The sequence below is a fragment of the Hippopotamus amphibius genome, chromosome 15, assembly GCF_030028045.1.
Source record: "Hippopotamus amphibius kiboko isolate mHipAmp2 chromosome 15, mHipAmp2.hap2, whole genome shotgun sequence".
Classification (NCBI taxonomy): Eukaryota; Metazoa; Chordata; class Mammalia; order Artiodactyla; family Hippopotamidae; genus Hippopotamus; species Hippopotamus amphibius.
The window spans coordinates 19,985,300-20,048,499 of NC_080200.1; the positions used below are offsets into that span (position 1 = coordinate 19,985,300).

At 37.0% G+C, this 63,200-nt stretch overlaps 3 protein-coding genes and 1 pseudogene across 3 annotated transcripts; 1 reads left to right on the forward strand and 3 right to left on the reverse strand.

Moving 5' to 3' along the window:
• The first annotated feature begins 7,488 nt into the window (after positions 1 to 7,488).
• On the forward strand, positions 7,489 to 8,358 carry LOC130836135 (olfactory receptor 7A10-like). The gene has a single exon (XM_057708129.1). The coding sequence runs from the start codon at positions 7,489 to 7,491 to the stop codon at positions 8,356 to 8,358; it is 870 nt and encodes a 289-aa protein (XP_057564112.1).
• A 5,996-nt stretch (positions 8,359 to 14,354) lies between these two features.
• LOC130837041 (14-3-3 protein theta-like) lies at positions 14,355 to 14,968 on the reverse strand (annotated as a pseudogene).
• Positions 14,969 to 26,276: 11,308 nt separating this feature from the next.
• Positions 26,277 to 27,146, reverse strand: LOC130836101 (olfactory receptor 7A10-like). The gene has a single exon (XM_057708069.1). It carries the CDS (start codon positions 27,144 to 27,146, stop codon positions 26,277 to 26,279), a length of 870 nt encoding a protein of 289 aa, XP_057564052.1.
• Positions 27,147 to 51,783: 24,637 nt separating this feature from the next.
• Positions 51,784 to 52,614, reverse strand: LOC130836323 (olfactory receptor 7A17-like). The gene is made up of 2 exons (XM_057708377.1): positions 52,260 to 52,614; positions 51,784 to 51,974 (listed from the first exon to the last, which is right to left on the reverse strand). The coding sequence occupies exons 1-2, from the start codon at positions 52,612 to 52,614 to the stop codon at positions 51,784 to 51,786; spliced, it is 546 nt and encodes a 181-aa protein (XP_057564360.1).
• Between the last annotated feature and the right edge of the window lie 10,586 nt (positions 52,615 to 63,200).

Consider the following 63,200-nt stretch of genomic DNA (forward strand, 5'->3'; position numbering starts at 1 on the left):
TACATTTGTATAGTGGATGTCAGAGTGCTTTTAGTCTTGTTTTTGATTATAATTTTCCAAACAAGGAATTGGAGTGTTATTTTGTTTTTTTGGTTTGTTCTTTTTTTGTTTTTTTTTTTTTTTGTTTTGTTTTTTGTTTTTTTTTTCTGCACCAACTCTCTGTTTGCCAATTAGTTATTTTATGTATGTATAGATGTATATGTAGGGGATTGTGAGTGTTTACCAATAGTGTGCTGTAAAATCTATCACTCAGTCTACTGTGTTTTCTCCATTTTTTTCCTTACTGAAAAATTGAGCTGCCATTTTACTATTCTTTACTTGCAAGTCCTTGATATAAACAAAATGAAAGTCAATGTTCTTCTGTATACTTACTGCTGATAAATCACTCTTTATGCACATAAGCAACTTGTCTTTACATCTCTTTTTTTCCTTATCATCTCCTTTGTCCTTTTGTGGTTATATTTATTCCTAAAAGTTGCATCATCCTCAAAGGCATCTGGAAAGCATTTTTATTACATTTGACTAAAGGTCACCTTTACCTTCCATAAACTTATTTGAATCAGTATACGTTTAATTATGATTAAAGTATAACAGGTACTGCTTCTTATACAATTTTAGAAGCTCTTCCCTTACATTTCCAAGTCTTTGGAAATTTAGTCTATAGTTAGAGACCCATGTTGACATTATTAAATTTTTATTATATTATTTTGTGTATAAGGTGGTTTTGGTTCTCATTCAATTTTGTTTCATATGGTTGTTTTGAAACCACTAATCCTAATTTCATTCTTACTAACATTATTTATACTATAATTTCTTAGTTTATTTTAAAATTTCTCCTCCTATATATTCAAACATACATAATCATACACTTTTATAGAAATGCAGGAATAGAATCCTATGCACATCATAAATGTTCTTTATGTTTTAGTTCAGTCATTATTTTTTCTACCTGTTTTTCCATTTAACTTCTTACTAATACTTTGTAGACTTGCCTCCAAGCTACCAGGGTAATGCTCATTCATCATTTCAGTGTCTACATAGTACTTCATGCTTTGCCTGTGCTATTCACACTTTGAAAACTTTACAACAATTACACAAAATATTTTGAGATTTTTATTTTAAAACTCTAGACCCCACAGAGGCAACACTGTTCCCCCCAGCCAGGTAACTATGAGTGTTGTCCAGATACTTTTGTACATCACATGGGGAGGTGTCAGTAGAGGCCAGGGATGCACTAAATATCCTACAAAGTTCAGGAATTACACCACCACAAAGAACATTATGGACCAGTGGCCAACAGTGTCAGTAGACACCCTCAGTAAAGAATATCTGCATTTTAAATTTTATAGCTGTTTTCAGTTTCTTTTCCAAACTTTTCACATTTCAGTTATCAAAATTAGAGAGTACCCCTTTGGTACCTGTTTAAAAGTTCCAAACCCAAACAACATGACAACACTTTTAGTTTTTTCTCAGGCTGCAGGATGTGAAAGTGATTTCCAGTTGATTTCGTAAACTATTGCTGAATTTGAGTAAAGATTTACATATTTGATCATCTGTTTCACTTGTCTATTATTATTATGTGATCATATATCATACACCCAGTTTTACATATTTATCAACATTTCAAATTAGCTTTAAAATTATTATTTCCCAATTAGCATTTGTTTGCATATTTTAGGTCAAAAATCTCTTAAAATATTTGTAATATATCTTCTTACTTCTGAGTTTCTCACCTTACATAAGGCAGTCTTCTCCAACTTTAGATACTAAATGCAGGCTTCTCGAAGTTTATCAAAAATTGGTTACTCTTACACTGAGTTTGTAATCTCTCTGATTCTTTGGAAGATGACAGGGGGTGGGGAGAAAATTCATTTTCTTCCAGATAGATGATTACCATTTTCTGTAGCTTCAGTTAGTGTTTGCCTCTTCATTTAATTAACTAAAGTTGTTTTGAAACCACTCAAACTTGCTTCCATTCTCCTTTCATTCTTCCCATTTCATAAACTTTCATATTCTTAAATTTGTTTCAAATATGTGCACATATATTCACATACTTATGTGAAAATACTAAGATGAACACAGCAGGTGAAGCCCCTGTTCTTTTGAATCATGCAGTATAAAGGGGAAGAGTCCAGCATAATAAATGTGTTATGACATAGCGTCCTTGGGCATAATAATATGAATAAAGTTATTTGGGGGAAAATCTAGAATTGTCTTGGCGTGCCAGAATTTATAGAGCATGGTCTGGGGAGGACTTTGCATATTGGATGAAGCCCAGAGCCAAGAATAGAGTATGCCCATCAGATCTGTCAAAAAAAAAAAAAAAGAAAGAAAAAAGAAAAGAAAAGAAAAGGAAAGAAAACCCAAAGCCCAGTGAAGAGATGCCACCTAAGAAAAAGGGGAAAAGGACTTACCTCATGTCCAATCAGGCCATATAAATATCAATTGGTGAAATAAGTATGGCAAAGACACAGGAAAAACAAGACATCCTCTTTGATATTAAAATACTCAGCTTTTGTTGTACTTTATAGATTTTCTATTATGAAGTTTTGTTTATTCTCTTTGCTCATTTTTCTTTTGGGGTGTTTATACCATAAGGTGTTTGACACCATAAAAATATCACTACTTTGGATTTTGAACAATTTTATTTTTGCTTTTTTATTCTTTACTGGCTTTCAAGGGGATGAAATAAGGTTGGAATGCCCCAGAATCAAGGAAGACTTTTTTCCTCACAGCCTCAAGGAGCCACCTGAAATTAAGAATTTGTTTTCCTGTCATCCACTTAATTTCTATCTCTCTCTCTGTGTTTGTAGAAAAGATTTTTAAATGTTTCTTTAAATACAGTGCATAAAAGGCCATAACAGTATAGATCTCCAAGCCTTTGTTTCTACAGGAAGCTTACAATTTGGAAATTCTGGGTACTATTTCTAAACGCTTTAGGGGAAAGATAATTGATCTGGTCAGTTTGCATCAATTACACACCTAGCCCAATCTGTGTGGTTGGGAGTGAGAAGGTCATGGTAGTCCCATAGCCTAGGAGGTCATTATGTGTGTGTGTGTGTGTGTGTGTGCACGTGTGCATGCACCTTGTAGAGACACAGTAGCTCTCAGGGCATATATTTCCCTTAATCATTATGTTGGGTCCTTATTTCTCCCTTGTAACAATCTTTATTTTAAAGTCTATTTTGTCTGATATGATTATTACTACTCCAGCTTTCTTTTAATTTCCATTTGCATGGAATATTCTTTTCCATCCCCTCACTTTTAGTCTGTATGTGTCCCTAGATCTGAAGTGCATCTCTTGTAGATAGCATATACAGAGGTCTTCTTTTTGTATCCATTCAGCCAGTCTATGTCTTTTGGTTAGAGCACTTATCTGTTTATGTTTAAGGTAATTATAAATATTATGCCATTTTGTTGTTTTAGATTTATTTTTGTAGGTCTTTTTTGTTTCCCCTTCCTCTTTGATTCTCTTCACTTATGATTTGATGACTAACATTAGAGTTGTGGTTGGATTCCTTTTTCTTTGTTTGTGTGTATATCTATTGTAGAGTTTTGTTTGGTGGTTACCATGATATTTTGATACAGCAGTCTATATATACACAAGGCTGTTTTGAATTGTTGGCTTCTTAATTTCAAATGAATTTCCAATACCCTGCAGCGGTACTCTCCTCTTCTCATGATTGCTGCTTTTGGTATCATTTTTGTGTGTGCATGATTTCCTACATTTACTGTGTGTTTGCATTTATCAGTGAGCGTTTCCATTTCTAATTTTCTGGTTTCTAGTTGTGGCTATTTCTTTTCTGCCTAGAAAAGTTCCTTTAGCCTTTGTTGTACAGCTGGTTTGGTAGTGGTGAATTCTCTTAGCTTTGCTTTTCAGTAAAGCTTTTGATTTATCTGTCAAATTTGAATTAGAGCCTTGAGGAGTAGAGTATTTTGGGTTGTAGGTTTTTCCCTTTCATCATTTTAAATATATTGTGCCACTCCCTTCTGGCCTGTAAAGTTTTTGCTAAAAAAACTAGCTGATAACCTTATGGGGATTCCCTTGCATGTTATTTGTTGCTTTTAATATTTCCTCTTTGTAATTTTTTGTCATTTTGATTACTATTTGTCTTGGCATGATCCTACCTGGGACTCTTTTCAATTACTGGACCTGGGTGACTGTTTCCATTCCCATGTTAGGGAAGTTTAAGCTATTATCTCTTCAAATATTTTCTCAGGAACTCTCTCTCTTCTCCTTCTGGGGCCCCTGTAATGTAAATGTTGATGCATTTAAGGTTGTCCCAGAGGTCTTGTAAACTGTCCTCATTTGTTTTCATTCTTTGTTTTTTATTCTGTTTCATGGCAGTGACTTCCACCATTCTGTCTTCTGGCTCACTTCTCTGTTCTTCTGCTTCATTTTTTCTATTGATTCCTTCTAGTGTATTTTGCATTTCAGTTATTGTAGTTTTTTTTTTTTTTAATTTTTTTGGGGGTACACCAGGTTCAATCAACTGTTTTTATACACATATCCCCGTATTCCCTCCCTTCCTTGACGCCCCCCCCCCTCGAGTCCCCCCCACCCTCCCTGCCCCAGTCCTCTAAGGCATCTTCCATCCTCGAGTTGGACTCCCTTTGTTATACAACAACTTCCCGCTGACTATTTTACAGTTGGTAGTATATAGTTATTGTAGTATTAATCTCTGTTTGTTTGTTCTTTATATCTTCTAGCTCTTAGTTAAACATTTCTTGTGTCTTCTCAATCATCTTTCCTACCATTAATTAGAATTATTTTTTGGGTAGATTGCCTAACTCTTCTTTACTTAGTTATTTTTCTGGTGTTTACCTTGTTCCTTTATCTGAGACCTATTACTCTGCCATCTCATTTTGTCTAACTTTCTGTGATTGAGGTTCTGTTCTGCAGTGTGTACATTGTAGATCCTCTTACTTTTGGTGTCTGCCTCCAGTGAGTAATGCTGGTCTAAGAGGCTTGTGCCGGCTTTCTGGTGGGATGGACTTGTGCCTGCTGACTCTTGGCTGGAGCTGGATCTTGTCCCTCTGGTGGGCAGGGCTGTGTCAAGCTGTGTGTTTAGAGGGCTCAGAAAGATTCTAGACAACCTGTCTGCAGATGGGTAGGGCTGTGTTCCTGCCTTGTTGGTTGTTTGGCCTGAGGTAGCTGAACACTGCAGCCTACAGGCTGTTGGGTGGAGCCAGGGCTTGGTGACAAAATGGGGGCCTCCAAGAGAGTTCACACCAATGAGTTCTCCCCACTACCTCTGCCAACAGTGCCTTTGTTCCTGCAGTGAGCCAAACCCAGACTCTGCCTCCCCAGGAGACCTTCTAAGACCAGCAGGTAGCTCTAGCCCAGTCTCCTATGAAGTCATTCTCTTTATTCCTGGGTCCTTGTACACAAGAGACCTTGTGTGCACCCTCCAAGAGTGGAATTTCTGTTTCCCCCAGTCCTGTGCAGCTCCTGTGATCAAGCACTGCTGGCCTTCAAAGCCAAATGATTTGGGGGATCCTCCACCAGATGTCAGACCCCCAGGTGAGGGAGCCTGATGCACTCAGAACTCTCACTCCTGTGGGAGATTCTCTGTGATATAATTTTTTTTAACTTTCTTGGTCACCCTCCTGGTGTATGAGATTTGATTTTATCATGAATGTACCCCTGCTAACATCTCATTGTGCTTCCTTTGCTTTGGATGTAGAATTTGGTAAGTTCTAATCTTATTTGTCAATGGTTGTTCAAAATCTTATTTTTCAATGGTTGTTCAATAGTTAGTTGTGATTTTTTTTTTCTCTGAGAGGAGGTGAGCTTGAGTTCTACTTTGTCATATTGTTCTTCCGAAACCAACAATGCCTAGACAATGACTGAATTATCACGACATACCAGATGCTATTTTCTGGAGCTTATATTTCAAAGTGATTCATAATAAAAAATACAGAACTAAACAAACTAATAAACAAAAGATACTAATGAGGGGATTCATTGCAGTTCATGGGGCACATTTACAACAAGATTAATAAGGTACAAGAGTTGATAATGGACTGTCTATATCTTGAAGTACCAGCAGGAAAGTGAAGCCATTTCACTCCTGGACATTCTCTCACATCTTCCATCACTTTCCCCCTTGCTCATTTATCTTGCAACAGCAGCTCCCTGTTTATTGTTTAAACATCTGGATCAATCAGCTTCCTCAGGGCCCTTGCACTGGACATCCACAGGACTAAACAAGGAGAATCATCACCACTGAAAACCTTTCTTTTACTAACAGGAAGGCATGATGCTAATCTTTTTTCATGCACTTCCAAACACCTTAGGAGGATAAATACCACTAATCCTACAATAGGATAAAGATATATGCATGTAGAAATGTTCAGTTGCCTATCAAACTTCAAACAGATATTAGGTGGTAGATCCAAGGTTCAAAATTTCAAAAGTTTGTTTCTAACATAATTTAGAAGTGTCTTTTTTTTACATTCCACTTTTAAATTATCCTACAATGTTTGTATACTGTGCTTTTCATTTGGTAAATTCTGGATTTATTCTCCTTGTTGATTTTTCTAGTAAAATGTTGAATTGATCGCCACTTGATATCATAAAGATATCACTTTTCTCTTTTGGATCTATTGGGGGTGTTTGCTTTATTCATTATTCTGGGCATCAAGGGCATATACAGAGTGCAAGAAAATACACATGGAAAAGGGACTCACTGTGTCTTGAAGTTTTAGCAATAGGAGGGTAGCCAGTTTATTCCTCAGCATCCTCTGATGCAATGCTTCATCCCTCTCCCTCTTACATTCCACTGAACACTGGCTTACTTTTGGGCCTTGAATATCTGTAAAGATAATAACCTTCAGTGTCATTGCACTGGTTCTTTTCCCTGTAGGGTACATACTTCACCATGATAACCTCTTGTCACCAGATGTGTCTCTCTTGAATTCTCTCTTCAAATGTCATCTTATTTGCATGTGAATTTAACTCCCAGTGAAAAATAACACCCCACCAACTCTCTATTATACCTTCATTTGTTTGCTTTATAGCACCTATAATTGGATTCTAGGGACTTTTATAGGACAAAGTCTGAAACAAGAATTCATAGACAGAGAAGTCATACAGAATCCTTTAAGGAGATGAGTTCCATACAAATATATATACATATACCATATATATATATATATATATATATATATATATATATATATACACACCTTATACCATATATATACCATATACCAAATACATATAAATATATATATATGTGTGTATATATATATATATATATATATACATATATATGCCTTAACTTCAAAATATTAATTGTAAAATTCCAAGTATGTTAGCAATGCCCATTTGTATGAAAATTAGCCATATTATTTTTTTTTCTTTTCTAGTCATCATATCTACTGTATGGACCCAGTAATAATACACAAATTTCAGAATTTCTTCTTCTGGGATTATCAAATGCACCAGAACTGCAGCCCCTCATATTCGGAATTTTCCTCTCCATGTACCTGATCACTGTGTTTGGAAACCTGCTCATCATCCTGGCTGTCAGCTCAGACTCCCACCTCCACACACCCATGTACTTCTTTCTCTCCAACTTGTCCTTTGTGGACATTTATTTCACCTCAACCATCATCCCGAAGATGCTGTGGAACATCCAGACTAACAGCAAAGTCATAACCTATGAAGGCTGCATCATGCAGATATATTTTTTCTTATTCTTTGGGGGAATGGACATCTTCCTCCTGGCTGTGATGGCCTATGACTGGTTTGTGGCCATCTGTCACCCTCTACGCTACCTGGTCATTGTGAAACCCCAGCTCTGTGGTCTCCTGCTTCTGTCATCTTGTATTATGAGCTTCCTGTATTCCTTGTTACAAAGTTTAGTGGTGGTGCAGCTGTCCTTCTGTACAAACAAGGAAATCCCCCACTTTTTCTGTGAAACCAATCAGGTTGTTCAGCTTGCCTGTTCTGATACCTTCATCTGTGACACAGTGATGTATTTTGCAGCAGTGCTGCTGGGTGGTGGTTCCCTTGCTGCTATCCTTTACTCTTACTCTAAGATAGTTTCCTCCATAAATGGAATCTCATCAGCTCAGGGAAAGCATAAAGCATTTTCCACCTGTGCATCTCACCTCTTTGTTGTCTCCTTATTGTATTGTTCAGTCCTAGGAGTGTACATTAGTTCTGCTGATACCCAGAGCCCACACTCAACTGCAACAGCCTCAGTGATGTACACTGTTGTCACACCCATGCTGAACCCCTTCATTTATAGTCTCAGGAATAAAGACATAAAAGAAGCTCTGAAAATATTCTTTAGGAAGGAAGCTATAAAAGGGATAACTGTCCGGGGGTGGAAGAACTGCCATTGATTGCAGGGCTCAAAACTTCCAAACTTTAAATTGTGATTTTTTTCATCAGATTTTGAAAGTAGAACTTGCTCTTTCTATTTATTTCTGTAATTTTTATTTCTTTGACTTCCATTTATCTATAAAACTCAACTTATTAAGCTTTCTTCTCTCTCTGATATCGAAAGGTTTTTCCCTTTGTTGTTTTCCTGTTTTTCCAAATTAATTCCTGAACTAGGATATAAAATATCTAGATATTCTCATTTATCTCATGGGACTACATGCATTTCTTAATAATTTTTCCCAAATGAAAAATATAATGCTATGTAATATTTCTTAGGTTTCCTAAGAACATAGTCATAGGTTACACTAACCCTATGGAAAAAAAAGAAAATCCCACATTTGGCTACCAAGGCATTGATATGTTTATAGGAGAAGAAAATCTGAGATGACAGTTTTTCAGTATATGTGCACCAATGTTTGTATATAACTAACTTATCTGCTCTTCATAATGAGATAGATTAACATGGTGTGTTTTATAGCTGGTCACTTATTTACCTCACTAGGATTCTATTTTCTTACTCACCTCTGTGCGCACAGTGCCAGCACTAGCCTCTGATTAAAACTGATTATTGAATATATGTCTCCTAATGATACGTGAACAGAAACAGAAATTTGAATAAATAGTTTAATTCATATGACTTTTTGGATATGATGAAGTCAATTTTAATTTATACTTTGAATTATTCTACGTAATACATCTTTTTCAAGATGCACACTTACTCTTTAGAGTATGAAATATGTCTTGTGTAAACAAGCTTATTCTTTGGTGTGATGTTTTGGATGGCATGTTTTATGATTTTTCATTGAAATTACCTGTTTCCTCTTGAAATCCTCCAGTGATGCCTACTAATTGCTCTAAATAAAATATCTCATCCTTTCCTAAATTCCATCATAAACACTGAAGGGATAGGAAATGGATATTTCTTCAGTCTTCCTTATCATAAATGACTCTGGATGCAACTGGTATCCTCCCAGTCATGTGAATCAGTGTCAGCAGAGTTTGAGCACCAACATTGAAGTCCCTCCAAGTTCTCCTGGGTACCTGGAAAGAATATCAATGTAGTCATCGTGAAATGCTGTTACCTGGCATAAACATAAATAATAATACAATCAGAAATGCTATCATCACATATCAGAATAAATGCTGAAAATAAGGAGATTATTTGAGTTGCTCTCAATTCTGTTCATTTTGGTTATTGGATCAACTATTGCAGCAAAACAAGCCATTCTAAACTAAAATGACATCATAGCATCCTTATTATTGAAGGAGACAGTATGGTGGGAAGTTGATCTGAGCCCTGTCTGGCACCTGATGAGTCTGTATTCAGCTGTGAGTCTCTACACTGTGTTTCTAAGGCTCATCCATGAACCTGTGTGTGGCTCTTGTGCTCTTTTCTCTTGAACACCTTCATGTTCAGTTCACTCAGTGTCTATACCCAGGTAATCTTTTTTACAGAAAAAAGTTAATTTATCTAATGTGAATTTTGTCAGTTTAATGCCACTGTTCCTGTATCGATATATAACACTTTGTTTTCTATCTACTTAAACTAGATAGAAACTGTGCTCTGCATGGTACCTGATTTATGCATCATTAGAATCTTTTTCCTTTTTACTAATTTATTATAGTATAATGACATACATTAAATGACAAATATTGTAAATGCACAGGTGATGGATGGAGGAGAGGGACTTACCCTAGATGGTGTCAGCGAGATGGTATATAGGAATTTCTAACACTTTTTTGCTCCCAGAAACATCAACTTAAACAATTATCTTGGCAGAACAATACCTTCACAAGTGTCAAGATTCCAAGCCAGTGATTACAGCACCTGGGTGGAGCACGTTAATGAGAGAGGGAAGTAGTAAAGACAGTTTTCTGCTACCTCCATCACCACACTTCCACAACTGGGCAGGTCAGCATGGAGACAGACACCCTCCCCATGATGGAAGTAAACTGAAGCAAGTGCCTGACTTCACCATGGTCCCCTACACCAGAACACACCAGCACCAGGCCAGCTTCTGCAGCACCAGATCCTGAACATTCTTTGACACCCTCTCTCACCACTCTTCCTCTTTCTCATTCCCCTGCCTTATACTGGCTTCCATTTTCATAACTGACCATATGAAACAGGCATTTTCCTCAGGGCCTTTGCAGTGGCACACACTTTCCTCTACCAGGCACACACTTTCCCAGATAAACTTTGCACACTGCTGTCTCTTTGCTGAGGTTTCCATTCAAACATCACCTTGACTGCAGTCTTGCCAGATCACCCAGTGAAAAAATAACATCTGCTCTCCACTCTTTCCTTTAAACCTGCTTTTGTTTTCTTCATAGCACTTGCTACCATATGACTTATTATATGATTGTTTTTATTTGCTTGTATTATTTCTCCATCACTGGATTGTACAGTTATATGTTTTTCAGTACCTGATACTTGTTGATTAAGGCAGTACCTGGAAAATATTTGGCACTCAAAATATGTCCCTCGTCCATGAAAGATATGTTAATAAAACACTGGTATGCATTATGCTTGGTGAAGAGGCTCTGATTAGAAAAGGAATTCGTAATAAGAAATGGAACGAGATACTCTAAAAAGGACCAGATCCCTACACAGAATATCGAAATAAATTTCTCTACTCTAAAAAAAATGTAGCATTTGTTTGAGATTACTAACATAAGCTTGTGTGAATATTAGTCTGTTAAAAAAAATTCTTGGCAGCCATGGGTACCACATGGAATCAGAGAAAGATAGGTGAATTTCAGAATGACTTCTGGGATTGCCAGAGTCACACAGCACTGCAGTCCCCACATTGGGACTTTTCCACTCCAAGCACATGATCACTATAGGCATGAAACTGCTCATCATCCTGACCATCAGACCAGACTCTCACCTCCACAACCCCCATGTACTTCTTCTTCTCTTACGGGTCTGTATGGACATGTGTTTCACCTGGACCACTGCTCAGAGCTGGTTCATAATCAAAGAACAAAATCATAATCTATGAAGGCTTCATCTTCCAGATGTATTTTTTATTCATAATCTTTTCAGGGTTGGGAAATGTTCTCCTGATCTTGACAGCCTATGACTGGTTTGTGACTACTGATTGGTTTGTGAACATTGGGGTGCATGTATCTTTTCAAATTATGTTCTTCTCTGGGTATATGCCCAGGAGTGGAGTTGCAGGATCATATGGTAGCTCTATTTTTAGCTTTTTAAGGAACTCCATACTGTTCTCCATAGTGGCTACACCAATTTACATTTCCACCAACAGTGTAGGAGGGATCTTTTTTCTCCATACCCTCTCCAGCATTCATTATTTGTAAACTTTTGGGTGGTGGCCACTCTGAGTGGTGTGAGGTGATACCTCATTGTAGTTTTAATTTACATTTCTCTAATAATTAGAAATATTACCTTTTTCAGGAACATAAATGGACCTACAGATTTTCATACTAACTGAAGTAAGACAGAGAAAAATAAACATTACATGATATCATTTATATATGCTGAAATCAGTTTGCTTTACACTTGAAACTAACACAATATTGTAAATCAACTACAATTCCAAAAACTTTTCTCCACGTTAAGGTAGGGTTTCAACGGAAAATCGTACTCAAGAGAAGCCAAACGAATGAATTTAGAGGTTTAAAGTCAATTTTCACACAAAAAATACTGTGTTGGTATATTAGATTTCTATAGGGCTATGACAAATTTTAACAATAGTGGGGAAAAAAAAGAAACAAACAAATTTATGCTCCTAGAATTGAGGAAGTCAGAAGCCTGAAATGGATCTCACTGAGCTAAAATCAAGAGGTTTTCAAGGCTTGGGACTTCCCTAGTAGAGCAGTGGTTAAGAATCTGTTTGCCAATGCAGGGAAACAAATTCAATCCCTAGTCTGGGAAGATCCTATATGCCACAGAGAGAGTAAGCCTGTGCACCACAACTACTGAGCCTGAGCCCCAAAACCCGTGAGCCAAAACTAGTGAAGCCTGCTTGACACAACTACTGAAGTTCATGCACCCTAGAGCCTGTGCTCCAGAACAAGAGAAGCCACTGCAATGAGAAGCCATGCACCACAAGGAAGATTAACCCCTGATCGCTGCAACTAGAGAAAGCCCACACACAGCAATGAAGACCCAACACAGCCAAAAATAAATAAGTGGGGGGATAACAATTTTCTGGAGATATTAGGGACTCTATCTGGACCAAAGGTCAATGTTTGAAGTTCCAAGGGAAATAATGATGACAGAATCCTGTCTCAGACTTTTAAGAAAAATTGAACTCAGGATTGTAATAAGGTCATGGGGTTTACAACTATGGAAGGCAGGAGAGTTAATGTAGAAGTGATAAAAACAGTCACTTCACTAATAACTTAGTCTCTTAGAAACAGAGAATAAGTGGAAATAATTTTCAGTCTGTACAGATCAGTGACCCAATGGGAAATCATGTACGTGGACATGGTAATAAAGGTAGGAGAATATGAGCAGACAGAGATACCTATAAATATCTCCTCTACTGCAATCCTTCAATGAGTACAATCTTGGGTTGAGTGCAACATGGTTAGTGCTTTTGTAGTCCTAAATGTTGCTCCAGAAAGGATGCTTGACTTCTTCTAGCTCTCCAGGGGGTTCGAGTTTCAACCCACTATCCACCACCCAGGAAGGAGTTCCACATTGAGAGTTCCCATTCAGGTGAGTTCTACAGCCCAGCAGACACTCCAGGAAGGAATCAGGGAATATTAAAGTCAACTGTGTTTACCTGAGGTCACCTGAAATCCAGGCCAAACTAGCCCAGTGTCCAGAGATCACTGTGGTTCTTTGCTTGTTTGATTGGCACATCAATTTATTTATTTTTTTTGGTTTATAAAATGTAATTTTATTTTATGTTATTTATTTTATGTTATTCTGCTGTTACATAAGGCATAACATTTTCACAAGGCTTTTTTGGGACTACAGTCAATGACTAGCAACATGCAATAGAGGTTCAACTCTCTAAATAACAACCACTAGACAAACTGGACACCCTCTCACATGCGCACAAATTTGCATGGAAAAGTACTAAAGATTTAGAGTTGGACTTGTGTACTTTATTTCCCCTTTCTAGTGTATTAAGAAATGACATGCACTTTAATTTGCCAAAAGCAATGCTTGTATTCTGGCAACAACATTCTACTTCTATTACATACACAGTAAAGTGAATACCAGAACTACAAAGGCAGGAGGTGTAAGTGATTTTTTATTGGGAAGGGAAGTTGCCAACTAAAACAGCAGCAAATGAAGAGTGAATAAGGAAACTCCCTGTTGTCACAAATACACAAGACCTCCATTACATATAATATAGGAGGCATTTTAATTTGTGAACCCTAGCCCCAAAATGTCAAATGCTTTTCCATTCAATCTAATACTCCTGGATTCCTATCAAAAAGGAATACATTAAGAGGATGAAAATGTTGCTTACTGAAAGGAAATCCCAGAAGAAGAGTAAGAGATGGAATGTAGAAATTAAGAAGTAATGTAGAACACTCTTTAAATTGTAATTAACTACATTTTCATATCTTCACAGTAATACAAAAAAGTCACTTGCAGACCTGGTTCAGATTATTTAAATACCAGATACATTTTTCAGTCCTCTACATAAGTGTTTGGAAGTTACTTATGTTTCTATGAAATGAAGCTATTAATACTTTTCTACTGCAGTAACTGCATACAAAGAAGGCCAAGCCAAACACAAATCAAGGAATGGAGTTTTCTCAAAGCTGCAGTGTGAAAAGACTACAAATAGTTGATTCCATACACATCAATGGGTTTCTTTGCCATAGGAAATCCAAATGGAATAAGGAAGGTAGATGAGTAAAAAGCTTTTCTGAGGGGAAGAAAGATGACATCCTCTATGCACTGAGTTCTCTGCCCTTTCTTCCGCATCACATTCTACTCCTGCACTGTCTGATGTCCATAATGTTAGGTATCAAGTTCTGCAATGGCCTCATTGAAAGCCATATTAGCCAATGTGCAGGCAAGTTCTGGGTTATTAAGGGTCTCACAATAAAATACAGAAAAGTTAACAGCCAGTCCCAGGCGGATTGGGTGTGTGGGTTGCATCTCTTTCTTGCTTATATCAAAAGCCCTTGGTAAACTCCTCCGGAATTATCTATCATTTGATTCCAGTCATCACCACAAGCAACTTCAGCAAGGTACCGGAAGTATATCCCTTAATTTTCAGATGGAAGACCTTACTCTCTTGATTAGTTGCATTGGCTATTAAATACTTACTAAACAATTCCAGGACCATGGTGCAGATGGACTGCAGTTCAGACCCCACTGTCTCCTACTAGTCCCTAATCAGCTGCAACTTCTTGTCGGAAGTGTTGGTCTTCTGCTTGATGCTTAAGATGACGCTCCAGGCGGACCTGCGGCCCGACCACGTTCTCGTAGGCCACCGAGAGCAGGTTGCACTCCTCGTTGGACAGCTGGGCGCCCTGCTCCGTTGTGGCCTTCATGCAGGTGGCCATGTCATTGTAGCGCTCGGCCTTCTCGGCCAGCTTGGTCTTCTGGATCAGCCTCGTCTTCTCCATGGGGCCGGGGACAGGACAGCGAGGGCAAGCGCCCACCTGGAGGGCGAGAAGGTGTGCAGAGGGCCTGCACGTCTCCGCGGCCGCAGCGCGAGTTCCACCACTTTGATCCGCTTTTGGCTTCAATCGAGGACCCTCCTGTCTTCAGTGTATTTTTATCATGGTAAAAAGAGACGTGGACTTTGAACTCAGCAATGCAAGGATCAATGGTGCCATTTAAATCTTAGTAATGAAAGCCCGACTAGAAGAGGAAATGGGAGACATGATGTGCTTCCAGTAAAAATAAAACTATGTCCAAGGACCTTATTAATTAATAGGAGTAAAAAAAGAGGATATTAGCTGTGAAGGGATGTTCAGGGAAGTAATGGCATCTCTTTTCATTTTGACTATGTATCCATTTTGATAAGAAAAATCAGGACTGAGGAATTCTTGCAAATACACCTTTGCAACATCAGCTCATTATACATGTGTAATATTTTAGAATAGCTCCTGTCACTCAAAGTTTTCATGTAAAATCTTCATTTAATATATGAAATAGAGTATGCTAACCAGCTTTACTTTGCAATTATATCATTTCTTATGAGGATGAATGCATGTTTGGGTTTGTTAGCCATTTAGTTTTGTGATGCATATTATCTGTATGAATTCTTTGTTTTTAATATATAGTGGGGGTGGAGTGTATTTATTCCTGTGAAATAGCCATTATGCAAAACAGGATGGAGTGTCTCAAAATATAAAAATTAGAACCAGACTGCAATCCAGCAGCTTCAATTCTGGGCATATATGCAAAGGGTTGAAAACACTCTCTTGAAGAGATATCTGCACTGCCATGTTCACTGTGGCATATTTACAGTAGCTAAGGCATGCAATTAACCTAAGATTCCAACAATGGATGAATGGATTAAGAAAATGTGGTGTTTACATATTCTCTCTCTCTCTCTCTCTCTCTCTCTCTCTCTCACACACTATCCAACCATGAAAGAAGGAAATTCTGCCATTTTGACAACATGGATGGACCTTGAGGGCATTATGCTAAGTGAAAGTAGTCAATCATAGAAAGACAAATACTCTATGATCTCAGCTGTATGTGGATTTTTTTAAAAAAATCAAGGAAACAGATATAAACTTTGTGATTGTGATGGGAGGCTTGGATGGGATTTAAGGTAATTGGTGAAAGTGATCAAAATGCACAAACTTCCAGTTATAAGTAAATTCTGGGGATGCTATATACAACATGATCACTATAGTTAACAATACTGTTTTGTATTTCTGAAAGTTGCTGAGAGAGTAGATTTTAAAAGTTCTTATCACCAGAGAAAAATAATCTCTGTAACTATGTGAGGTGATGAATGTTGACAAACTTATTGTAGTATTTTTGCAATATCTATCTATATCTATCCGTATATTATTTATCTTTATATGTATATCTGTTTCTCTTTCTATTTCTATATCTATATATCAAATCACTATATTTTACACCTTAAACTTATACAGTGTTATATGTCAATTATAACTCAGTAAAAGTGGAAAAACTCAAAAGCTCCTAAAAGTCAGATGTGGAGAAAGAATATAAGCAAATAAAAACACTACAAAACATGTCAGATGGCATGGTAAACATTGTGACAGTTGCTATGAAGACAAGGAAATTAGGTATAAGGGACAGAGTGAAGAAGGGTGATATTTTAATCATCCATGAGGCAAGACCTGAGAAAAGGCAATATTTGAACAAGACCTGAAGGAAGAGAGTGTAGGAGTCATGTGCGTATCTGGGGAAGCCTGTGCCTGGCAAGGAGAACAGCCAATGCAACAGCCCTGAAGGAGATACTTTTAAAGAATGTTCAAATAGAAAAAAAAAAAAAAAGGGGGAGCATTGTTGGAAGCAGAATATGCCAGAGGAAGATTGGTGAGAGATGCGATGGTTGAATAAATCAAATGTAGATAGCTGAAATGGACGTGAGAATTGAAAAATAATCTACTAAGCCCAAATGGTCACTGAGAGACTGTGAGGAAGAAAAGCTTCTTTTGTTCAGGTGCTATTTCTCCTCCCGTTATTTCCCCTTCATGACCAGGAAATATTTATAAAAAGAAAAAGACATTTATATAAAAAAATGAAGCTAGTAATATCTTTCTGGTGTCAAACACCTTACAGATTTGACACTCCAAGACAAAAATGGGAGAAGGGACTAAAGCAATACTTCACAAAAAGAAATACACAATGGAGATTAAAAGTTTGGTATTTTTAATATGAATGAGTGGAGAACTTGCTTTTGTTTTTGTTTTTCCCTGTACCTATTCCATTTTGAATTGACCTATTGGTTGTATATCTTTTGAAAGAAAATAAGGGAACCCTCTTCCTCCCTTTTCTTATGTGGCTTCTTTTCCTTGTTATTCGTGAGTTTTGAGTTTTGATTTTTTTTTAACAAGTCCAGTGGGTACACTGTAGTCCTGGTTCAGGTCTTTGTCCAACATGAAAAGCCCTCTCAAGATCACACTCTAGAAAATACTGCACATGCCATGACAGTCTATCTTCATGATGAATTGTTTTTTCAATTTGCATCTTACTTTTATTTTCTTATTATTACAGTATAAACATCTTTCCAAATCATTAAAATTGAAAACATTTTTGATGACTTATTATGTGGATGTACAGTATTTCTCAGGGGAAATACTGAGGAAAAAAAAGCAAAAAAAAAAAAACAACTAAACAAAGTTAAAAATAATCCTCTTTTTAAAACTGAACTAGCAAATCTTAATAAGAGAAAGTAATCTATTTACATGTTCAGAAGTCTTTAAAATGTTCATATCTTTTTTTAATTTATTTATTTATTATTTTTTGGGGGTACACAAAGTTCAATCATCTGTTTTTATACACATATGCCCATATTCCCTCCCTTCCTTGACTTCCCCCCTCGAGTCCCCCCCACCCTCCCCACCCCAGTCCTCTAAGGCATCTTTCATCCTCGAGTTGAACTCCCTTTGTTATACAACAACTTCCCACTGACTATCTATTTTACAGTTGGTAGTATATGTATGTCTGTGCTACTCTCTCGCTTCGTCTCAGCTGCCCCTTTACCCCCCGCCCCCTCCCAAACCTCGAGTTCTCCAGTCCATTCTCTGTATCTGCGTCCTTGTTCTTGTCACTGAGTTCATCAGTACCATTTTTAGATTCCGTATATGTGAGTTAGCATACAATATTTGTCTTTCTCTTTCTGACTTACTTCACTCTGTATGACAGACTGTAGTTCTATCCACCTCATTACATATAGCTCCATCTCATCCCTTTTTATAGCTGAGTAATATTCCATTGTATATATATGCCACATCTTCTGTATCCATTCATTTGTTGATGGGCATTTCGGTTGCTTCCATGTCCTGGCTATTGTAAATAGTGCTGCAATAAACATTATGGTACAAGTTTCTTTTGGGATTATGGTTTTCTTTGGGTATACGCCCAGGAGTGGGATTACTGGATCATATGGTAGTTCTATTTGTAGTTTTTGAAGGAACCTCCAAATTGTTTTCCATAGTAGCTGGAGCAACTTACATTCCCACCAACAGTGCAGGAGAGTTCCCTTTTCTCCACACCCTCTCCAACATTTGTTGTTTCCAGATTTTGTGATGATGGCCATTCTGATCGGTGTGAGGTGATACCTCATTGTGGCTTTGACTTGCATTTCTCTGATGATGACTGATGTAGAGCATCTTTTCATGTGTGTGTTGGCCATCTGTATGTCTTCTTTGGAGAAATGTCTATTTAGCTCCTCTGCCCATTTGTGGATTGGGTTATTTGCTTTTTTGGTATTAAGCTTCATGAGCTGCTTGTATATTTTGGAGGTTAATCCTTTGTCCGTTGATTCATTGGCAAGCATTTTCTCCCATTCTGAGGGTTGTCTTCTTGTCTTGTTTATGGTTTCTTTTGCTGTGCAAAAGCTTCTAAGTTTCATGAGTTCCCATTTGTTTATTCTTGATTTTATTTCCATGATTCTAGGAGGTGGGTCAAAAAGGATCTTGCTTTGATGGATGTCATAGAGTATTCTGCCTATGTTTTCCTCTAGGAGTTTTATAGTGTCTGGCCTTCCATGTAGGTCTTTAATCCATTTGGAGTTTATTTTTGTGTATGGTGTTAGGAAGTGTTCTAATTTCATTCTTTTACATGTAGCTGTCCAATTTTCCCAGCACCACTTATTGAAGAGGCTGTCTTTTTTCCATTGTATATTCGTGCCTCCTTTGTCAAAGATAGGGTGTCCATATGTGTTTGGGCTTACTTCTGAGTTCTCTATTCTATTCCATTGGTCTTCCTTTCTATTTTTGTGCCAGTACCATACTGTCTTGATTACTATGGCCTTGTAGTATAGTTTGAAGTCAGGAAGCCTGATTCCACCAAATCCATTTTTCCTTCTCAAGATTGCTTTGGCTATTCGGGGTCTTTTGCGTTTCCATACAAATCGTAAGATTTCTTGCTCTAGTTCTGTGAAAAATGCCATTGGTAATTTGATCGGGATTGCATTGAATCTGTAAATTGCTTTGGGTAGTACAGTCATTTTCACGATGTTGATTCTTCCAATCCAGGAACATGGTATGTCCCTCCATCTGTTTGTGTCGCCTTTGATTTCTTTCAGCAATGACTTAAAGTTTTCTGCATACAGATCTTTTGCCTCCTTAGGCAGGTTTATTCCTAGGTATTTGATTCTTTTGGTTGCAGTGGTGAATAGGAAAGTTTCCTTAATTTCTCTTTCTGCTCTTCCATTGTTAGTGTATAGGAATGCAAGAGATTTCTGTGCATTAATTTTGTATCCTGCTACTTTACTAAACTCATCAATTAGTGTTAGGAGTTTTCTGGTAGAGTCTTTAGGGTTTTCTATATATAATATCATGTCATCTGCAAAGAGTGACAATTTTACTTCTTCTTTTGCAATTTGGATTCCTTTGATTTCTTTTTCTTCTCTGATTGTTGTGGCTAAAACTTCCAAAACTATGTTGAATAATAATGGTGAGAGTGGACACCCTTGTCTTGTTCCTGTTCTTAGAGGGAATTCTTCCAGTTTTTCCCCATTGAGAATGATGTTGGCTTTTGGTGTTTCATATATGGCTTTTATTATGTTGAGGTAATTTCCTTCTATGCCCATTTTCTGGAGAGCTTTTATCATAAATGGATGTTGAACTTTGTCCAAAGCTTTTTCTGCATCTATTGAGATGATCATATGGTTTTTATCCTTCAATTTGTTGATATGATGTATCACGTTGATTGATTTGCGTATATTGAAGAATCCTTGCATCCCAGGGATAAACCCTACTTGATCATGGTGTATGATTTTTTTAATGTGCTGTTGGAGTCTGTTAGCTAGTATTTTGTTGAGGATTTTTGCATCTATATTCATCAGTGATATTGGTCTGTAGTTTTCTTTTTTTGTGACATCTTTGCCTGGTTTTGGTATCAGGGTGATGGTAGCCTCATAGAATGAGTTTGGGAGTGCTCTGCCTTCTGCAATATTTTGGAAGAGTTTAAGAAGGATAGGTGTTAGCTCTTCTCGAAATGTTTGATAGAATTCGCCCGTGAACCCCTCTGGTCCTGGGCTTTTGTGTGATGGGAGATTTTTAATCACTGTCTCAATTTCCGTACTTGTGATTGGTCTGTTCATGGTTTCTATTTCTTCCTGGTTCAGTTTTGGAATATTGTATTTTTCTAAGAATGTATCCATTTCTTCCAGGCTATCCAATTTATTGGCATATAGTTGCTTGTAGTAGTCTCTCATCAGAAGGCCTTTTAACATGTGGGAAAGAAGCAGAATCTAAGTTATATGCTGTCTTAAAAAAAAATGATATGTATGTACTTCCCTGATGGTCTAATGGTTGAGAATCTGTCTTTCAAGGCAGGAGTTGCCAGTTCAATCCCTGGTTCAGGAACTAAGATCCCACATGCTGAGGGGCAATTAAGTCCCTGTGCCACAACTACAGAGCCCACACGCCACAACAATAGAGCCCACATGCTGCAACTACAGAGCCCACAGGCTCTGGAGCCCCTGCACCACTATTAGAGAGCCCACATGCAATGACAAATGAGCCCACGCACCACAACTAAAGAGAAGCCTATGCACTGCAACAAAGAGCCCGCAAGCCACAACAAAAGATCCCGCATGCTGCAACTAAGATGTAATGCAGCCTAAATTAAATAAATAAATAGATAGATAGATAGATAGATGATAGATAGATAGATAGATAGATAGATAGATAGATAATAGATAAATAACAAAAAAAGACAAAAAACAAAGACGTGTAGATTCAAATATGCTTATGGAAGATATAGGTAACCTTTAGGCAAATGGTAAAGAAGAATGCCTTGCAAGTTATGGACAAAGGTGATGAAAATTTTAGAAATGGATCTCATCCCACAAGGATCAATAAGGAATAACAGTGATGTGAAAACTAGTTGGAAGTAGGTAAGAGAATGATTTATCAGCAGTAAGGTGGAAGAGGGAATTTCACTATTGTTTAAAGCAATGATTCAAGACTGAAGAATGTTAAAGTGAGATACCTCAATTCCTTCAGTAAGGAAAATAAAAAAATAAAAACCAATGGAGAGAGCACCCTATATCTGGCTGATTTATCACAAAAATTGTAAACACTCACAGTTCACCTCAAACATATTTGTAATATGTAAAAGAACTAAATGGCAAAAAGTTTGTAGAAAAACTTCAATTCTTTGAAAGAATTCAGTGAAAAACAGCAATTAAAATATTCCAACCCACTATACTGAAGCAAATTCTTCACACAGATGATTTGTGTTGAGAAAGTAAATGTCTATCAAATCCACATTATATATTCAGCCTCACAGCTGATAAATAGTTGCAGAGTAAAGTAGGTTAGCATACCACTTTCCACATATTAAATTACTTTTTTCACATGAACACGCTGAGTGACAGAAGATACTCTGAAATGAACGTCTCACGGAATACTGTTGCAAAGATTCACTTGCAAGCATTCCTTAGTGTTGATTTTATCATATGGATAGATATTCAAATGTGCACTCTCTTAAAAATAAAAAGAGATGCCATCACATCCCTGAACATCCTTTTGCAGCTAATATCTTATTTGTTTATTCCTATTAATTAATAAGGTCCTTGGACATAAGTTATACTTTCCTGGAAAAACATCACACTTCCCATGCCCTATTCTAATTGGGCTGCCATTAATAAGATTTAACTGGCATCATTGATCCTTGCATTGCTGAGTTCAAAGTTCACATCTCTTTTTGGTATCATAAAAATACATTGATCTATCAATCAAATAAGCAAACAACCACAAGAATTTCTGGGCACTGGGCTGGACTGGATTTCAGGTGACCTCAGGTAAGCCAGTTGGTTTCCAGATTCTCTGATATCTTCTTGAAGTGTCTGTTGAGCTGTAGAACTCACCTGGATGGGAACTCTCCATGTGGAAGTCCACCCTGGGTGGTGGGTGATGGAGACTGAAACTCCATCCCCACAAGAGAGCTGGAAGGAGTCAAGCATCCTTCCTTGCGCCAGACTTAGGACTACAAAAGCACTAACCATGCCCCACAAAACCCAAAGTTGTCGTCCCTGAGGGACTGCAACAGAGCAGATATTTAAACCTCTCCCTATCTGCACATTAGGTATATTTGCTTCCTTTACATCTGTGTACATGATTTCCCAGCGTGCCACTGGTCTAGAGATCATGGGATATTTTCTGCTGATTCTCTGTTCCTAGGAGACCAGGTTGTAAGCCAGATGAATTCAGTTTTCATTGATCCTCCATTAACTCTCCCACATTCCATAGGTCTAAGCCCCCATGACCTTATCATAGCCCTGAGTTAAAATTTTCTTGTAAGTCTAATACAGAAGATTCTATCTTGATTATCTTCTCAAGAACTTTCAATATTGACTAGTGGTAGGCACACAATCCCTGATATCTCCAGAAAATTATATTTCCCTATTCATAAGAGGAATAGCTTTTTTAAATTTATTAGAGAACCACAGTGAACTCCTCAGCTTCCTGACACTTTTGGCAAAACAACTAGAAATGACGTAATTAAATCATAATTTAAGAGCTGTAATTTAGTTCCTAAATATGAAATGTTTAATTGTAAGAGAAACATTTAGACTTTATTCATTATAACCTAGCTTAGCACATTGTAGAAATGTATGATTTAATTTTTAGGAATGCTCATTCCATGAGGTAGTGTTATTATGAACTCCATTCTTCATTCTTGGAATGGGGCTCAGAGGGTATTAATGTTCTGTTTAAAATTATAAGCTCAGTATAGAATCAAGCCTTGATTGGAATTCTAACAGGTTGTTTCCAGTTCTCAAACTCTGAGATGGAGACAATTTTGTCCTTAGGAAAATTTGCTAATACCTGAAGGATGCTGCTTAATACTTACAAATGCACAAGAAAGCACAAAACATAAAGAAATCTTCTGCCCCAAATGTCAACATTGAGAAGGTGAGAGAATCTACTCTAGACCAGCTTTTCTCCAAATTTATAGAGCACAGGTATCACCCAGGATTCTAGCACAAATGTAGATTCTGATTTAACATGTCTTGGATTCTCACAAGATCCTGGATAATGTTGATGCTGCAGGTTCTGGCCTGTGGACCTCTCACTGAGCAGCAAGTCTTCAGGCTTGTGTTAGAGTCATGTGCACGTAGTTTTAGGGTTTTTTCATGAAAGATTGTGCTTGCATGAAAGTGAATAACAAGGCTGTTTACTGATTCCAAAGGCTATGATAAATTGTGTTCCATCCTTTTCTCATCCTTTGAACAAGATCAAATACTTCTGAAAAAGACTTTCTAATCCAGAAGCTTTGAATATACTATTTTACTTAGCTGGCAAGAATATGGTTAGATGGGGTTTGAGGTAGCAGATGGAGTAAGTTTCCTAATCAGTTGACCTTAAGTTTAATCATGATGACCTAGGCAGTGATAATGGAATTGCAATGGTCCTCTAAATGTGGAAAGAGGGTAAGAAGGAGGAAAAAGAATCAGAGACAGGAGAAATTCTAAAATGTTATGCTTTTGGCTTTGAAGATTAAGGCAGGGCCATGAGTCAAAGACTGCAGTTTGACCCTAGAAACTGAAAAATGAAAGTCAATGGATTCTTCCTAGAGCCTTCAGAGGTATCCAGCCCTGCACACATCTTGATTTTAGCCCAATGAGGCCCATTTCCATCTTCTGTCCTCTTGAACTGCAGAAGCATAAATTTGTTTATTTTAAGCCAGTAATGTACTAATTTGTTACAGCTTCACTTTTGTGAAAAGTGAGGGTAGGCCTCCCGATTCATTAATTTAGCTTCAAGTTAGTAAAATCATTTTATATTGAAATACCATCTTAAGCAAGAGCAAATTTAAGTCAAGTTGGAGATATTATGCTCCAATAGCATATTCAGGGGATTCCTCATTACATGAATATAAATGACTTGAGGCCTTTGAAGCATTAAAAGAGAAAAAGTAATTTACTATTAAAATTAAGTTCACACATTCTATTCTAAATATTTGTGTCTACATTTCAACATTTTTTAAAATTTCATGCTAATTCAAATTTTTAAGCTCTTTATTGGAATATAATTGCTTTACACTGTTGTGCCAGTTTTTGCTGTACAACAAAATGAATCAGCTGTGTTTATACATATATCTCCATATCCCCTCCCTCATGCAACTCCCTCCCACCCTCTCTATCCCAGCCCTCTAAGTCATCGCCAATCATCAAGTTGATCTCCCTGTTTTATGCAGCAGTTTCCTACTAGCTATCTGTTTTACATTTGGTATTGTATGTATGTCAATACTATTCTCTCCCTTCTTCCCAACTTCCCCTTTGCCCCCCACCCCACCCCTTGTCCTCCAGTCCATTCTCTGCATCTTCATCTTTATTCTTGCCCTGTCACTGGGTTCATCAGTATCATTTTTTAGATTCCATATATATGAGTTAGCATAAGGCATTTGTTTTTCTCTTTCTGGCTTATTTCGCTCTGTATGACAGTCTCTAGGTCCACCCACCTCACTGCAAATAACTCAGTTTCATTCCTTTTTATGGCTGTGTAATATTGAAGACAGCATTTCTGATTGTATAATTATTTATGTTTATTTCAGGTAACAGTATTAAAAATTGACTATGTTTATATCCTTTCAAGTACCTAGGAGAACTTGGAAGGATATGTATGTTGGTGCAGAAGCACTGCTGACCCTGAATCACATGACTAGGAAGATTCAAGTTATATTAGGAGTCATTTATGATAATAAGCATTGAAGAAATGTCTTAGTATAGGAGATATATAATAGATGGTATTGTGAGTTCACTGCCCTTTTAGTGTTTATGATGAAATGCAGAAAAAGATGAAATATTTCATTTAGAGCAAAGGAAAGAATTGTATTTGTAGGCCTCACTGGAGGTTTCAAGAAGAAACAATGAGATAATTCAATGAGAAATCTTAAAGCTTGCCATCCGAAACTCCACACCAAAGAATAAACCCCCCTTTCACATAGACACATATTTCATACGTCAGTGAGTAAATGTACATCTTGAAAAAGAAATATTATGCAACGTAATACAAAGTCTAATTTAAAACTTGTTTAATCATATTCAAGGTTATATCAAATCAACTATTTACTCAGATTTCTGATTTCATGCAGACATCACTAAGAGACATGTATGTGAATCAGTCTTAGTCGGAGACTAGTGTTGGCGCTGTGGACACACAGGTGGGTAAGAGAACCAGATCCTACTGAGGAGAATGAAAACAATTACAAGCTATGAAACAGACTACATGTTAAATCTCCATTATCATGAAGAACAGTTAAGTTAGTGATGCACAAATATTGTTGCACACATAGTGAAAACTGTGGTCTCAGATTTTCCTGTCCTATAAACTTATAAATGGCCTAGGTTGCTGAGTGTGTGTGTGTGTGTGTGTGTGTGTGTGTGTGTGTTTTAATAGGGTTAGTACAACTTATGATTATTCTCCTAAGAACTTAAGGAACTATTAAATGAAATATTAATTGTCATTTGAGAAAAAAATGTTAAGAAATGCATGAAGTCCCATAAGATAAATGGGATGTCCATATATTTCATATACAATATTTGGAATAAAGTTGGAATATAGGAAGATAGAGAAGGATTTTTTTTTTGGATACCGGAGAAGGAAGAAACCTTAACAAAGTAAGTTAAATTGTATAGAGAAATGGAAGTCAAAGAAATAAAAATTCCACAAATAAACAGAAAGAGCAAGTTCTACTTTCAAAATCTGATTTAAAAAAAACAGCAAAACACAATTTCTGGCTCTGAGGTTTAGAGCTCTGTAATCAATGGCAGCTTTCCAGCCCCAGGACAATTATTCCTTTTACAGTTTCCTTCCCAAAGAATATTTTCAGAGCTTCTTGTATGTCTTTATTTCTGAGACTGTAGATGAAGGGGTTCAGCATGGGTGTGACCACACTGTACATCACTGAGTCCATTGCACTTGAGTGAGAGCTGTAAGTAGCAACAGAACTAAGGTACACTCCAAAGCCTGCACAATAAAATAAGGAGACAACTGAGAGGTGAGATGCACAGGTGGAAAATGCTTTATACTTCCCTTGAGATGATGAGATTCCACATATGGAGGAAACTATCTTAGAGTAAGAGTAAAGGATACCGTCCAGGGAACCAAAACCAAGCAGGACAGTGGCGAAATACATGACTGTGTCACAGATGAAGGTGTCAGAACAGGCAAGTTTGACCATCTGATTGAGTTCACAGAAATAGTGGGGAATTTCCATGCCTGGACAGAAGGACAGCTGTACCACCATTAAGCTTTGTAACAAGGAATACAGGAAACTCATAATATAAGATGACAGCACCAGGAGACCACAGAGCCGAGGGGTCACAATGACCATGTAGTGCAGGGGGTGACAGATGGCTACATAGCGGTCATAGGCCATCACAGTCAGGAGGAAGGCACCCAGTCCTCCAAATAATAAGACAAAATACATCTGGGTGATGCAGCCTTCATAGGTTATGACTTTGCTGTTAGTCTGGATGTTCCACAGCATCTTTGGGATGGTGGTGGAGATGAAACAGATGTCTACAAAGGACAAGTTGGAGAGAAAGAAGTACATGGGTGTGTGGAGGTGGGAGTCTGAACTGACAGCCAGGATGATGAGCAGATTCCCAAACACAGTGATCAGGTACATGGAGAAGAAAAGCCCAAATATGAGGAACTGCAATTCTGGTTCATTTGAGAATCCCAGGAGAAGAAACTTGGAAATATGTGTATTGTTCCTGGGTCCATAATGCAGGGGTGACACCTAGGAAAGAAACAATATATAATTTTCACAAAAATGGGTGTTACTAACATAGGCTGAGCATTACAATTAATATTTTGAAGAAAGGCAATATATATACACATATATATATGTTTTACATATCTCATCACCTTAATATTTCTTTGTGACATCTATCTATGAATTCTTGTGTCAAACTTTGTCTTATAAAAATCCTAAAATCCAATCTTGGGGAAAGAATATAAGCAAATATATTCCATACTAGGTGATGTCAGGTGCAGGTGCTATGAGGGAAAAAAGGTAGGTAGAAAGGAGACAATATGATGTTACTTTTTATGGGGAGTTTACACGACCTGCAAATAAGGTGACATTTGAAAAGAGAATTCAAGGAGGACACAGCAGGTGACAAGATGTTATCGGGTGATGTGCATGCCCTGTAGGGAAAAGAAACTATGCAACAAACCCCAAAGGTCTTCTTTCAGATATTCAAGGCTCAGAATTAAGCCAGAGTTTGGGGGAATGCAAGAGGGAGGATAATGAAGGCCTGTGTCAGAGGATGCTGGTGAATAAAGTGGCTTCCCTGCTATTGCTTAAACTTCAAGGCATGGGGAGTCCCTTGTCCATGTGTTGTTCTTTGCTCTCTGTCCCTTTGAGCCCAAAACAATTAAAAAAGCTGAAATAAACAACATATGCAAATGAGAAAAGAGTGATATCTATATGATATCAAGTCATCTTATCGATTCAGCATCCCACTTGAAAAATGAACAAAGAGAAATAATACAGAATTTACAAATGGAAATGTGCAATAGAGGGTGATTTTTTTTGACTGAAATGGCAAAAGACACTTCCAAGTCGTATTAAAAACAAAACTTTGCAGATCAGAAAACCTGGTATTGCATCTTGGATCTACCACATAGTATCTGTGTGAACTTCGAGAAAAAAACTGAATGATTCTTAATGTTTACATCTTTACAAAAGTAGTGGAAATAGGGATATTATCCTCCTGAGAGGGTTGAAAATCGATGTGAAAAGATTAGCATCATTTCTAACTGTTAGTAAATTAATGGTCGTCAGGGGTGATGATTTGTCTTGCTCAGTCCTGTGGATGTCAGGGTGGGGACCCTGAGGAGGCTGCTTGCTTCAGATGTTTGTCATAAAAAGGAAGTTGATGTTGCAAAGATGAAAGAGCAAGAGGGAGAGTGATGAGAGAAGATGTGAAAAAATGCCCAGGGGTGAAGTGGCTTCTCTGTGCTCCTGAAGCTTCAAGGCATAAACATCATCCATACTATGTACCTCTTGCACTTGATTGATATTGTTTTAAAGGGGCCCCCATGAGTGATAATGAATCCTCTCCTTGGTAACTTCTGTGTATTTAGTTCTGCCCTTCATGTTATGAGTCCCTTTGGAATATAAGCTCAGTGTGGGACTTCCATGCCCTTCCCATCCCCAGCCACACTGCTTAGGCTAGGAGTGGAGTTGATGCAAGCTGGCCAGATGAGTTTTCTTTCCCGTAAAGCTTTTAGAAATGCACCCAGAAATTCCAAATTGTAAACCTCCCATTGAAAAAATAAACCTGGACCTCTGTATTGGTATGGCCATTTTCTGCACTGTATTTAAATAAACATTGAAAATCTGTTTAATAGACACAGATAGAATGAGAAAGAACAATGAAGTGTTTGAGGGAAAAAGAAATGATCTCCAAAGTTCAGGTTTGCCCCTGAGGTTCTTAGGAAGAAAACTCTGCCTTAGTTCAGGTGGCATTCCAACCCTTATTACATCCCATTGATACCAGGTAAATAATAAAAACAAAAGTAAAATTGTCTAAAATCTGAACTAGTAATATTTTTATGGTGTCAAACACCTTATAGTATAAACATCCCAAGAGAAAAATAAACTTCACAAAAGGAAATATATAAAATACAAAAAAATTTGTGTTTTACATTTTTTATATTCGTTTCCATTATGGTTTATCATAGGATATTGCATACATGGTGTTTTGATATCAAAGTGTATAAGTCTTGCTTTTCCTATGTCAATTCCATGTTTTTTTTTTCCTTTTTAATCAGTTGGCTTTTATATGGTCTGATAGGATCTGAGCCAAGCCCCTTTTTCCCATTTCTTAGATGGTATCTTTTTTTAAAATTAATTAATTTATTTATTTATTTATTGGCTGTGTTGGGTCTTCATTGCTCCACATGGGCTTTCTCTAGTTGCAGAGAGTGGGGGATACTCTTCATTGTGGTGCGAGGGCTCCTCATTGTGGTGGCCTCTCTTATTGCAGAGCACGGGCTCTAGGTGTGTGAGCTTCAGTAGTTGTGGCACATGGGCTCAATAGTTGTGGCTCATGGGCTCTAGACCGCAGGTTCAATACTTGTGGAGCAGGGGCTTAGTTGCTCTGTGACATGTGGGATCTTCCCAGACCAGGGATCGAACCCATGTCCCCTGCACTGGCAGGTGAATTTTAACCACTGCACCACCAGGGAAGTCCCTCAGATGGCATCTTTTAATCATTATTCTTGAGATTTTGGTTGCGATCTCTTTTTTCACAAATTCAATGGTTACACTGTAGTCTTGCTTCTGGACTTTATCCAGCATGCAAAAGCCTCCCCAGACTGTGTCCTGTGAATCCTGCACCACAATGATAATCCTATATTTTCACATGAATAATTTACTTATATGATTATGCTCAAGGACATTGTGTCATAACACATTTATTTTATTTTACAATCTTCGCCTCTATACTGCATGATCCAAAACCCTGGGACTTCACCTGCTGTGCTCACCTTTGTATTTTCACATAAGTGTGTGAATATATGCACACTTATATTAAACACATTTAAGAATATGAAAAGTTATGAAATAAGAGGAATGAAGAGAGAATGAAAACAAGTTTAAGAGAGTGGATTCAAAACAACTTTAGTAAATTGAATGGGGAAACAAGCACTAGTGAAGAAGATGAACTTTCTCGTCACTTTCAGATATCCTCCAAAAAAGTCACTGAGCTTATGATCTCAATGTATTTCAAATAAAAATATGGAAAGAAACATACAAAATCTAAAGATGGGGAGACCATCTTATATAAGGCAAGAACCTTAGAACTAAGAAGGTAGACCTATTTACAAAATTTAAAAGATTATTTTCACCAAAAATATGCAACCAAATATCAGTTGGGAAATAATAATTTTGAAATTAATTTGAAAGGTTTAAAAATGTAGAAAATGGACATATGACATATGGACATTTAAAAACAATAATAGGCAAATAAATATATGATCAAATACATAAATCTTTGATGAAATTCAGTTATAGTTTACAAAATCAACCATAAATCTCTTTCATATCCATCAGCCTGAGAAAACACTAAAATTTCTGACAAAATGATTGGGTTTGGAACTTGTAAACAAGTATCATAGGGTTAATCTCTAATTTTGATGACTGAAATATGAAATGTAATAAGGTTGGAAAACAGCAATAAATATTAAAAATACAGATATTCTTTACTCAGGATATCTGAGTCACAGCACTTTTAACATTCTGGTCCAGGCTGTTCTCTGTGGTAGTGTGATTCCCACACATTGTAAGGTGCTTACTGCATCCCTGGTCTCTACTTACACCTCCCTATTTAACATCCAAAACTGTCTCTAGACATTGCTTATAGGCCCTGGGGGAAAAATATTGCCTCTGGGTAGAACTTGAATTTTAACATAACGATCTTCAAATATTTTTGTGTAATTGGTGTAATAGAAATGTATTGAGAAAGAATATGTAAAGCTTTCAAAGTGTGAGTAGCACAGACACACCATGAAATTTTATGCAGACATTGAAATAATGAATCAGCATTACACTAGTGCATTGGAGGCAAGTCCATGAGGTATTACTGAGTAAGAAAGAAAAGTGGAAACAGGTAGAATAAAAAACTGCACTAAAGCATAATGAGCGCCTAGAATGTGCATAAGATTCTATTCCTGCATTTGTATAAAAGTACATGAATATGCATGTGTGAATATATAGGAAGAGAAGTTTTAAAAGACTAAAAGAACTAATAGAATAAGAAAACTCAATAAGAATGAAGTTAGATTAAATTAGTGGTGTCAAAACAACTGTATGAGGGACTTCTCTGGTGGTCCAGTGAGTAAGACCATGCACTCCCAATGCAGGGGGCCCAGGTTCAATCCCTAGTCAGGGAACTAGATCCCACATACATGCAACTAAGAGTTCTCATGCCACAACTAGAGTCCATGTGCTGCAACTGGGAGCCTGCACACAGCAGCGAGGACTCTGTGTGCTGCAACTAAGGCCAGAGGAACATAACTAAATAAATAATAAGAAAAATAGTATAAAAAACAATATGAAAAAATTGAATGAGAATCTAAAATTAATTTTACAAAGACATAAGATGGTAAAAATTTAATAACATCAACATGGGTTGCCAACTCCAATTAAAGTTTCAAAGACTTGGAAATGAGAGAATGTAAGGGAAGAGCTCTTAAAATTGTGAAAGAAGCATTATCTAAGTTATAATTTCAACTGGTATAAAGATATTTGGATTCATATATATGTATGGAAGGTAAAGTTGATCTTTAGTCAAATATAATAAGAATGCCTTACATAAGACAGTCAAAGATTATGCAACTTTTGTGTATCAATCTGATCATGAAAGGCAAAAGGAAACAATATGGAAATAAGGAGTTGTTAAAATATTGTAGTATGTATGAAAGGCGATTGGTTAGCACTAAGTACATGGAAGGACATTCACTTTCCTTTTTGTTTATAGAAGGAACTTGCAATTAAAGAATACTAAAAGTGACAACTCAGGTTTTCAGTTAGAAAAAAATGAAGACATAATAGGACTGAGTGATAGATTTGATCATACACTATTAATAAACACACACAATCCCTTACATACATGTCTATGCAGACATAACTCAGGGTTAAACAGCAAAGTTGGTGAAAATTCATTTGTTTGCTTGAAAGAATGTCATTGAAAACAAAAATAAATTAAAAAAAAAAAGAAAACACCTGGGACCACTTTAAAAATAGAAAGAACTTGTACAGACAATTCACAATAGAGAAGAGAAATGAACAACTAACACACAGATACATTCAGCTTCACAGGTAATAAAATGATTGCAAAATAAATCTATGTAGCATCCTCCTTTTTACTTATCAAATACATATTTTCATATGAATACTCAGAGTGAAAGGTGATAATGTGAAATTAATGTCTCATGAACTGTTGTTGCAGGCAATATTTGCAAGCAATGCACTGGTCTGGATCTTTCTTATGAGTAGGGAAACATTGTCAAATGTGCCCCATCTTAACAATTAAAAAAAAAAAAGAAAAACACTTTTTTTTTAACTATATTTTACCACAAAATTCCTTGGATATGTTTTACTTTTATTGAATATACTGTATGTCACCCATTCCACAATCACCACTGTGTTGCTGAGTTCATGTCCACTTCCCTTTTTAGCACAATAAATGCAAACAACTAGCAATCTCTTAGCCTTGGCCCCAGCAGGTGGCTTTCAGATGACCTCAGCTATATTTGTGTGGATTTGATTTTCTCTGACCCTGCATTACCTCCTGGACTCTCCGACTCACCTGGTTGGGAACTCTGAGAGGAAGGTCACTGGCTGGAAGTCCAAATTCCTCCTGGATGGTTGATAATGGAGACTGAAGCTCTGGCCCCACAAAAGACAGTGGCAAGGAGGCTGGCATTGGTCTCCCAGCCAAACACAGGACTCCAAAAGCAACAAGCATGCCCCATCCAGCCCAAGGTTGCACAGGCTGAGCAACTGCTGCAGGGGAGATATTTACAGCTCTCCATGTCTGCTCATTAGCATACTTCCTTCTTTTTACTTCAAGCTCTAAGCACATGATTCCCCTGTGGGACACTGGTCTGAACAGAAAGGAGATGTCCTGGAGATTCTGTGTTCCCAAGAGACCAGGTTAGAAACAGTAAATCCAGTGTTCATTAGCTCCTCCTCATGAATTCTGCTGACTTCCTGAGGCTAACGTCCCAACACTTATCCCAAACCTGATTTAAGATTTTCTCCCTATTTCAGACTACAGTCTTTCTGGTTTAGATCCCTTGAGTCTTCGAAACAATGACTCGTGGTGGAGACACACCCCCTAATAGCTACAGAAAATTGCTATCCTCCTCTTCAACAAGGACAAGGGGGAGAACTGTGTTCCTTTTATAAAAACCTTGAGCCCTGCACACCTCAGCTGGATGACATATTTGCCACAATAATTACGAATTTCAAAATTATGTCACAAATTAAGAGTTATCATTTGTTTCCTCATACTGAAATGTTTGTTAATTGTAAGGAATATATTTAGATTTTTTTTTTCTGAGCTTGGAATTGGAAAGTAAATAGATTCTTCCCTCAGGCATCAAGAATAAATCCTGCCCTGAAAACATGTTGATTTTAGCCCAATGAGACCCACTTCAGGCTTCTGACTTCCAGAATTGTAGGAGCATGTGTATTTATTTAAATCACTAGTGTGATATTTTTACACTAGCATTAGGAATTGAATACAAACACGTATCCAATAAAATTTTGTACAGAAAACTGAGATTACACTTCTGAACGCATTCATTTAGCTTCCCCTGGGTAAAGACATTTTGTTTTGTAATCCCATCTTAAGTAGAAGAGAACATTTAAATTCAATTTGCAGATATTTAGCCTCTTTAGCTGGTAGAGGTGTTCCTCATTGCATAAATGTAAATGTGCTTCAGACTGCAATGTCTCTGAGGCATAAAGATAGGAAAAGTAATTATTTAAATTTTTGTTTACCATTTAGGTACATCTTTGTGTTTAAATTTCTACATTATTTGATTTCATATTATTTCAATATTTCATTATTTTTGTAACTATTCTTTCCAACTTTCTCTTACATTTCCTTTCACCAGAAAATATGAGACTGCATGCAAATGTGTGTGCATATGTTTATTTGAAATAAAAATGTCTACAAATAAACACACACATACACAAGATGTTCAGCTTTGAACCTTTTATTTGGACCCATTAAAACATATCCACACATTTAATTTATTTCTTACTATATTTGTCTGAAGTTATGTTTGCTACCCCACATTTACTTCAGAAACAGAGCAATAAGTCTCAGGGAGATTAAATTTATGACAATTATTTTTAAAACACCATTAAAGCTTATTGTGCACCTTTTTGAGTTATACAAAAACAAAACTGTGCAGTATGTTCTGTTTTGTAAAGTTTCTCTAAATTGTCAAAAAGTACTTTTTAAATATGTGCAGTTTACAGTATGTAAATACTTATAATAAACTAATTAGAATGACATAAAATTTAGCAGTGCATGGATCAGAGAGGAATCCGGACAATAGGTAGCTATTTCACACTGAGCTGTGGTAGTGGAGATCTCCTCTGCCTGTGAAGAAAGAAAATATGGATGTAGGGACACTACTACTAAATTAAAGCAACTCACACATGATGCTGTTTTCTCCAATAAAACATAAGATAAAATAGATAAAGAAGTAGCAGAAATTGATCACATATTGGATCAAGAGAGAAGGGCACCATGACCACATACTACATCATGGATGAGACGTAAAAGCACAAGGTAGAGACCCACATCTGACTATAGACTCAGGAGAAGCACAGCAGAGCTCATGACAGCTCCTCACTTTACAATCAAATAATTTTGCTTTGGGATGGCTTGTTATGCAGCTTTAACTGGTACTTAAAGTGAACAGAAGTGAGGACAATTATAATAATCTGTTGCTGCCGGAACCTGCCGGCAAAATCGATCAGGTCCTTAGGCAAACACGACGCGGCTAAGAAAGAAAGAAAGACAAACACACAAAGAATGGGGTCAAGAGGATCAGAAGCCCAGAACTCAGAAGCATTCTAGGGCAACTGACAAACTTCTTTATTATACGGCGGCTTTTTATACAGCTTCAGAAAAGGGGAATATCAAACGAAATGGCTCCTTCTTTGTTATAACTTGTTTTATCTTCAAGGGCACCAGGAACTTGCGTAGTAGCTTGTACCGTACATCCTGTTAATGGTCTCAGAATGTACTTACACGATAAGGAGTCTGTGGGCGCACGTACTGCAGCCCAAGGGATCACATGCTCTTTGTTTAAGCACGTACTCAAAGGTCAGGGGTGGCAGGACAGAGAGCTATGTTTGTTTTACACAAACCCTTGAATTAAGGCAGCTCCCAGAGCCATGTCCGAAGAACAAGACCCCTTTTCCAGGGCGGCTCCCCGCATATTGCTGCTGATTTTTGGCATGTTATCATATTTGAAGACAATATTCATGGTTACTCTGTTATTGAAGTTTTTGTGCATTTGTTTGTTTTTTCAGACAACTGTACTGAAAAGTGTCTTATTGGGGTTCCTTTCCATGTAACCAGGAGAGTTTGGAACGACATGCATTTTTTGTGTAGGAAAACTGTTAACCCTGATTCACATGACTGGGTAGGAATTCAAGTTCTCTCCTGAGACACGTTTTGACCAGAAAGATGAAGAGATTCCTGACCATAAAGGAGATGTATAATGGAAGATATCAATAGTGATTATTCACTACCCCTTTAGTGATTGTGACAACAGTTTGAATCAGGGAGTTATTTCATTTAGAGCAGAGCAAGGAGCCATATCATCAGCAATACTGACAGTTTTCTAGCAGAAACAGGGAGACAGTTTAATAAAAATATTTTAAAACTTGCTAATTTATCCTTCACCATATATATAAACTACCTTACACAAGGACACCTATCCTGAAAACTCCAATGAGTAGATGTACAGCATATAAAATATTTTGCATAGCAATACACTGCATGATTTAAAATTTTTCATCCATCATATTTAAGGTTATCTCTGCTCTAGGTCATGTTAGATCACTTTGTTTACTACAATGTGTCTTTCAATGAGGACTCCTCTTGGAGACGTATTTGATTATCGGTTTTTTTACAGGGACTACAGCAAGTGCTGTAGGTATTGACTAAGTAAGAGAACAGGATCCTAATAAAGAAATAAAGAGATGAAAACCCAATGACCATCTCTAAAGCACACTATTGGCTGAAGTTTACATTTTCAGGAACAGAAGTGAAGGTATTGCTATATAGAGGGTTAATATACACATAAGTGGAAAATTGTGATTTTAGACTTTCTTTTACTATACAATTTTGTAAATGGTCTTAGTCGCCAAGTTTATTTCTCCCATAGCAGTAGAACAACTCATGACTAGCCTTTTACTGAAACAAAGTAAAAATTATCCAGTATGATATATGCTATTTGAAGAGAAATTATTCTTTAGAAACACTTTTTCGTCCTTGGGTAAAAAGGAATTTATAAGTATTTTTAATCAATGGCTGGAATAACTTTCTGAATGTAAGAAATCTAAACAGAGAAGTCATTAGACATCAGAGGGACTACAAAGCTCAAAAAAGTGAGGAACTTTATTTATTTATTTATTTATTTATTTATTTATTTATTTTTAAGCTTGTAATTTTTTAAGCTCTTTATTGGAATATAAATGTTTTACACTCTTGTACCAGTTTTTGAGGTACACCAAAGTGAATCAGCCATATTTATACATATATCCCCATATCCCCTCCCTCCCACGACTCCCTCCCACCCTCCATGTCCTGGCCCTCTAAGGCATCACCCATCATCGAGTTTATCTCCCTTTGTTATAGCAACTTTCCAGTAGCTATCTATTTTACAGTTGGTAGTGTATATATATCTATGCTACTCTCTCACTTCGTCCTAGCTTCCCTTTCGCTGCCCCCCCCCCCACCAATTCTGCATCCTCCAGTCCATTCTCTGCATCTGAATCTTTATTCTTGCCCTGTCACTGGGTTCATCAGTACCATTTTCTTTTTTATATTATATATATATATATATGAGTTAGCATATGGTATTCATTTTTCTCTTTCTGGCTTACTTCACTCTGTATGACAGTCTCTATGTCTACCCACCCCATTACATATAGCTCAATTTCATTCCTTTCAATGGCTGAGTAATATTCCATTGTATATATGTCCCACATCTTCTTTATATAGATAATTTGGAATAAAGGCTCTGTTCCTCTTCCACAGTCTGATCGTACAATTACAAATCTGATTCTGAAGATTTGATTTCTGCAATCATGTGTACGTCTTCAGCCCTAGAGAAAATGTCCCTTTTATGATACTCTTTCAAATAATCTTTGTTTTTGTTTTTGTTTTGTTTTTGAAATTTTTAATTGAAGTAAAATTGTCTTATTTGCATTTCTCTAATAAGTAGCGATGTTGAGCATTGGTTCATGTGCCTAATAGACATCTGTATCTCTTCTTTGGAAAAATGCCTATTCAGGTGTTCTGCCCATTTTTTGATTGGGTTGTTTTTTTTTTAACAGCTTTATTGAGATATTATTCACATGTTATATGAGTCACCCATGTAAAGTGTACGATTGACTTTTAGTATACTCACAGATTTCTGCAACCAAAACCACAATCAGTTTTAGAACATTTTCATTACCTTAAAAAACAAACCCTAAACCTATAACCAGTCAAATCCAATTTTCCCCAAGCTCCCTAGCCCTAGGCAGCCACTAATTTACTTTCTATTTGTTTAGATTTGCTTGTTCTAAATATTTAATGCAATAGAAAGTGTATTCTGTCAAAGAGCATTATGTCAAAGAGTATTCTGCTTATGTTTTCTTCTAGGAGTTTTAGAGTGTCAGGTGTTACATGTACAACTTGAAACCATTTTGAGTTTATTATAGTGTGTAGTGCCAAAAAATGTTCTAATATCATTTTTTTAACATATGGCTGTCCGGTTCTCTTAGCATCACTTACTGAATAGATTGTATTTTCCTGCCACATTTTTCTTAAATTAATTGAGCAAGGGTGTGAGTTTATTTCCAGGCTCTTTATTCTGTTCCATTGATATGTGTCAGTTTTTATGCCGGTACCATGCTGTTTTGATTACTGTAGCTTCGTAGTATAGTCTGAAGTTAGGATGGGTGATACCCCTGCCTTCTTCTTTCTTTCTCAAGATTGCTTTGGCATTTCAGGGTCTTTTTTGCTTCTATATGAATTTTAGGATTCTTTGTTCTAGTTCTGTGAAGAATATTATGGATATTTTGACAGGGATTTCCTTAAATGTACAGATTGCTTTGGGGATTATGGACATATTAATTATACCAATCCTTATCAAAATACCCATGGAATTTGTCACAGAACTATGACAAATAATCATACAATTTATATGGAATAGAAAAAAGAACCCAAACTGAAAAACAATCTTGAGAAGAAAGAACACAACTGGAGTTATCATGCTATCTGGGTTCATACTATACTAGAAAGCAACAGTAATCAAAATAGTGTGATATTTGCACAAAAGCAGACACATAAATCAAGGTAAGAGAATTAAGAACCCAGAAATAAATTCACACTTATATAACAAATTAATTTACAGCAAATAAGGCAAGCATATACAATGGGGGAAAGACATTCTCTTCAATAAATGGTATTAAAAGAGTGGACAGCCAAATCCAAGAAAGAAAGAAGGAAAGAAAGAAAGAAAGAAAGAAAGAAAGAAAGAAAGAAAGAAAGATTAAATAAAATAAAAAGGATATATATATATATATATATATATCATACCATACACAAATATTAACTCAAAATCGATTAAAGACTTGAATATGACAACTGAAACCACAAAACCACCTAGAGGAAAATACAGGCTGTAAGCTCCTTGATGTTTACCTTGGTGATGTTTTTTTCTTTTTTTTTTTTTTTTTTGGTTTTGATACCAAAAGCCAAGGCAACAAAAGTGAAAATAAATAGTCTATAGCAAAGTAGAAAACTTTCGTACTGGAAAGGAAACCATTAACAGACTAAAAAGGCAACCTAATGAATGGGATAAAATATTTGCAAATCATATATCTGATAAGGGACTAGTATTCAAATTATACGAAGAACTCATATAATTCAACTACAAAATCCTAAACAATATGATTAAACATGGGAAGTAGATCTGAATAGACATTTTACAATGAAGACATACAGATGGTCAATAGGTACATTAAAGGATGCTAAACATCACTAGCCTTTAGGTAAATGCAAATTAAAACTGCAATGAAATATCAGCTCACAACTTCTAGAATGGCTAATATATAAAAATAAGAACTAATGAATTTTGGTGAGAATGGGCAGAAAAGGAAACACTTGTGCACTGTTGGTGAGAATATAAATCCATGCAGTCACTGTGTAAAACAATACAGAGGTTCTTCAATACATCAAAAGAGAACTACCATAAGATCCAGCAATCCCATTCCTGGGTATTTCTCCAAAAGAAATAAAAACCTAGATTTTTTCCATTTATTTATTTATTTATATTTTTTAATTAAGAAATTACATTTTTATTGGAGTCTATTTGATTTACAATGTTGTGTTAGTTTCAGGTGTATAGTAAAGTTCATCTGTTATACATATAAATATATCCACACTTCTTATGATTTTTTCCCGTGCAGAGTACTGAGTAGAATTCTCTGTGCTGTATGTTACGTCCTTATTAGTTGTCTATTTTGTATATGGTGGTGTGTATATGTCATTCCCAATCTCTCTTTTTATCCTTCACTCATCTTTTCCATTCCCCCCACCCACGCCGGTAAACACAAGTTGTTTTCTACATTTGTGACTCTATTTCTATTTTGTAAATTAGCTAATTTGTATCATTTTGTTTAGGCAATAGCATATAATATTTGTCCTTCTCTGTATCACTCAGCCATAAAAAAGAATGAAATGATGCCATTTGCAGTAACATGGATGACCCTAGAGATTGTCATACTGAGTGAAGTAAAACACTAATTTGAAAAGATGTGTGTATCTCTATGTCCACTGCAGCTTTATTTACAATGGGCAAGCTGGGAAACAAAGGAAATGTCTGTAGATAGATGAATGGATAAAGAAAGTGTGGATAAAGAAAGAATAATACATGAATTTCATTCAGCCATAAGAAAGAATGATTGTCTTGTCATTTGCAACAACATGGGTGGATCTCAGGGCATTAAGCTAAGTGAAATAAGTCAGACAGACAAAGGGAAAAACCACATTATCTCACTTTTATATGGAATCTAAAAAATAAAAATAAAAAAATAAAACAAAAACAAAAGCAAGCATATGGAGATAGAGAACAGATTGGTGGTGCCTGAGCCAAGAGGTGGGGAACAGGCAACATGGGTGAGTGGTGTCAAAAGCTTCAAACTTCAGGTATAAAATGTGCATATCATGGAAATGTAATGTACAGCATGGGGACTATAGTTAATAATACTGTATCTTATATTTTCATGCAGCCAGGAGAGGGAATCTTGAAAATTTTCATCATGTGAAAAAAATGTGTAAATATGTAAGGTGATGAATGCTAACTTGATTTATTGTGGTGATTAGGTTGTGATACACACAAATATCAAATAATTATTGTTGTACAACTGAAACAAATATAGCATCATGTCAATTACATTTCAGTTAAAACAACAAAAAGAACAAAATACAACAACTACAAAACAAGGGCCAGTTCATCCAAAATATTGGCTCAAATCTGAATCACAAGCATTATGGTACCTGGCAAATTGTCCAGGCTTCCTAGCCTATAGCATTATTATCAATAGGCTGATACTGAAAGGCTACTATGATACAGTCCACATTATCAGAAAGAGCAGTTAAGGTAGTGATGTAAAACAGAATGACAATCCCAAAGTGAAAAATGAGGTTTCATATTTTCCCCTGCAATGAAATTACATACGTGGTTTTAGATATCAAGTATAATTTTATTTATGTGAGTAATAAAACTCACAATTATTTGTTCAGGAAAACTAGTGAAAATTATGTGGTGGGATATATGTCATTTGAAGATGATATATTATTTTTAAGAAATCCAAGTTGTTCCATTAAAGATATGGAAATTTCCAAATAGTTCTGATCCAAGTTTGAGAAAAACTTTGGGAATGGAATGTATGAAAATGGACCAAAAGAAACACTGCCTATATATCAGACAGAGCAGGAAGTTTAATAAAGTGAGTTACTGAAATTGTATAGAAGAGTTGAAATCAAAGAAATAAAAATCCCAGAAAACAAATGGGAGCAAAATATATTCTGCACTGAAAAAAAAAATCACAATTTCTTGTCCCAAGGCTTTGAGTCCTATAACCAAGTGTACTTCAAATCCAGGACAGCTGTTCACTTTATACCCGTCATCCCATAGAGTCTCTCCACAGCCCTTCTATGTCTTTGTTCCTCAGACTATAGAGGAAGAGTTCAACATGGGTGTAACAGAACTGTACATTACCAAGGCTATTGCACTTGAGTGTAAGCTGTGGATAGCAGCAGAGATAAGGTACACTTCTAGTACCAAATGATAAAAAAGGGAGACAATGAAGAAGTGAGATGCACAGGTGGAAAATGCTTCATACTTCCCCTGAGTTGATGAGATTCTGCTTATGGAGAAAACTATCTAGGGGTAAGAGTAAAGGATACCAGGTGGGGGACAACCAGAAAGCAGTCCAGTAGAGAAATACAAGAAGCTGTCATTGAGAAAAGTATCAGAACAGCCAAGTTTGACCATCTGATTGTGTAGAAGGACAATCATAATATTATTAAGCTTCCTAACAAGGAATTTAGGACACCCAAGATCCAGGACACCAGCACCAGCAGTCCACAGAGCCAGGGGTTGATGATGACATTGTTGTGCAGGGGGTGACGTGGCCAAGAGGCAGTCATAGTCTGTCACTGTCAGAAGAAAGTTGTCTCAACCTTCAAAGAGTGTGAAAAAATACTTCTGGGTGATACAACCTGCATATGTTATTGCTCTCTGTGTGTATATCCACCAGCATCTTTGGGATGGTGATGGAGATGAAACAGATGTCTACAAAGGACAGGCTGGAGAGGAAGTAGTACATGGGGGTCTGGAGGTGGGAGTCTGAGCTGACAGCCAGGATAGTGGGCAGGTTTGCAAACACAGTGACCAGGTACATGGAGAGAAAAAGTCCAAACATATACGAGGAGCTGCAATTCTGGTTCATTTCATAATCCCAGAAGAAGAAATTTTGAAATCTGGGAATCATTGCCTGGTTCCATGTGATGGTGATGGCTAGGAATGAAATTATTAAAATACCATGTTAAAATTTCAAGAGTAGGCATCAGTAATATGCTACAATTACAATACTATGTAGCAAAAAGCATTTATAAAAGAGAGTGTGTGGGCATGTTATTTTTACTGGGAGTTCATGGAAGATCTACAGCCTAGGGGACATTTGAACAGAGGCCTCAAGGAAACTTGGATGGGAAACAAGAGATTATCTGGGAAAGTGTGTTCTCAGCAGGTAAATGAGAAAGGCCCCAAGGAAGGCACTTTTTTCCGACGTTCAAGTCTCAAAACATAGTCAGTGTGGTAAGCAATGAGCAAGAGGGAGAGTGATGAGAGATGGTGTCAGAGAGTTTTGAGGAAAGAGGTGGCCTCCTTGCTAAAGCTGAGGCTTCAAGATACAAAGAGTCCCTTGTTCACACTCTGTTCCTTGTATTTTATTAATTTTGATTTCAAGGCATCTTGTGACTAGCCATGGTTCCCCTCCTTATCTTCATGTTTTGTTTAACATTCTGTCATTGGTCTCTTATGGGTAACTCTAGAATATATGGGGTCAAGTATCCAACTCTCAGAACTGCTTGTCACCCACAAAATACACACACACACATCACAGAACACTTTGTGACCTTTTGCGAGTAGGCTACTACCAGGGTCTTCTCACACTGAGGCACAGTAATTGGCAAAGAAATTATACAAATCAAGCCTTCAACATCAAATTACCATTACCCCAAAGAACAAAGAACTAGTGTCCAAATTACAGCTGTGAGCCTCCCTCAGACATGTGAACTTAGTGCTCCATTTTAATATGACCATATTGTGTTCTATATTTAAATAAATATAAAAAATCAGTTACATACATAGAAATAAAAGAAAGAAATGGACATAGGTTTGAAAAAAAAGTCTAATTAGCTCAGGCAGTCCCGGAGAGATTGTAAAGAAAAGAAAGCTTCATTGATTCTGGCAGCATTCCACCCCCAGTTATACCTCCTTGATTCCCAGAACAACTAATAAAGCAGCAAAAACAATCTACCCAAAAAATAGAGGAGTCTTGTATTTACAAGGTCAAAACATCTTAATAAATGAACATTCACTAGAAAGATGAGCAAATGAAATAAATTCACAATTTACAAAAGTAAATACACAATGTATGGAAATAGTGAGAATTTTAAAAATGAAACATTAAAAGTCTTCTGAATGATGTTACATGCAAAATTCTGAAATCAGTAACTGGATTTTGAACCTTGGATGTAACACAAATCAGCAGTTTGAAAACATTTAGCGAGACATCTAATCTGTTCCAAATGTTAATATTTTCACACAAAGAGTGGGCGTAATCATATCCGACTTCTTAAGTTGGTTGATAGATGTAGTCAATATAGGTAAAAAGTTTAGCATAGTTCCTTCCTGTTAGCTTATGAATGGTAATTATGGGTAGTTATTCTCTTTGTTTAGTTGTGTGTGTGTGTCCATAGGTGTAGTTGTGTGTTTGCAAGTGCATACATGGTTAGTCCCTATGTAAATGGCATGTTTACTGTGAGACACAGTCAAAATTTTTGAATCCACTGCAGTAAAGGAAAAATTAGTGTTAAAAGAAGGCCAGTTTCTACTGATGAGGGAAATGCAGTACGAGTGAAGAGCCCATGAGAAGAGCCAGGTTGCAGAGAGAAAGGCAGCCAGTGGTGCTGAAGGGACCTCAGACTCAGGGCACCACACTGGCCGCTCCACTTGCTTCATCACGGCGCCCACCTCAGGCCCCTGATCTGACTTCTATTTCTGGTCCTGTTCCAAGTTTATAAGACCACACTTGCTTTTGTATGTCCCAGTAGTGGGTTAGCCTGGCCCTTATCTCACTTTTCTTTGTGCTATTCTTCCTTTCTTATTCTTGGGGCTTGGACTTTGATCTTTTTTTCTGACAAATCTAATGGGCACCAGTCCTGATTCTCTTCCTCATCAAACATGCAATGACCTCCCCAGACCATCCTCCATAAACTCTTCTGTATTCCATAAGAATCTACCCCTTTCTTTATAGGATGTTTCCCTGTCTTCCTTATGTCACACAAGCATTTACTTCATTGCTCTTTCCTTTCTCCTTTATAATGTATTATCCAAATGAGCAGGGACCTCACCTGCTTTGTTCACTTCTGTGTTTTCACAAAAGTGTGCATTTATATAGCAACAAATGCTAAGAAAATGAGGATCCATGAAATAAATAGAATGATTGGGAAAACAAATCTATTTTAATAATAATGTATTCAAACAACTGTAGTAAATGAATGAATATCTCATACTAACATCGCAAAGAAAATGTACATAATAACAATAATCATATAAATATCTGATTTAAGATGAAATAGACAAAATCTTGAAAATGAAAGAAGAGGCAAATAGGAAATAAAAGAATAGGAAAATATTTTTAATATATAGTGGAGGAAGCATTATCTAAAGTTACAGTTTCATCCTATATATAAACGAAGTCTATCATGCTCCTTAAAAAGATGTGGAATCTTTTGTTGAATACAAAAGAATGTGTTCTACAACCTGGGAGATGATTGCTATTTTTAAAAGGACATTTAATCACAATACATAAAACATTAGAAATAAGGAAAATTGGATGTTAAATAAGAGAGCAATGCGCATAAAAATCTATTCCTTACTACTAAAAACACAGAACTTTCAATGTTTAAAAGTAATTAGGGGAGCACAACATGACCAAGTGATAGATTTGATCCCACACAATTTATAAACTCTCACATAACCCCATATATGTGTGTATACATACATAAAGTAATTAAATGGCATACAGCAAACTTGGTGGAAAAAAAGCATATTTTTTTAAACAATGCAGTGAAATCAGTAAAAACACTCAGATCCCAGTACACAAAAGCAAAGTACTTGCAAAGACAATTGCCTAGAGAATCTAAATAGCTAATGAAGTCAGAAATATATTTAACCTCTCAGGTAATGAAATAACTGCAAAGAAATGCTCCTTGGCATATCCCTTTATGCATATTCAATGCGGTGTTTTTTATGTGAGTACAAATGTGGGAGGCAATACTGTGAAATGCATGTCTCAAGAAGTCCTGTTGTAAGGTAGTATCTGCCCCCTTGGCTCTGGATCCGTCTATAAATACAGAACATGTTCAAATACATCCCATCTGAAAAACTTCACTGCTCATGTCTCCAAATCTAACACTTTGCCTGCCTGCTCCCCTGAGCTGCAAAATCCCTCAAATATGTTCCAATTTTACTGGAACATTTTATGCCTCCCGCTTCTTCATCCTCATCCAACTGGAATTCAATTCCCATGACTTAATTTTCAACAATAATACTTGTATTACTGAGTCCACAGACACTTATCTTTTTAATACATTCAATGTATCAATTTTATTTTATTTATTTATTTTGGCTGCATTGGGACTTTGTTGGGGCGCACAGGCTTTCTCTAGTTTCAGAGAGCAGGGGCTACTCTTCACTGCTCTGGGTGGCCTTCTCATTGCAGTGGCTTCTCTTGTTGTAGAGCAGCGGCTCTAGGCACATGGGCTTCAGTAGTTGTGGTGCATGGGCTTAGTTGCTACGAGGCATGTGGAATCTTCCTGGACGAGGGATAGAACCCTTGTCCACTGCATTGGCAGGCAGATTCCTAACCACTGTGCCACCAGAGAAGCCCCAATGTATCAATTTTAAATCATTATTCAACGTAGAAAAATGAGGCAATCTCTTGGCCTTTGATTAGATACTTAAGCACTCAAGTGATTTTAGGTAAAAGTCTCCACTTACTTTCTCTCTGACTCTTCCCTGAAGTTCCTCCTGGTCTGTGAGACTTATTTGGATGGAGTCTCTGAGTAGAAGGTTTCAGTGTGGAAATCCAATGTCTCCCTAGATGGTTGATGATGGAGACGGAAGCTCTGTCTTCAGACAGGACAGCAGGAAGGAGTGAAGCATCCGTTCTCCAGCAAGATTTACGACTCTAATAGCAGCTACCAGGTCCCATTTGCCCAAGGTTGTACACGCTGTGAAAATGCAGCAGAGGAGGTATTTACAGCTCTCTCTGTCTGCTCCTTAGGTGCAGTTTCCATTGTAATTCCCACCTCTGAGCACATCATTATCCTATGGAATACTGGTATGGACATAAGGAATTTTTTCCTGCTGGTTCTCTGTTCCAGAGAGATCAGATGAGAAGACATGTGAATCCTTCTCCATGAACTTCCCTGTTTTCCAGAGATCTAGCTACATTGCACTTTAGTACAATCTTTAGTTAACAGTTTCTCCAAATCTAACACTGAGGAACCTTCTTGTGTAGGTCTCATGGACATCCAAAACATTGTCTTGTGGTGGGAATATCTCCTGAGAGCTCTAGAATGTTGCTATTCCTATTTTCAAGAAGGGAGAGAGGTGTACTCCTTTGCTATAAATGCATGAGTACCAAAATCCTTCACTTATAATCCTTTAACACGTCTACTAGAAGATCCATGCTTGGAACACATATTAAAAGCTGTAGTATAGTGCTTCACTTAAAAATGTTAAAGACATATTTAGATCTTTTTTGTGCACCATGTACTGAGCTTAGAATGCTATAGGGATGGTCTTATTTTATTTTCACAAAAGTTCATTCTCTGGTGTCTTTACTGTTATGAAGCTTAATCTACTTTTGCAGAGAAGGGGCTTAGAAGGGTGAAAGGAACTGTCCAAACTTATGAAGTGAATAAAGGCTGAGCTTTGCTTAGAACTCCGTCAGTGATTTTTTCAGTCCTCATGCTTGAGGCCAATGGGTCTCAACTGGGGTGATTTGCTTCCAGGGAACACCTGACATTCTCTGAGAGATTTTTGTTTGTCCGGGCTGGGGAGGTGCTACTGCCACCTAGTGGGGGGAGGTGAGGGATGCCGCTATATATCCTACAATGCTTATCACAAATAATTATCCAGAACAAATATGGACAATGAGAAGGTGAGAAACACTCTTCTAGAGCAGAGCTTCTCCAACATCAATGTGTAAAGGAATCACCCATGGATCCTGTTCAGATGCAGATTCTGATTTGGCAGGTCTAAGATCAGCCCAGATATTCTGCGTTTGCAACTTGCCCCTAGTTGATCTTTGTGCTGCAGGTCCTGGTCTGTGGACCATTCTTTGAGTATAGAGACTGTGGACCAGTGTTAGAGTCGGGAGCAGGTGTTTTGAAGCCTTCTCCACTACTAAACCTCCTGTCCACCTCAGGTCTGATCTCAGATGGTCAAATAACGGATTCATTAGTTCAGATTCTGCATGCTCAAATATTTTTTGAGTATTTCCTTCATGACAAGAAATGAATATTTTAGGCCTCTGGTTCTTTATCTATAAATAGAGGAATCCCACCTATGTTATGGAGTTGGTGTTTAAAGTCAGTATTAATTTAAAGCTGATGGGAAATCACCTGGTACAGAGTAGATGCTCAATCAGGAGCACCTACTGTGACTATGTCCCAGTTCTCCCACGTGGGGAAGAGTGCTTGAGGAGGTCACCCATCTATGCTGTGTTGTACTCTGGGACATAACCTCAGATCCCCTCACATTGGCCCCAATGGCTACAGTAATAATTTTTACTCTCTTCAGGCTGTTCTACTGTGTTCCTATGTTCTACTCTTGGGAATATTGAAAGCTGATAATTCTTGGGGATTCAAATTATTCCACCAACTCTTTGTATCTTCCTTGTTGCAATTCTATAGCACATAATTTATAAATGTTTGTTGTGAAAACAGTAATGAAACACTTTGTGTCTGCTTGTCGCATGTACAATTCTATTTTTCACAAAGATTATTTCCCTCTTCCATTCACTCAAGTGCATTGTACATTCCCACCCCTTGCTTTGAGACTTTAAATAAATTTTCCACTTTATTCATCAGGGATATTGGCCTGTATTTTCCTTTTCCTTCTTCAAATATTATACTTTTAAAAACGGCTTTATTAAGATATAAATCACATGCCTTACAATTCACCATTTGCAAAGTACAGTTCAATGATTTTCAGCATATTTACAGACATCTCCAACCATCAATTTAAAATGTATCATTATCTCAAAAATACATCCCAAATCCTTTACCTATTTCTTCTCAATTCCCCCCATCCTAAGTAGCTACTAATCTCCATTTTGTCTATAAATTTCTCTATTCTGGACATTTGAAATAAGTGGAATCATATAATATGTGGTCTCCCGTAACTGTCTGCTTTCACTCAGAATAATGTTTTCAAGATTCACACATGTTGCAGCATATATCAGTAAGCATTTTGTTCCTTTTTATGGCCAAATAATATTCTATGTATGGAAATGTCACATTTTATTTATGCATTCAACTAATATAATTTTGTATGTCAATTATATCACAATGTTTTTAAATGGTCAAAGGATATGAAAATATATTTCCCCAAAAAAGATATACAAACAGTCAATAAGCACATAAAAATTTGCTCAGTGTCATCAGGGAAATGGAAATTAAAACTACAGTGAATTTCCGAGTATTCTTTTCTCATATCTGGCCTTAGTATCAGGGTAATTCTGGCCTCAAATAATGAATTTCAAGGTGTTAACATCTCTTGAAGTTTTTGGAAAAGTTTGAGAAGGGTGATCATTCATTCTTTAAATGTTTGTGGAATTCACCAGTGAAACCACCTGGCCTTGGACTTTTCTTGATTGGGACGTTTTGTTCATTTTCTGGTCATATGTCCTTGATTTTACACGATCCTTTAAGGTTTGTTTTGCTGTGTTCATATCTGAAGCAGTTACCTCCTCCAGCCTTTGCTGACTGCCCAGCAGCTTTTGCTGACTTCCCCAGCCCTGTTAGGGATTCTGATATATTGTCAGCAGTTTTCTATGGATGCGTCTGCTCCACTCTTCTTTTTCCCTCTTTTTTTGGGTGGTCAGGTAACTTCATAAGCATATATTTTCTCTGGTCCTGCAAAGCCAGTCAGGGTGTTGATAGCCTCCTGTTTGTTTTCCCTAGGATGGTGATATATGTTGAAATTTGTGTACTTTCTCCAATCCCATTAAATTCTGGCTGGAATTCTGCATGTGCTCACTAGCCCTCTGAAAAGGCTTTCTCTCTATGCTCCCAGGGGCATTCACAGAGAGACTTTCATGGTGGCGGAGGGGAGGGGGTTGTTGATGAAGTTCATTGATTGTCCAGGATGGTATTCCTGATGGAGATCGTGATGCAGTTGTTAGAATCTGCTTAACTTTGACGCTCAGAGTCCTGGCCACTGTTCTTCCAGTCTCTCCCCACCCTCTTGTCATAAAGTAATCATCGGTTTTCTGGATGAGCATGAGAGAACTGGGTCTCTGGCAGTGTTCTGCACAGCCGGGGAAGTTGGACTCTCACTCATATGCTCTCACTTTCCCTTGTGGGAAGAATCATGGACCAAAAAATCTCTCTTGGCACTGAGCTGTTCCACCTCAGGGGAGGCATGACGCCAGAGCAACCACCTAGCCTGAAACCTAAAGAAAGCCAGAGGCCTCCAATGAGAGGCATGGGTGTAAGAAACAGCTTGCCTGGAAAATAGCATCATACAAGCAGACAACATTTGGGGTAAAATCTTAATGAATCTCTAGAGGTCAGTTATGGGCTTGCTATATGAGAAGAAATGCATTGCGAGGTATTATTTCACTGCAACTGTTAAAAAGACATTCAAATTGGCAGAGGTTGACCAGACAAAGCTCTTTCTCAGATCAAGCTCTTGGGCAAAGAACTCCAGGAGCTGGCAGTTCATAGTTAGGCTGAGAAAGCTCATATATGAAAAGAATCAAGGTGATACATATGGGACACAACCAGTATCTAACATAGGTATACTTAATGTGGTTCACCCCTGTGGCTTTGTTTAAAGTCCACTATTCTTGAATTCACTGATGTGAGGTGAGCACATTGGTGTAGAGTTGAGCACACTGGGATGATATGATCACACCATGTACACAATGCAGATACTCACAGCAGTATGGACTTATGAGCATCTCTGAACAGTGACCAGAGAAACACCCACCATATAATCCTAATTGATGATAAAGGCATTGTAATAAACCATATGATTTAGGACATCTTGTTATGTAGCAATAGCTAACTGATATAACAATCAAAGCAAACAGCAATGAGGGCAGATGTAAGAAACTACTGCTTTTTATTTTGGGCGTATATTCTGATTTAGAGACAATACCCATGATTATTACTTAAATTTATTTTGGATAACTGTGTTATCAATTGGTTACTTTAAGGTTGTATTCCAGGGAACTTAGAGAGATTGGAAGGACATGCATATTTGTGTAGGTCAAAAAATAAATGATGACCCTGCATCACATGACTGGTTAGAAATATAAGCTTTCTTGTGAGTCATCCTTTGATCATGAAACCTGAAGACTCCTGAGCAGGAAGGGGTATGTAATGGTTTACCTTGACATTGTTCATTCACTGCTTCTGATTGTTTAGTGATTATGACAAAATTTACAAAAGAGGAGATCCTTTTTCAGAGCAATAGAGGAGTCATAGTTGTAGGCAGCACAGGAAATTTTGAGGCCAAAAAACAAAAACAAAAACAAACCAAAAACATAAAACATATCAACCAATCATTCACTCCAATGTATAAACCCCCTTGCACGTGGACAAAAATCTTCTGTACCTCAATGAGTAGATGTACAGATGGAAAGAAAACTTTTGCTGAGAAATGAAATGTGAGGTTTAAAATTTTGTTCCCACATAGTTAAGGACATCTCTGACAATAAGACCTTATTAGGTCAATCTATATACATTTGCCTTTTAATATAGATTCCACTGGGATGTATATGTTTGGTGATCAATTTTTATCAGTGACTTTGGTATTAGCCACATGGGCTGAATAATTGCAGGAGACCTGTTATAAAACTCAGTGGTATGAATAAAGTTGATATTATCAGGAAGAACACTCAATATGGTAGTGTAGAAAAAATGTCAGCCAGGACAGAAAACATAGGTTTTGGGTTTTATTTGTGTATTGAAATATATGTTACTTTAGCTGCCAAGTGTAGTTTTTCCAAGTGAGTAATGCAACTTATGACATTTATTTACAGAAAAATGTTTAAAAAGTACTTGGGAAGACAGATGTCATTTAAGATAAAAAAAATAAAAAATTCAATTTTTCCTACAGAATGAATGGAAATTCCCAAATAATTTTCATCTAATTTTGGGTAAAAAATTGGGAAAAGTAGAAAAATAGAAAAAAAATGGAAAATTATCCATATCTCAGACAGAACAGAAAGCTTAATCAAGTTAATTACTTAAATTGTATGAAGAAATTGCAATAAAGAAATGGAAAACAGACAATAAATATAAGGAGCAAGTGTTCTTGCCACAATCTGATCAAGAATCTCAATTTCTGCCTCTAATGCTTTGAGCCCTGCAATAACCAACCTTTCTTCAACCCCAGGACAATTGGCCCTTTTAACTTGGCCTGAAAAGAGGCCTCTTCAGAGCCCTCTTTATGTCTTTGTTTCTCAGACTGTAGATGAAGGGGTTCAGCATGGGTGTGACCACAGTGTACATCACAGAGGCTGTTGCACTTGAGTGTGAGCTGTGAGTAGCAGCAGAGCTAAGGTACACTCCAAAGCCTGCACAATAAAATAAGGAGACAACTGAGAGGTGAGATGCACAGGTGGAAAATGCTTTATACTTCCCCTGAGCTGATGAGATTCCACGTATGGAGGCAACTATCTTAGAGTATGAGTAACATATCCCAGTGAATGGACCACCACCAAACAACCCAACGGCAAAATACATCACTACATTATTAAGAAAGGTGTTAGAACAGGCAAGTTGGATCACCTCTTTGAATTCACAGAAAAAGTGGGGGATTTCCAACACTGTACAAAAAGACAACTGCAATGCCAGTAAGCTTTGTAACAAGGAATTCAGGGCACCTATCACCCAGGATATCAGCACCAGCAGTCCACAGAGAATAGGATTCATGATGAGTGTGTACTGCAGGGGGTAGCAAATGGCTATGAAACGGTCATAGGACATCACGGTCAGAAGGAAGATGTCCAACTGTACAAATAGTAGGAAAAAGTACATCTGGGTGAGGCAGTCTTCGTACGTAATGACTTTGGTTTGAGTCATTATATTCACCAGCATCTTTGGAATGGTGGTGGAAATGAAACAGACGTCTATAAAGGATAGGTGGGAGAGGAAGTAGTACATGGGGGTGTGGAGGTGGGAGTCAGAGCTGACAGCTAGTATGATGAGCAGGTTTCCAAACACAGTGATCAGGTACATGGAGAGGAAAAGTCCAAATATGAGAAGCTGCAGTTCTGGTTCCTCTGAAAATCCCAGAAGAATAAATTCTGAAATTTGTGTATTGTTGCCCGGAACCATGCGGTGGTAGTCACTACTAGGACAGAAAATAAAATGACTAATTTTTATACATGTGGGTATTAACATAGTGAAATGTTATAAATTATAATGGCAATCATTTCTTAGAGATCTTCTGTGCTATCTGTGATAGAAATTCCTCTCCCACATTCAGGTTTTCCACCAGGAGGTCATGTATTACACAGTTTAAATGCAAAGTTACTTCATGATTTTGAGGAATTTGTATTGAGTACTAACTGTCTTCTGGGGTAAAAATATAGGATGCTGACAACAAAACTCCCTACAATCGAATAAGGAAGAAAGCATATAGATTAGCAAACAAAACAAAGCAAAACAAAAAAGCATATACCATTATCTTATGGTGCTAAAACAAAACAAAACAGACAGGTATCAAATAGGAGAATACTTGGAGTAGAAGAAATGTGAACAGAGATCCGAAGGAGGACAAAGCAGAGACATCAGGTTATCTGGGGGATGTGTGTGCCCTGTTGGGAAAAAAGTCAGCTCAAAGGCTCTAAGGGTGGCACTTGTTCCAAATTTAAGACTCAAAAGATGCCCACAGTGTTGTGGGGAAGAGCATGGGGAGAGTGAGGTGAGACTGGTGCCAAAGGATGCTGAGGAACAAGGTGACCTCTCTGCTACAGCTGAAACCTTAATTCACATGCTGTTCCTGTCACACTTTGAATTTTATTGTAAATGATTCCTGTGAATAGACATGGATCCCCTCCTTGTTTCCATCTGTTGGTTAATGTTGCAGTGTTTGTCTTTTAGGGGTTACATTTTGGAGTCAATAAACTTAAGTACCACTGCCCAGAGAACTGCTCTTTAAATACACACACACACACACACACACACACACACACATGCACACACAAATGCAGCACATTATGCTCTTCTACACTTGTCACTCCCTGGCTTTTCCTACTTTCAGCCACAATAATTAGGAAAATAGGCAAGTTGCCAATAGCAAATTATCTTTACCATAAAGAATGTAGAAATAGTACCCAAATCAAGTTGGCAAGCCTCCCAAGGACATGGAGTTCCATTTAATATGACCATTTTTGCCCTATTTTAAAAGAAAATTTTAAAAAAGAAGTTCCAACAAAAAAGTGAGAGAGAAGAAAGGAAAGGACATGTGGAGGAAAATAAAATCCACTTGTAGGTCCCAATTCTTGGTGGTTTCCTTATTCTAGGGCACAAGCCTTGTGGTATATACACCGCAATTCTGTATGCATTTCATTATCTAGGACAGGTCTGATGACCTCAGTGATCTACACCATGGTCACCCCCATGCTGAACCCTTTCATCTACCCAACAAGATCTAATTAGCTCAGGTGGTCCCTGAGAGACCATGAAGAGGAGAAAGCTATCTTGGTTCTGGCAGCATTCCAACCCCAGTTATACTCCCCTGATGCCCAGAATACCTAATAAAGTAGCCCAAGTAATCTATCAATGGAAAAATTAGTCACTATCTTTATGATTGCAAGACATCTTACTGATTGAAGTTCTCGCTAGAAAAATGAGCAAATGGAATTAACTCACAATTTATAACAGGAAATATACAATGTGTAACAATAGATGAGGATTTTGGGCAGATATAGACACAGATGTAGAGAACAAACATATGGACACCAACGGAGGAAAGCAGGGGCAGGGGTGTTAGGGTGGGATAAACTGTGAGATTGGGATTGCCATATATACATTACTAATAAGAAAAAAATATCAAATTGTACACTTTAAATATATGCAGATTATTGTATGTCAATTATATCTCAACAAAAGTTCTTAAAAATTGTATAGAAAAAATAAGTAGAAGGGGAGAAAAGTTTAAAAAATAATAAAAAATAAATAAATAAAAATATAAATAAAACAATAGATGAGGTTTTTAAAACATAAATGGTAACAGACTTCCTACATGATTTTAAGTGCAAAACATTTGAATCAGAAAACCACTGTTTGAATTTCGGATATAACACTAAGCTGTTTGAACTTAGTAGGACTACAGACCCATTATAAATGTTAATATGCTTACTCAAATAGCGCAGATAATGGTATCCATGCTTCTAAGTTGGTACAAAAATTTAGTCAGTGAAAAGCATAGCATGTTACTCATGTTACTAAGTGAACGATTATGACTTGTGATTAGATTTTGCTGATTTTTTTTTCTACCTCACAAATGTCTCCATTGCTTTCCCACCACATGGTAATGAAGAATTACAAAGTATATCTCACTAGCATACCATTTTGCATTTTAAATACAATTTTTTCATGTGAATACCCAATGTGAGAGAAAATACTGTGAAATGTATGTCTCAAGAACTTCTGTTGCCTGGTAGTACCTACTTCCATAGATGGTGGGTCTTTCTAACAAAATGGAAGATGCTTAAATATATCCCATCTTAGAAAGTTGAAAAAATGTGTATATTTCACTGCATATGCCTTCAAACTTATGTTTCTTTCTTTCTTTAACTTTAAAACTTCTCTAATATGCTCTAAGTTTTCTAGAACAAGTTTATGCTCCCAATTCCTCCTTTATTCTCATCCAACTGACTTCCATTCCCATCACTTAATTATCAGCAATGACCCTTGTGTTGCTGAGTCAACAGACACTTCTCTTCTTAACATGTTACAAAAATAATTTGTAAGTTAATTAGTCAAACTGGCAAACAAACATGGCTAAAATTTTGGCTATGAGGTAGGCTGATTAGGCTTTCAGGCAATCTCAGGTAAAAGTTTTCCACTTCCATTCTCTCTGAACCTTCGCTGAAGTAGCTGTACAACTCCCAGACTTACCTGGTTGGGGTCTATAAGAGGAAAGTCTCTGTGTAGATAGCTGAGTTCCTCCCCTGATGGTTGATGATGGAGACTGAAGCTCTGTTCTCAGGCAGGTCAGAAGAAATGAGTGACGCGTGATACTTCAACCAGATATAGAACTCAAATACATCAGCCTTGTCCTGTGCAGCTCCAGGGTGTACAGCCTGAGGAATTGCAGCAGAGGAGATATTTACAGCTCCTTATGTCTGTTCATTAGGCACTGTTTCCATTGTTACTCTTACCTCTGAGTGAATCATTTCCCTGTGGGACACAGGAAATTTTTCCTCCTGATACTCTGTTTCCAGGTGGCGAGGTTAGATTTCAGGTGAGTCTAGTTTGTATTACTCCTTCTTATGGACACGCCTACTTTCCAGAGGTCTACCCTCCTTGCACTCTATCCTAACAGTTTTTCATAATCTGTAGCAGAAGAACCTGTCTTGACTAGGTTCCATGGGCCTCCAAATTATTGCCTGATGTCTCCAGAACATTGGCAACCCCTCTTCAACAGGAGAGATGTGTGTTTGCTACAAAACCACATATAATCCTTGGCTTCATGTGACTTTCGATAAATCAGTTAAGATATGCATGCTTTTAACTCTAATTTAGAGCTCTCATTTACTCCTTTGCTTTAAAAAATTTGTTAATTATAAGACATATTTAAATATTTTCATAAACCAAGTGTGAAATTTATAATTTTATTTGGATTGACATATTTCATTTTTACAAAAGTCAGTTACATGTGGTCATGACTATTATGAACCTCATCTTACATTTGCAGAATTTGAGTTCACAAGGGTTATGTGATCTGCCCTAAGTTAAGAGATGAGAAAGAGATTGGCTTTGATTGGAACTCCCTCAAGATGTTTCCAGTTCTCATGGTCTAGACCAGTGGATCTCAACTGGTGTGATTTTGCCTCCAGGGAACACCTGACATTGACTGCAGAAATTTTTGGTTGTCACAGCTGCTGAGGTGTTGCTGCACCTCGTAGGTTGAGGCCAGGGTTGCTGCGTTAAATCCTATATTGCACAGGATGGCTCCCACTACAAGGAATTATCCAGCACAATGTCAACAGCGAGAAGAACAGAAACACTATCCTAGATCAGAACTTCTCCAACATCAATAAGTATAGGAATCACTTGGGGATCTTGTTCAGATGCATATTCTGATTTGCAGGTCAAAGGTGGGCCCAGAGATTCTGCGTTGGTAACTAGCTCCCAGTTGATACTGATTCTGCAGGTTGGTCTTTGGACCATTCTTTGAGTACCAAGGATATGGTCCAGTGTTAGTCACGTGCAGGTGTTTTGAAGCCTTCTCCACCAAGCATCCTCTTATTCATGTCAAGTCTGACATTAGGTAGTAAAATGTTGGACTCAGTAGTTCAACTTCTGTATGCTCAAGTTTACAGGCAACTCTTGAGTATTTCCCTCATGACAGGAAATCAAACATTTAGCCTTTTGTTTTTTAGGTGTTTGGTTCTTTATGTATAAACTTGGGATATAAATTCCACCTGTTTGTGCATGCTGTACGTGTGTTGCTGCTCCACATTTACTAATCTCATTGTATCTCTAAGAATCTCTTTAGATAGGAAGTGGGTCCAGCACTGCCCTGCAGCCTGTAGTTCACAAATATTTGATGTCCACAGAAACATGAACTGTTCGTGTGTCTGTTTCAGCCTCAAGAAGAATTTGTTTTATCTTTCACAGTTCCTGATTCACTCCCTTATTCTCTCAGTAGGTCTGCATATTCTCACCCATTGCTTTGAGTTTTCAATGTGCCTTGCCTAGGAGGAATGCAGGTCTCTGTATTTTGGTTTTGCATTTGGACATGGGGCAGCTTTGGTGAATAGAATGTGATCAGATATGACAAGCTCAATGCCTAAAGATAAGCTGTAAGAGGCTTTATAATCCACTTTTTCTCTTGTACTTCCTCTCTGTTAGGAGAATGGGTACCTCTCACATGGGGTTGTTCCGTCAGCATAGTTCCCAGAATGGAGACACACTTGGAACAAAGTATAGCTGGGTCAGAGCCACAGTCACCCTGAAGCCTGCATGTATTTTTATGAGGAAGAAAAGTCTGCCCCTTTACATCATGGTGATGTTGGGGGTTGCTTGTTATCAAATCTAATAATATATAATAATATATAATACTTAATAATAATTAACTTAACTACCAGCTAGACAGACATATTTGCATCTCCAGATGACTTGTACATGAGAATTAAGAACTTCAAGATGAAAATAAAGCCTGAGACTTTAAAGATATTTTTATATATATCCATGGCTACTCTACCTTAGTCTCAAAATCACATGACTAATAATCAATTATTTATGGTATACCTTACATTTTGAATTGAAAGAGTTCTTGCTTTTCTAAATTCAGGAATCACATAGATTTGGATACTGAGGAATTACTTGTAGTATACCTTCTACCAGACATGAGGAAAATTCTCAGATTATCTCACTCTGCCTCTCTCTTTCTCTTTTACTTCCTCCAAACCACTTACAGAAATTTGCAAATTCCACTTTCTGCTTAGAATACAGAAACCTAGAAAGCCTGTGTCTCCAATCCTAACAAAAAAAAAGGCAGAGAATCTACAACAACATAACTTTTCTTGACACCTTCAGATAATTGAAATCACAGAGCAATCAAAAAAAAATAGCTTGAAATTTAAGAAAAGCCAAATGACTCTGACAAGAGTCAGAGAAATGTGGAAGAGCTTTCCTGGGGAAGGGCAGAGGAAGAAGCCAGGGAAGCCATGCAAGTACACAATATTTCAGGGAAAATCTTCATGAATTTCTAAAGGCAAGGTGTGGACTCAGGAGGTACCAGTTGGCAATAGGGCTGTAAAACCTAAGGAATGAAAAGGATCAAGGTGAAACTGGTGAGACTCCCGCAGCATCTAATAGAGATGCAGATAATGGTTCATCCCCTGGGACTGTTACTGGGAGTCTACCATCTGGAGCTGATGTAGTATTTGCACATTAGGATGCTATGAATATATTGGGATGGTATGAGTACATGAATGACAATTAGAATAATATGAGAGGTCTGTTAACATCGACAAAGAGGTACCATTAGGTAGGCATAGAAAACTGTTAGGATCAATTAGTGCATAGACTTCCTGTTAAACATCATCAAAATCCATTTGCAGTGTTTAAACAGAAGAATACTGCAATTCAATGCAAATCTAAGATCCAGTTCAAATTGATTTTTGTGTAATGGTATCCTGTATGGGAAGAAGGTTTCATAGTAATTCAAATATTCCAAGTTAAATACAAACTGTAAGCAATTATGAGAATTCCCAATTTATGCTTATTCTCTAAATGTGAAGAACGAGACCTTTCTAGAATTCATTAGGTTCTTTTGACAGTCGATGGCAAAATCTACAATTTGGTCATGACTTTTACAACATCTAAAACATGTCCCTTCTAGGTAACTGGGAGGTTGGATGGCAGTTTTGTTTCCACAAATTGTAACCCTGAATGAAATGCCTGGACAGGCATTCAGGCTTCCCAGTGAGTAATACTTTGATCATGAGTATATATATGTACACAAATATATACATAAATATACTGGCCCTTCACACAGTTGAAAATCTGTGTCTAATTTAACAGTCAGCCCTCCATATCCATGGTTCTATATCTGCTGATTCGAACCACCATGGACTGTGTAGTATTGTAGGACAGATTTTTTTTTTCCTTTGGCCACAGCGTGCAGCATGTGGGATCTTAGTTCCCCCACCAGGTATCAAACCCCTGTCCCCTGCAGTGGAATCTCTGAATTTTAAGTGCTGGGTGGACAAGGAAGTCTCTGTAGGATAGATTTATTGAGAAAAATCTGTATATATCAATACATGGGCCTGCACAGTTCAAACACGTTGTTCAAGCCTCAGCTTTATATATGTTATATATAATACATATTTTATATATATAGTATATATGATATATTTATTATACATCATACATAATAATGGATGATATTAATATTGTCAGTCTCTGAACATTTAGTGGTCATAAAAAATTTAGAAAGATATTTTGTTTAGAGCAATGGAAACAGTAATATTTGTAGGCATCACTGGACTTTTTCAAGATGAAAGGCAGATAATTCAAGAAAAAACAACTTACACAGGTCAAACAATCCTTCAGCCCAGTTAAAAACACCCTTACGTAGGGACATCAATCTTCCATACGTCAATGTGTGAATGTATAGCATGAAAAATAATTTACTTAGTAATACGAAGTAAATTTAAAATGTTGCTTGTTTTTATTCAGTTTCTTCCCTGACTCAAAAGCCATATTAAGCTGAATAAACAAGATTAAATAAATAAATACACTTATTTAAAATGCGTGGTTTGTGTAGCCTCCACATGCTGCCATGTATTTCGTTAGCATTTTGCCTGTTGCTATAGCAGGCACTGTAGACACAGAGTTGAGTAAGAGAACAGGATCCTAAGGAAGAGAATAAAATCCAATGCCCACCTATATGCATGCTATCATTTAAGGCTACATTATCAGAACAAGCAGTTAAGATGTGACATAGAAAGGAATGATTTACCCAAAGGTTAAAAAACATGGCCTCAGATTTTCCTATTGTATAAAATTATATAAATTACCTTGGCTGTCAGTTGTATTTATTTTTTAAATGAATAATATAACAATGACTACTCTCTCAGGAAAACAAGGAAAAATTGCATGGGATTATATATGTCATTTGAGAAGAAATTATTCTTAAGAAAGAGATATCACCCCATGAAGAAATGGGAATTGTCAAATATTTCTGATTTAAAGATAGGAAAAGTTTGTGAAGTAGAAAGGATACAAATGAAACAAACAAACACACACACACACAAACAAATCAAACAAACAAAAAAACTACCTGTATATCATCCTTAGGGGAAAGATTAATAAAGGGAGTTACTGAAATTACATAGAAAAATTTTTTTTCAAAGAAATGAAAATCTCAGGAAAGAAATGAAAGGAGAAATTTTATTCCACAATGACCAGAGAACTACAATTTCTGGTTCCAAGGCTTTGAAGCATGCAATCAAGGGAACTTCATCACAGCCAGGATATTTGTCCCTTTTATACCTGCCATCTCATAGGGTCTCTTCTGAGCTCCATTGTTGTCTTTAACTCTCAAACTCTAGATAAATGGCTTCATCATGAGTGTGACCACTGTGTACATCACTGAGGCCTTTGCACTTGTGTGTGAGCTGTGAGTAGCAGCAGAGCTAAGATACACTCCTACGCTCCTACAATAAAATAAGGAGATAACTGAGAGGTGAGATGCATAGGTGGGCAATGCTTTATACTTGCCCTGAGCTGATGAGATTCCACTTGTGGAAGAAACTGACTTATAAAAGACTAAAGGATACCAACAAGGGGATAACCAGTCAGCAGCACTGATGCAAAAATACATCACCATGTTATTAAGAAAGGATTCAGAACAGAAAATGACTAATTTTTACACAAAAGGGCTTTACTCCTAAGTCAATAAGTTAATTTTAATATTTTGTTTATAGATAAGTTCTCCTTGAGTATATGCCCCCATTTCATCTCTGCTTAGGAATTTTTATCCCATTCTCAGCATGTTGCCAAAGAGATTACATATTCTACAGTTGTACATATTCTACAGTTCTTTCATGTATTTGAGCAACATATATCAAGTGCCAACCATGTTCCAAGCACACATAGGCAACAAGTATAGGATGCTTAAAAATAAATATTGCGTAATGCAATGATGGAGAAAATGATACGCAAATAGAATATTATGTAATATGTCAGTTGGTGACAAATGCTATGAAGAAAACAAAAGCATGTATAAAGGAACAAATGGTAGGAGGTGTTATTTTGCACTGAGTGTTCAAGCAAGGCTGGGAAACAAGGTGATATCATGAATTTCTCACCCAGAACCACTTGCCTTAGGCCATGTGTCATAACAACTGAGGTTGCTCAGATCAAGCTATCTTTCTCCTAAAGAATGTCTAAATGGTACCCACAAACTCCAGTTCATAAGCTTCCCATGGACCAATAAACTTAGAATTCCTTTTTGAGAGAAAGAGAAAAAGACAGAGACACAGAGAGAGACAGAGAGAAAGAGAAAAAAAACGGACATTGGGGGGAAATGATCTAAGCAGCTCAATACTCTCTGTGACAATGTGATAAAGAAAATTCTTCCTTGACTTGGCAAAATTCCAACACCCATGACATCTCCTTGATATAGAGGGGAAAAGGAAAGAAAAATACTTTTATTCCAAGGACAGAAGCAGTCATATCTTTATGATGTGAAACACCATACTGATTGAATATCCAAGAAAAAACATGCAAAGTGAATAAACCAACAATTTACAGAAGGAAATACACAAATACAGCAAAAGCTGAGTATGTCTTATATGAAGCAGGAGAAGACTTGCTTGTCCTGAGCCTTTTCCATATTATTTGACTTTTTTTGTGGTCTGATAGGGAATAAAGCAAGCTCTGACTCAGTTTTCTTATAGGACATTGTTTATTTGATATTATTTGGGTTTAATCTTTTGTCTTTATTTTTTTATTAAATCCAGTGGATACACTTTAATCCTGGTTCTCATCTTTGTCCAAAATACAAATATATTTCCAGACCATGCTCTGTAAATCTTGAACAGGTTGAGGATAGCCATCCTCTTATTGTGGATAACTCTCTTCAAATGTTTTAAGCCTGAGGACACTATGTCACACACACATATTTATTTCACTGTATTGTGACTTTGACACTATAATGTAAGATCCTGATCAACAGAGACTTCACCTGCTTTTTCACTTCTTATTTTCAGAAAGGCATGTGACTATATCTGCACTTCCGTAGGAACACATTTAAGTAAATGTGAAGTTGTGAAAGACAAAGAAGGGCAGTTAGAATGAAACTAGGTTAAATATAGTAGTTTCAGAGCAAGTGCATTAAACAAAATTGAATGGAGCATCAAAAACTAATTGAAACAGCAGTTTGTTCTCTATATCTCTGAGTTTGTTTGGTTATATTTATTTCTTTTTATATTCTACATATAAGTGATACCATACACTTCCTCTATCTGATATCAGTGAGGAGAGGGAAGACGGAAGGGTCAAGAGAGGGGTATGGGATTAAGAGGCACAAACTACTATATATAAAACAAATAAGCTACAAAGATATGTTGTACAGCACAGGGAATAGAGCCAATATTTCATAATAACTTTCTATGGTGTATAATCTATAAAAATAGTGAGTCGCTACGGTGTACACCTAAAATGAATGTAATATTGTAAATCAACTATACTTTAATTAAAAAAAAACTAAATGAAGCAAGACTAAAATAGTAATGATTTACCATTGGTAATGATAATGGTAATGATGTCACATGGCTTAGTTATTAAATTGGCAAAAGTGTAGATTTCAATGAATATAATATACAATGTTCCTAGAAATGGTGGCACATAGTAAATGCTCAGTTATTATTTGTTGAGTGAATCAATAATTAAGTCTCAGTGTATATGTACATTAAATATATGGTAAGGTTATATTTCCATTTATCTGGCAAGTGTAGACTATTGAATAAAAGCTGGCAAAAGTGGATATCCACTTGAAAGAAAATGAAGTTTTTCCTCTCCCTCAATCGTATTACCAAAGAATCAGAGGGATTATCTATTCACTATAAGAGTAACCG

Excerpts from the sequence above, each read along its gene's own strand:
- LOC130836323 (XM_057708377.1), bottom strand. The coding sequence starts at position 52,614 with ATGTACCTGATCACTGTGTTTGGAAACCTGCTCATCATACTAGCTGTC. Across the intron at positions 51,975-52,259 it reads GCTGATATCCTGGGTGATAG|TTGTCTCCTTATTTTATTGT; the intron begins GTGCCCTGAATT and ends CTCACCTCTCAG.
- LOC130836101 (XM_057708069.1), bottom strand. The coding sequence starts at position 27,146 with ATGTACCTGATCACTGTGTTTGGGAATCTGCTCATCATCCTGGCTGTC.
- LOC130836135 (XM_057708129.1), top strand. The coding sequence starts at position 7,489 with ATGTACCTGATCACTGTGTTTGGAAACCTGCTCATCATCCTGGCTGTC.